This window comes from Typopeltis vanoorti, chromosome 9, assembly GCF_054136105.1.
Source record: "Typopeltis vanoorti isolate ZY-2024b chromosome 9, IOZ_Tvanoo_1.0, whole genome shotgun sequence".
NCBI classification, from domain to species: domain Eukaryota; kingdom Metazoa; phylum Arthropoda; class Arachnida; order Uropygi; family Thelyphonidae; genus Typopeltis; species Typopeltis vanoorti.
In genome coordinates, this window is record NC_143557.1 from 106046351 (window position 1) to 106118439 (window position 72089).

The window sequence follows — 72089 nt, forward strand, 5'->3', positions numbered from 1 at the left end:
ATACACTTGTCTGTGTCCTGCATGACACAGTTCTACAACTTGCAGATCTCTGTTCTTATCTAGTTCCTTACGTATGCAGACATTTCTCACTCTTCGCTGTAGCCTCTTCCACCAACCCTTTCATGTCCTCTCTAATACTGAATTTACCGTAAATTCAGTCATTTGTAACTACTAAAGTTACGATCTCGTTTACTTTTCTTTTATAATTTTGAATCGCTTGCGTTATATGTTTATCATTTGCACCGGGAAAACTTCACGTTATAATCCCCTCATCAATGTCATGTTTGGTGATAGAGCCGCCATACAAAATAGCATCCTTCGTTTTATAATGAAGTTTATTACCAGATATTTGTTATTACGCAGAAACGTACCTGATGAGTGTTTGTTTTTCATTTTGCTGCCGAACTTTTTTAATCTCTCTGCGTTCCTCTATCCCCTCCCCCCTTCGAATTTCTGTAGTTCCCTCGATGTCTGTCTAATAATCTGCCTTGGCCTAGCGATCTTGGTAGTTAAATTATTTTCAATATACTTCTTAATAAACATCTTCAGTGGAGAATACCTTCTTATTTACTAATTCGCTGTTATTTTTAGCATTTCATCTGCGATTTTGACGACATTTTACAGCTGTGGTTAATATGAAAATATTACAGTAAAATATTTTGTAAAGACACTAAAACCCTAAAACACGAAAATATACTGTAATATACTACAAAACTCTAATTTTCTATGGAAAAAACAATAAAAGCGATAAAAAATCACCTATTTTACACGTGCACTAAATTACACCTATTACGCACAATATAACCTCGAATTCAAAATCCATATGAGAATAAAATGTGACGTATGGTCAATAATACTGACTACAACTAACATTTTTAAGATGTGAAAGTTTTTTTCATATCTTAAAAATGCGATGGAGAGAAAACTTTTATTTGCACTCGTTTGTTAAGTGTATCCATTTCATGCATAAGCGAATGCTCTACGCTTCTATTAGGAAGAAATGTGACATTTGCACTCATTTAGCGGCTTTGGTATTTAGACGTGTTTATAATGTGTTATACATATTTCGAATAACTCAGCTTAACCGACAATTCAAGTGGATATTTGAATTTATTCAAAATACGCAGTTTTAGGAAGTAGAAATAATTCGTTATTGTATGTTGCTGAAAAAATTGGTGAAGATCATCATCTGAAGACCTACTGATGTATGAACATCAGTAGGTCTTCAGGAAACTGACTAGTGTATTCGTCATGTATATGATATGAAGTATATGTTAAAATAGTATGGATGTTAGCATATGAATTGATCACAGTTTGCAGCATCTTATGTTTTCTCTATAAATTATATGTGCATTATGCTATTTAGATAACAATTCGTCTATTCAAAGTTAGGTACTAGATAAGGAAATAACGATACAATATAACTCACAAACGGACATTTAAATACCCTCAGGCAAAGTAGGAAATGTAGAGTATTGTTTCAAATTTGAGATATCACGAATCAAAAGGCACATAGAAGCTTCACTATGGAGTCTATTATTTTCATAAATGATTTGACAAGCCAAGCCGTTTTATTATTATTATTATTATTATTATTATTATTATTATTATTATTATTATTATTATTATTATTATTATTATTATTATTATTACTATATAAATATCGGTCGGTGAGTCTTATAATTTGAGTTCCGTAAATTTATTACTAGAAAATAAAGTTTACAATATATAAAATCTAGCTTGATAGATCTTTTCCAAGATATATTTGATAAACAGAATAAACAAATAACAAAAAAATTAGCGAATATGAAGAGTTTGTTAAATTTAATAATTCAAAAGTCGAAGAAGTCTTACAAACAGTAAAATCAATTAAAACCAGCATTAACGCAATAACTGACAGGCAGCTCAAATTGATAAAAGAGACATCGGAACTCCGTCAAGAATTTAATTCACTGAAACTATAATACGATGTTTTAAACCAACAACAACATAAATTAGACCTTGTCATAAACGGTCTTCCAGAAACTGAAACCACAGAAAATCTCAGACACGTAGTTTTAAAGTTAGGCCATGCAACATCTCCCTACAGCATAATGATATCCAGACTCTAAATCGGTTTCCCAGGAAGAACAAAAAACAAAGCTCTCCACGACCGGCACCAGTCATAGTCGTCTGTCAAGCAAGGCTACAAGAGACAATCTCATAAAAACCAGCAGAATGAAAAAAACAGTAGTCAAAGATTTAAATGCATCACAAGACAATAATCGAAAATTTCTATCTGAGTATTTAACATCTTTCGATCAGAATCGTTTGAACCAAGAAAGAAAGAAAAGAAAAAACAGAAAAAAGTATCAATTGTTATGGATCAAAGACGGCAAGTTACTCTTGAGAAAGTCGCAGACTTTAAAGTCTATACAAATCTAAAGCTTCGAAGATAAGGATAGGTTGCCAGAGTGAAATAAAAGACTCCAACTTAGTTCAATTAGAAAATCTCAACACAACAAAAATGAATGTGAACCATCAGATAGATGTAGTTACACCAGAATACATCAGTAATTGTACTTTCGAATCGCTTGATGCATGGAAACAACACAGAGTACAAGCGAGAGGTCTAGCAATCTTTCATAGTAACATCAGAAGCATCCGAAAACGCTCGCTAAGGTTAGAGGCTTATCTGAGGAATGACACTGATATTATTGATATATTGTTTCTATCAGAAGTATCCATAACTAATGACGAAGCGACTGCTTTCCAAATTCCAGGCTTTCAACAACATAGATCATGCCGCCAAACAAAAATAGGGGGTGGAATTTTAATATTTATCAAACAAAAATTAATAGCAAAAGAAACGGCCTATTAGTTCGAGCATGCTGAAACCTTTGCCTCGAAATCACTAATACCAGCATCCCATAATACTAAATGCTATTTACAAGCCACCAAACCTAAGCATGATAAAATTCTTGCACGAAGTAAATTGCTGGCTTTCACGCCAAGAAATATGCTCAACCGAATACCTAATGATAATTGGCGACATAAACATAAATATTGCAAACGAAAACCAGAAGAACACTGTACAATACGTAGACACGCTATCCACGTATAATCTAATACCAACAATAACATCATGTACTAGAGAAGAAATATTCGCAAATACTATCACTACCGTGGAAGAATACGGTGGAAGAAATCTACAGTAATACACCGTAGCAAATACAAATTCGAAAGACTATTTATGGAATCAGCCTCAGTCCTAAGAAACTCTCCAAACCTCAACAAATTTGGATGTATGCGACTGCCCCAAATTTGGGAGGCATGCATCGGCAGACCTTCAGCCCAACGGCCAAGAACACCTAATTAGCCCGCTAGTGGGCACCATCAGGACTCCTAGAAGAACGATAGCTTCATATCTTCATTCTCAGTTACTATGTTGTAGTGTATGCGTGCACGTGCGTTTTTGTAAATTCCTTTTGAAAATGGCAACGTGACATTTCCAAAATATCGGAAATATTTTTAAAGTATAATTTAATTTATATTCGGATCTAAGTTTTTCAATTCCCTAAGTGATTTAGATATGACGCTTGTTATTCCAATAAGCGCCATACCTGAGACGTAATCGAAACCATATGACGTAATGAATACATCCAAATGACATTTAGTTGGCCCGGCCGCTCTCCTCCACATCAAGATTTATTTTGCTTTGTTTTAATGACATCTCTTCATTTTGTTTTGGTCCATTTGAAGTTACCTATGTAATTTTACATTTAATTTTCTTTGTATCTTCTTCGTTTCTTTTTTGGAATATTTCGTGTTATTTTTCAACCAAGGAACTCGTGTTCATTTTGCACTGACATTTCCGGTAAAATTTATTCTTTGAGGAGTGTTTAATAGATTTGCTTCTAGTTTGTGCTGAACAAGGAATGGTTTTGCTCATTTCATACCGCAGAACACCAATTTGCATTTGATTAATATCCTCTGTTATACTTTCTCTTTATTACCTTCGTTTCGTCTATGTAAACGTTTTCAATTATTAAACCGAATTTCTTTGAATTTGTATACATCTAATCAATACAGGCTTCCCTACAGAATGCAGAATAACATATTATTGTTTCTGTCCACCTTGGTTCATTATTATTTGCTATTTTGGATGCGGTAGTATTTCTCATAATGTTGTAAATGCTATAAAGAGTTCGATCTTTCATTTGATTTTTTCTTCGAATCATGTACCAGTTTTCGCCGACTTCGGTAATTACATGATATTGCTATATTTTCCGCTGCAATGAAATAATACTCCCCCCTCCCCAATCAAACTTTACATTTCATGCACTCTGCAAATTCCGGTAATAACTTTTGAGATCGTAAGAGTTTGAAAAACATCTTTATTCTTTTTAATTTCCGAATATTCTCATAACCTTATTATATTTTGTATATTCTTCTGTCTTACTTATTACAAATGGTGATGTAGATGGCATCGGCGGTGTTTCTGCTTGTTCTGTTTCTGTATTGCTGTTATTTCTTCATTTTTTTTTTGTCATGATGCCAATCTATTCAACATTGCTGCAACTATGTTTATTGTCATTAGCTGTTTCTTATAAGTGATTGTGTTAGTGGCCTAATAAAGTTTTCCCATAAATTTGTAAATATTTCAATAATTCAGAAACATCGGAAAAATTCGTATATTACAGTGCGGTTTGCATACAAGTGAATCGAAAGGAGAGAGTTTTTTTTGGCAGAGAAAAAATGTAGTTCAAATTTTCAGCAATAGAGGGTGCTGTATCACATGCCTCGTTGTTGATGCATACAAATTAGCGTCCTGTAAATCGCAAGGTGTACTGTTGGCAGCTTATAATGTATGCACGCAAAATTGCAATCGTTGGTGCGAAGAGAAACAATTGTTTTGAAAAGAAAGGTTTGTTGCTGTCATGTTTACATTGATACATAATGCATTGTTAGTGAAATGGTTTTACGTAAGCCAGGAATTGGCAGCAAAACCTTTACGAAAGTTTTGAATGCAGAAAGGAATGAAGAAAGGTTGAGTTCATTCAAGTCTCCCACTAGAGAAATTTCTGTAGGCCCGCTGGAAGAGATTTTTTTAATATTTATATTACAAACAAACAAAGAAGGTTTATTATTCTCATCACGTATACACAATAATTAACAATATACAGTTCAAGTATTATCATCTTTTCGGTGTTCATTTTATATTTATTTTGACTGATTATTTTATTATAGACAAATTAAAATATTTTCCGTTTATTTACAAATAGAGTAAAATATATTATAAGATAATTTTCTTGGTTTATAAAAATGTTTAAAATAAGTTAGTTTTTAAATTTTCATGTGTGTAACCAAGGGCCCTAACCATGCTGATTATTAGAAAATTAAATTAACTCGATACAATCACTGTAAAATCCAGTGACTCTATCTATGAAGGCTCACAGAACATGGTATATATATTCTTGTTAATATATTAGAGTCATAATTGGATACGTTATGCAAGTTATAGTGATGTCTTAAAATAAATATCAACATTTTTTAGTCCCATGAGGTAGTCTCAATCTTTTTCTGAAAGCATATACTGATGTTATTGGTTTGATTTCACCTGGGAGTTTATTGTAGCTGCTTGTTGCTACGATTCAAAGGATTTATGAAAAATGTATTTTTTTGCCTTGGGTACTACCAACAAGTTCTGACCGCAGCGTAAACAATAATCTACATTCTATAGATAAAACCTCATAACGTTCTTTCTTACATATAATAGACAACCGCACAGGTGGAGGTTCTGTAATGGCAAAATATTATGAATGGCGTTGGTTAGATGTGCGAAGTCGGTAATGGTTATAGCTCTATTTAGTCCGTTTTTATTTGTATCAATGGAAGAAAGTTGTTGCGAAAATCTTCACCACAACAGGTAATATCATGTTGCAGTGAGGAATGTACCGAGGAATAGTATAGGAGTCTTAAGAATGCAGTATTTACAAATGGCTTAACATAATTTGTTAATTATGGCAGTTAATAATTTTCATGCAATTCTCAAATTTATTAAATTAGTGCCAGTTTCGAATTTTTCATGATTATCTGCACAGTTCAATGCACTATTAGGTAAAGATAGATTAAACAGTATAGAATGAGGATCTGTTATTTTGTGAAAATAGATTGCAGAGGATACCTCATTTTGTTTCTTATGATTATATGATCAAACAACTTACTGATTTGTTCGCTTCTCTAGTATTGTCATCATTGCATGCAAGAAACCCATGTTTATATGATATATTTTTATATTCTTCAATTTTGCTATTATTCGTATGTAAATCCAAATTAATATCCATTAATAATATGAAATTATCGTATTTTAAATACTTTGGACATTATTTAGATCTGATAGAAATATGTCAACTGGGCAATCGTGTGCACAGTGTATAGCAAATATAAGTATATTCATTATGTGTCATAAATCACTACATTCCATTTTATGGAAATTAAAAGTATTTTCCTTAGCTTACAGAATTAATCTGCCTGAACGAATAGAATCACCACAGCCATAATACATGTCATAATTAACGAGAGACTAACGATCAATTTCTAGTTATCCATATATAACTTAAGACGTACATCTATATATGATTCGATTTCTGTGAAAAGTAATAAAAGTAATATCAAATTTAAATTAACACATAATGTACATGATATAAGTTGATGTTCTTGGATGAATTTGAAGTAGTATCAAAAACGTGTTTTACAGAGGTTATATTACATTACATTGTTTTTTACAGTTGACAGTAAATAAGATGTAAGCTATTGATGTGTTCTTTCAAGTCCATCTAGGTCTTGATTGTTCCAGATATTCATAGGTATTATCAAGATTTACTGCCTTCTTTGAATGTGTTCATTGAGGTCGTCAGGTGTTTTTATCCGTATCACCTTTGTATTCTCGTCCTTTTTCATCAACAGTTTACCATCCCTTATCCATGTATACTTGAATGAAATATTTTCTCTCATTTGGTTTGGCTTCATAAAGAAGTTTCTTATTAAGTTTGGTCAAGTGGTCGTTTATATATACGGTTACAAGTGTTAACTGTACATGAAACGTTGATTGGAAATCTTGTTGAATTTTTTTGCCTCCGTCATCCATTTACGTTTAATATTCTTGCTTACAAATTGGATAACAACTTGAATGATGTCTCTTTTTTTGCTGGTGGGTATTATATGGGCGTACATGATGTGTTTCCTTTTAACTCCAAGTAGATTCACCCTTGTTTCATAAGTTATAACTTTTACCTGTTATAAGTATGCATATTTTCATTACGAGCTTCCGCGAAATCGTTTATTTCGTTATTGATAAACCTGGAGCACTGCTGAATTTCATTATCTTTCCATTTAAATTCGTTCATTTGAGTTTTGAGTATTTTATTTTCGTTTGTTAGTTCTGCGTTTTTAGGCACGAATCCTAGATTAGTTTTTATTGCATTCGGCTTTGTTCTTTAAATCCTGAAAGCATGCAAATGTTATACTCCAGTGATGACTTCAAAGCGTTTATTTCAGTTTTAAACAATTCTTCCAATTCCCTCTTATCGCGGTGTTATCTCCTTTAATGTCTACTTTAATATCATTTAGATCTTCTAATACCTGATACCTGAACGAAACTCCAATACAAATCTCGTTTTAATCTTGTTAATAAAAACTTCGTCCTTAAAACTTACACTGTTTGAGACGTAATATGCGCCTCTAATAATTTAAGACTACGAGATTGCGGGATTTTTCTCTAGTATTGTCTCCGATTATAGTCTTGATTCATTGATATCCATGAATTCAACTATTCTTGATGAATGTAGGATGCACACACAAACTTCCACTTCCATAGATTCGTTTTCAAAAGGAAGTAATTAACGGGAACACCGGCACTAAAGTAGCTCCGCCCATTAAAAAAACGGCAGCAGTGAATTTATTTTATTTTTTAAGTGTTAAAAGAGCAGTTTCTCCGAAGGAATTTTCAATATTCAACTGAAAATCATAATTCTAATTCTTATTAAACTAAGAATTAGAATTTAGATACAGTGTTTAAATTACTATTTTGCTTTTGCTATACACATAAGAAAAAAATACTCCTAGTTATTTCATCGTCCATAAAATTTTGTATTCTAGGTTTAAAAGTTTCCAATATAGCGAATATTTCTTCCACGATACAGTTATGTCTTACTGTCTAACGGTTATGTTGTAAGTTTATTTATTTAATTTTTCATAATATTGAACCTCTGCTATAAAGAACAAGAATGGAACTGTCTTAAGCTACTTCAAACCTGTAATAACCAGTGTAGTGGTCCACACATCGAGTAACAAAATTCATCACCAAATATAAGATTCACAAACACCCAAGTCCACAGCGTGATTCCAAATCATGCTCTTCGTTGTAGAGCGGTTATGTTAATCACTTGGGTTAACAGACTTCGAAAATGTGCTTGTAATAAATATACAATTAATAAATATATTTGAAGGAAACAGATCCCTTCGATCGATTTTCATAATAATGCACACGCCCAGTAAAGACTACTTTGCCATACAGCCGATTTGCTGTACAGAGACAAGAGTGCTTCGTGATATCGATGTACAAAAGTAGCATATTTATTGAAAATATGAAATTATATAATGAAAAATGGTGCAGGTTTTACAACGAACTGAAAAATTATTACTTGATCCATTGAACTTTTTAAATTTGAAGCAGAAAATAAAGTAATAAGTACTATTTTGTTTATATTAATGATTCAAAATTCTATCCAAAAACTACACAAAATTACTTGTAATCTCTTGTAATTACTTGTAACCTGCAATCTGTAAACATATGAGAAACAAATGTATAAATAGACTGAAAATATTGGAAGAAACTTACCTCTTTGAAAGGCAAATCAAGCAAGATAGAGTGTAAGCTGCAGCGAATCACCTTCTATCAACGAGCAAACCTTTTGAAGTAAACGTTTTACTTATCACTAAAACCGACTCGTATGAAATGAGAAAATGCGTAAAAACCTCATATGATTACAAGCTTTTCACATTATTGCATAGGACTGCGAAAGCAAAGTAGTTGTAAAAGTGAATGAGCTTCGCGTTAACGAAAGCACAAATGATTTCTATTTATAAATCAGTATCGATGGAAATGAGCTATTCGAGGACACGATTAATAGTATTTCACAAGATGAATATTATTATGATAATGCACTATGCAGACAACTGAAAGTTTTTTTTTCTTTGTAAAAATTTCTTCTTATGTTATACTGTTTTAATGGGGAGCATAATAACATTTTATAACAATATAAGGTAAGTAGAAATGGCGATAGACACGCTATTATATAACAGCTGAAACAGAGAAGAATGGCATCTGAGAGAGAGAAACCGAAATTCTATTCTTTAACTTTCAGTTTGAATTTTTAATCTATGCATCTATTGAAATTGTTAGGATAAGCTATTGTCTCCAAAGATCCGCTTAAAAAATAGATCATTAATAGTATTTATGAAATTAAATGAAAAGGATTGTGTTGCAATATTTATATTCAAGCGACTCGCATTCACTTAAAGCAATACCTACAGAAACACTCACGAAGCACGCTATGTTTTACATGTACATATTAAGCCTTTCAGAGGTCTATTCACTTCATTAAACTCAAAAATTCAAAAATAATTATTTTTCTTCATTTTTTTGATTTAATAATATCACACAAATATAAAACAATGTTAGGATTATGAACAAATAAAGATAACGATGCAGTGATTAGGTATTTAAAACACCGAAATGTATTATTTCTGTTCTTAATAAAAAAATACAGTGGTTTTCCGTTTTACTGGCTTATGAGTTTAGGTTGAACAGAAAATCAGTAGTTAACATGTGACCAAATCCCGCCAAGTGAAAACCCTGGAATTTATTGAACTCGTTCACGCTTACTAATCACATGCAAATGTAATATGCAAGCAATTTAGGAGGATGAATGTAGGAGAGCAAAAATAATAATTACATTCAAACTGTACATTAGGAAATGCGTCATAATTTTTGAAGAATATAAAGTAAAATAAATTGTGATATTTATAAACTCCAACTTGGTAATGCAACTGACAATAAAAAAATAAAACCTATCACGTAATTAGCTCAGAAAATAACAAGAGACTAATAAAAATGACAGACAATAAAAGAAGTGAAAGGTTATTGAGAAGGTAATTCTATTTAAAGACAAACTAGAAGCTTTTATGTAGCGTTGGTCCAGTTTTATGTCATGCAGATGTGATTTATATCTGTTCTATGTTTATGTGTATAATGATTGTGATAGCACGTGCTGTGGGAGAATAATGCCTATCCTATTTTATGACGCTTATTATTCCAATAAGCGCCATAACTGACACGTAATCGAAACCATATGACGTAATGGATACATCCAAATGACGTTTAACTGGCCCGGCAGCTCTTCTCCACGGAAAGGTTCATTTTTCCTTTGTTTTAATGACATATCTTCGTTTATTTTTTTGGTCCATTTGAAGTTACTTCTGTAAATTTTCGTTTAATATTCTTTGTGTCCTCTTCTTTTCTTTTTTTGGAATATGTTATGTTATTTTTCAACCACGGAACTCGCGTTCATTATGCACTGACATTTCAGATAAAATCCATTCTTTGAGGAGTTTTAATAGCTTTGTTTCTATTTTGTGCTGTACAAGGAATGGATTTGCTCATTTTATACCGCGGAACGTCAATATTCCTTTGATTTATATCCTCTGTTATTCTTTCTCTTTATTATCTTCGTTTCGTCTATGTAAACGATTTCAATTATTACACCTAATTTCTTTGAATTTTTATACATTCAATCAATAGAGGCTTCCCTACAGGATGAAGACCAACATATTGTTGTTTCTGTCCATCTTGGTTGATTATTATTTGCTATTTGGGATGAGGTAGAATTTCTCTTAATGTTGTAAATGCTATAAAGAGTTCGATCTTTCATTTGATTTTTTCTTCGAATCATGTACCAGTTTTTCTTCGACTTCGGTAATTACATGATATTCCTATATTTTCCGCTGCAATGAAATAATACCCCCGCCTCCCCAATCAAGCTTTACATTTCATGCACTCTGCAAATTCCGGTAATAACTTTTGAGATAGTAAGAGTTTGAAAAACATCTTTATTCTTTTTAATTTCCGAGTATTCTCATAACCTTATTGTATTTTGTATATTCTTCTGTCTAGCTTGTTACAAATGTTGATGGCGATTGCCCCGGCGGTGTTTCTTATTGTTCTGTTTCTGTATTGCTGGTATTTCTTCAGTTTTGTTTATATATATATATTTTTTTCGTGATGCTAATCTATTCAACATTACTGCAACTATGTTTATTGTCATTAGCTTTTTTTCTTATAAGTCATTGTGTTAGTGGCCTTATAAAGCTTTCCCATAAATTTGTAAATATTCCAGTAATTCATAAACATCGGAAAAATTCGTATATTAGAGTGCGGTTTGCATACAAGTGAATCGAAAGGAGAGAGAATTTTTTTTTTTTGGCCGAGAAAAAAATTACTTCAAATTGTCAGCAATAGAGGGTGCAGTATCACATGCGTCATTTGTGAATGCATGCAAATTAGTGTTCTATAAATCGCAAGTTGTACCGCTGGTAGTTTATTATGTATGCAAGCGAATTTCCAGTCGTTGGTGCGATGAGAAGCAATTTTTTTTTGAAAAGAAAGATTTGTTGCTGTAATGTTTACATTGGTATATAATGCAATGTGAGCGAATTGGATTTACGTAAACTAGGAATTAGCAGCAAAACCTTTAGGATACTTTTGAATTCAGAAAAGAATTAAGAATATTTGATATCCTATCACTCCGGACTACAGTCGTTAATACATTTCGATATTGCGTTCGCCAGCAGACCAGTACGGTAGTAGTTCAAATGAACGCCCTAGCGGCACATTCAAGGAGCGGCAATAATTTGCAATAATTCAAGGTATTATTGCAAACGAGCGGTTTGCAATAATACTTTTATTATTGCAAACATATCGTCCAGAAATTAACGGCCATCTCGAACTTATCAGCATAATCCCAAGATGAGGCTAGAACGAAGACCGTAAATCCCATTTACACAGCTGAGCCACGTGCCGAAATGCCTCCATAAACGTGGTTACAAAATAAAATGAGATTGCAATTTAATCCTCAATTGCATGCAGACGGAAATACATGTACATAGGAAATCGCTCTCCCCTCTCTCCCCCCTCTCTCTCTCTCTCTCCGTGTGTGTGTGTGTGTGTGTGTGTGTGGCCGTGCAAAACCCTACATCTAATCTTTTCAAACATTACTAATATGATCTCTTGATATTACACACTCTGTAATGGAGCTTTTAAGAAAAATACAATATTGAATTGCATAATCAGTTCTCCAGCTGAGCTGAATGAAATTGTACTGAAACATGTGTTGTCGTTTCTGCATTGGAAAAGTTTACGAAAAGCAATAATATATTTTGTGTCAGAAAAGCTTATATGAGAAGTACAAATAGATCCGTTTCATAGTACTCTCTGTTGATAATCCGCTAGAATTGCAGCGCTGTAGTATATAACGTGTAATCAGATGTATGTTGACTTATTTCCTCATTTTGGTTATATATATTAAACTTGTAACGCATTTAATTCAAAATATTTCTTCGTGCGTGTAATAGCCGGCCAGTTAGAGATAGATTCAAATAGATTGCTTTGCATTCCAAAGCTGAGGCATGCTAATGTCCAACATTTTCATTATTTAATGCTTTGTCAGTCATACATTGATGAACGAATGCTTTTAATACCATCTAGTTTATGAGTATATACAGGATGTCGCATGAATTTGTAAATATTTAAGTTATTCATAAAAATCGGACGGGGATATGTTTTGACATAAAAAAACATAGTTCAAATTTTCAGCTATAGAGGGTGCTGCACCGCATGCTTCATTTGTGAGATACTGCAAATTAGAGTCCTTTACATCGTAGAGTGTATAGCTGGTAGCTTATAATGAATGCGTGCGAATTCTCAGTTGTTGGTGAGAAGAAAAATAATTTTTTTGAAAAGGAAGGTTTGTTGTTGAGAAGCTGACACTGCTGGATAACGCATTGTTAGTGAAGTTGTTTTACATAAGAGGAAAATCAGAAGTGGAAGCTTTACGAAAGTTTCAAACGCAGAAAAGAATGAGGTAAAATCATATCATTCCTACCGGACTACAGTCTCTAATACGACTTTTCGAGGAAACTCAAAATTATTAGATTTGATTAGAGGGCGCTCGCAGCAGCCGTCACTCTATTCAATGTCATAAAAGCAGTTCGATGCTTTTGTACAGCAGACATGCTTTAAGGAGAGGTGCCCTTTACAGGATATGAATTATTTGGTAAAAGTCGGCTAATGATGTTTCTTCAAAGATTATTGAAGTTTATCATTCATTGAGACAGCTATGGCATATTTTTCTCGATAATTATTTTTTCTTCAGGAACATTTTTTCCATTAATTCTGACGTTGTTAGAATTATATTTTTTCCAGCATGTTGGGCTAAATGAGTAGCGTACTGGGTCTCTAACCATGAGCATCCTCTTGTTGAAATCACACAATGAGCTGGATATTTTATGAATTTCATCGACAGATATGAGCAAAACTAAGCTTATCGGAAGCCTAAATTGTCTACATAAGTTCCAAAAATAAATAAATAATAATTTTATACACTTTATTATTTCTTCCATACATATAATAATTACATCAGAAAATTATAGAAATTACAAAATTTAAAAATTATAAAAATTACACACGTAATAGTAATAATAATATAATAATAACATTTATTTATTTATTTTTATTTATTTTATTTCCTTATTCTCACAAAAATATAGTCTAAACTCATGATTTATATTTAAAAGGTTTTGTCTCGTGGTATTTTCCCGAAGAAAGAAAAATTTCAATGACTTTTGTGGCTCACCCATTATTTTACTTTACTTTCCTGGATACCAATCACCATAACACAATACGATAGCTGCATGGGAAGAACGAAGTGCCATAACTGCAAAGACACTTGACTCGTTTGTTTTACTTTATAGTACTGTTTACCTGAGCCTTAACCCTGACCATTCCTTACAAAATAAAACTTTCATGCAGATGATTCAGGACATGTTTCTACATGCTGTTGGATATGATGTTGATATGAGATTATCTTACTTTGAGACATCATAGGACAAATCTTATCTCTGTGGATCGAAGGGTATTCTATATTATTTGTCCTTATTATGTTAAGTATTTTATCCTCAAAAAGTGTCTTTGATGTTAGACCATGTGACTATATCTCTCACTCATATGTCTGAAATTATTGGGATGGAAAAAAAGCATTAGGTGGTGGAAGTGAAATGGTCATCAAAAGGGTGACAGATGTCTTCCCTGCAATTCTCCCTCACCTAACTCCATCACACCCTATTCTTACCCCTCCCTCTCCTCCAGAAGATGTCTGCTCAGCCTAGTGGAAATAACTGAGCTCATCTTTTGCAGATATCTTTTAGTGATGTCATCTCCAAATGATACTTATTACCCTCCCCCCCTCCCTTCAAGCACACACAGAGATCTTTTTTGATGTACGCATATTCTAAAATATGGACAACCAATATCGTTTTTTCATGAACAGATTTGCCTATTAATTTAGATTTTTACCCTTACTTGTATATGGTTCTTACTTTCAGACTTGTATTAAGGGACAAATTTATGAAATGATATTTCAACTTCTAAGCAAAAGAACTGAGTAAAAATGTTAATTTTTTTGCCTGCATAATTAAGCAGAAAACTATGTTTCCAATAATGGTTTTACGTATATATCTTTGAAATATATTTACAACTATATTCACAGAAAAAAATTCGAAACATGTAATTACCTACAAATATTTCACAAATAATAGTTTTCAATCTTAACATTTTCCACTGAGTTTAATAACAATAATAATAAAAAATGTTCGTCACTCACTGTTTTTTTTTTTTGGTTTTAGTACATCAAAATAGCTGATCACGCAAAAAATTTTAATTTAGGATATCATAGAAAGTACAGCTCCATTCATTTGTTACAATGTTAGTCTCTAAATGACACTATGTTTGTTGATCGTTTCAATATATTCTTTATCACCAGATTCTGTATATGCAAACACACCTCAAGGACTCACTTAATGTGTACAAGCATGGCAAAACCGAGGTACCAGATGCTGAACCATATTTTACTTCATGTAGTATACATCTGTTATATTATTCTGCAGACTGGTCCTTCCTCTTCTTTCTTTGCTTCTTTCTCCACTCCTTGCCCCACTCCTTGCAACTATTAGAGTATTCGAGGGATAGGGCTGAGTCCTTCCTATTTTGCTAAGTCATTTCTTCTTATGCAGCCACCGTAGGAGGCAAGCTGTCGCCATTTATACGGTCCCAAGCCCGGATAAATGGTGAGGGTTGATGTCAGGAATGGCATCCGGGCGTAAAACTTCATTGCCAGTTCAAACTACGATATGTGTGAAAGAGAAAATGATATAAGGGCTAGAGCATACCCGTTAAGCGACACTCAACCATACCACCCTACAGCTGCGAGAAATGGACGAGGGCTACCGCATCAAGGGGGGGGGGTGCAGTTAAAGAAGCGAGCACAGCAGGTGGAGAGGATGTTGCGTGTAGGAACACTGAATGTTGGAAGCATGACTGGAAATGGAAGAGAGGTGGCAGACATGATGAGGAAGAGGAAGTTGGACATTTTGTGTGTGCAGGAGACAAGGTGGAAGGAGGGAAAGGCAAAGAACTGGGAGATGGATATAAATTGTTCTACTCTGGAGCGAATAACGAAGGAAGAAATGGTGTAGGAATTGTGGTGTGAGGCAGAATGAAGGGCGAAGTATTGGAACTAGTAGAAGGAACTAGAGGATCATGCAAATGAAATTGGGTCTTGGAGAAGAGCAGGTGGTCGTATTATGTGTATATGCCCCGCAAGTTAGTTATACAGCAGATGAGAAAGATGAGTTCTGGAACGTGTTATATGAAGAAATGAGGGATGGTTATTGTCGGAGGAGACTTGAACAGACACATACGGAGACAGAATAGAGACTCTGAAAGAGTGCATTGTAGCCACGGAGTGGGTGGGAATAATGAACCAGGAAGGAGAGAGGGTTGTGGACTTTGCAGTAGCGTTTGATCTGGCCATTGTGAACTCGTTTTTCTACAAGAGGGAAGAACATTTGATAACATTTAGGAGTGGTAACAACAGTTCTAAAATTGACTACATATTGACTAGAAGAAAATATCTTAAGGTTGTTAAAATTGTAAAGTAATTCCAACAGATCAAGTAGCACAGCAATATCAACTGCTCTGCACAGACTTTAAAATAAGATCGAAGATAAGAACCTCTGGATGCCATGGGATGAAGACAATTAAGTGGTTTCACTTAAAAGAGGAGAGTGTGAGGAATCGTTTTAGAGAGAGGGTTAGAGAGGATTTCGGATGGACTGGAAAGTGTACAAAATTGGTGGAAACATATTTCAAAAGTAATCCTGTGCTGTGCAATCGAGGTGCTTCATGAGACATCTGGAAAGATTAGAGAGCAGAAGGAGCATTGGTGGTGAATAATAATGTACAAGTGGCAGTGACAGCTAAGAGGAAGGCAAAGCATAAGTGGGATTAGTGAAGAGTGGAAGAGGACAGAGAGGTGTACAAAGATAGAAAGCAAGAAGCTAAGAGAGTGGTGGGACAGGCGAAGGCCATGGCATATCAAGATCTGTATGATCAATTAGAAACAAAGGAAGGACAGAGAAAAATTTACCAACTAGTGAAATGTAGAAATAAAGCAGCAAAGGACATCTTACATGTGAGGCAGATCAAAGACGCTGAAGGAAGAGTATTATGGAAGGATGTGGACATAAGAAACAGATGGAAAATGTACTTTGAGGGACTTTTAAATGAGGAAAATGCAAGGACTCAAGGAGAAGACGGGCAGACTTCTGAGGATATGGTGAAGAACATCAGTAGAGAGGTGATGGAGGCCATGAAGAGGATGAGGAATGGAAAATCGGTGTGCTCATTGAGAATTCCAGTGGAGGCATGGAAGGCAGTAGGGGAGGAGGGAATTGACCTGCTGTGGGGCTTGTTCATGAAAGTTTGCCAACAGGAAAATATGCCAGAGGAATGGAGGGATAGTATTCCTGTCCCCATCTAAAAGGGTAAAAGGGATGCACAAGACTGTAAAAATTACAGAGGAATAAAGTTGATGTCCCACACAATGAAAATCATAGAAAGGATTCTTGATGGTAGATTGAGGAAGGAGGTGGAGATTGCAAAGGAACAATTTGGCTTCATGCCTGGTAGATCAACAACAACTGCTATCCTTGGTTAAGGCAGATGATGGAAAAGTATCGAAAGAAACAAAGGTAGCTACATCTGGCATTTATTGATCTGGAGAACGCATACGATGGATTGCCAAGGCAAGAAGTCTTGCCTTGGGAATCCATCGTATGCGTTCTCCATCGTAAAGGTGTCTGAGGGAGAAGAGGATGCCGGAGAAATATGTCAGGTTGTTGTGGGAAATGTACAGAAATGTGATGACAAGTGTTCGGACCTGTCTGGGACAGACAGAAAGTTTTGAAGTAACAGTTGGCTTGCATCAAGGGTCAGCATTAATTCCGTTTCTGTTTAATATTGCGATGGTGGTGGTAACAGAGGAAGTGAGAGAAGATGCGCCTTGGACAATATTGTATGCAGATGACATCTTGCTGTGTGCAGATTCCAGAGAAGAAGCAGGAACTAAACTGTAAAGGAGAAAATTACTGGAAGAGTGAGGTATGAGACTGAGCAGAAGTAAGACAGAGTATATTTGTTGGACAGTGGGCAGCATACAGGAGACTGATCTGAAGCTGGAAGGAAATATCATCAGGAAGGTGAGAGACTTTAGATACTTAGTTTGAACAGTGGAAGAAGATGGAGGAGCTGAGAAGGAAGTGGGATGCAGGATACAGGCGGGTTTGAGGAACTGGAGAGAGATGGCTGGAGTGTTATGCGATAAGACGGTGCCGATCAATCTGAAAGGCAAAATCTATAGGACAGTAGTGAGGCCAGCTATGACATATGCTATAGAAACTGTTGTCCTGAAGAAAAATAACATCAGCAGGATGGAAGTAGCAGAGATGAGAATGTTTAGGTGGAGGTGCGGTGTGACCAGAAAGGATCGCCTGAGAAATGACTATGTCAGGGGAACAGTGAAAGTTACGAACTTAGGAGCGAAGATACAGGAGGCAAGATTGAGATGGCTTGGTCATGTGAAGAGGAGGGACGACGATTATGTGGGAAGAAGGGTCATGCAGATGGATGTGCAAGAAAGGCGGAAGCGTGGGCGGCCAAAGAAGAGATGGAGGGAGCTGGTAGAAGAGGACTTGAGGATGAAGAACTTGGATGTGGTGACAGCCCAAGACAGGAAGGTGTGGAGGAGACTTATTATCAACAACGACCCCACTTAAGTGGGAGAAGCTGCAGAAGAAGAAGAAGACTGTACATGCAAGCACTCTGAGTATAGTTTCCGTAAATGTCCCAAAATAAAAAATCTTCATCGAATTGGATAAAGTCTTTAAAATCTAATTTAAACACAGCATGAAATTAAAGAACCATGCAAACAAGTTAACTATGATTTTACAGGAGAGACAGCAGTTTATCATCAAGTATCCGCAAAGAATGAAAGGTGTCCAATCCCATGTTTGACCCATTTCCTTTAGCCACAATTGACTGTTGTCCCCTCAGTTAAGTATAGATGTATCATGTTTGGAACTTGTAGCAGAGGATTTAACATGGAAAGTATAGTACGAGATCAATAATAATAATAATAATAATAATAATAATAATAATAATAATAATAATATTATTATTATTATTTTTTTTAAGATTTTATTGTCTCAGATAAATTACATACATAGATACAACAATAGTTTTATATACACGTATATATATATATATACATAATATTTATAGTACATTACAATTGTGAATAACAAATACTGGCGAGTTATTAATATTTTTAAATAATAATAATTTTATTTTAAAATAAATAATATTTTTATTCACTGCTAAAATATTTACACATACATATATACAATAGTTATCTTGAGTGCAATAGTAATTTTTTTTTTTAATTTAAAAAAAAACAATTTATAATGTCTCAGTATAAGTTACATACAATAATAATATTTACAGTAATTACTATAAGGATTATACAGAATTTTTGATTTTAGAATATACATACTAATAACAATAATAATAATAATAATTTATTTATTTTTTCATTTATTATTATTATTATTATTATTATTATTATTATTATTATTATTATTATTATTATTATTATTATTTATTTTATTTTATTTTATTTATTTATTTTTTAATTTATTTTTATTTATTTTTATTTATTTAATATTATTTATTTATTTTTTGTCTCAGATGAATTGCATACATAGTTGCAGTAGTAATTATATATATATAATATTTATAACGCATTACAAGTGTGTATTACAGATTCTTGCAAGTTAGTAATTTTCTTCCTCGAAGCTTAGCAGAGCTTATCTGAGGAAGATAATAGATGACAGAGGGTGGTGGTTTCATGGTTGTGTTCCTATAGTGGTCACAAGCCAGGTGTTGGTTTTAGTGTTTGTTGGTACGTGCTTGAAAGAATTCGACTGCTATTACAGCTTAACTTTTTTTATTTTTTATTTTTATTTTTGTGCAAATAGTGTTGGATTTAGACGTGGTTTGTTTGTTTCTTTGTGTTCTTGTAGTGATAGTTTTTGAGAGGGGGGGTTGTCATAGGTTTGTGTGTGTGTGTGTGCATGTGTGGTGGGGGAGAGAGACAGGAATTGCTCTAATTTTCATTCTCGCTATAATATATATATATATAGTGCCTGTTTCAGCTCTCTGTATGTTCCTAGGTTTCTGTTGTCGAAGCACTTTGTTTATCATGTCAGGTATGTAGAAGTTTCGGGTGGCTTTGCTGTACTGATTGTTGTACTTGTATATTATGTAGTTTGTGGACTGTGGTCTTGTTATTTGATATGTTGTTCTAGTTACTCTGTATGTTTGGATGTAGTAGTGTTTTAACATGACTGTGTAGTGGCGTAAGTGTTTCACCATAAATATTTTGTGTTTTGTCCGTGCTTCCTGCATAAGAGTGGGTTGTTCCCAGAATATCAGTATTGTCATTTTATCTTGCAACCATTGCAGCCTGTTAAGTCTGTAGTCTGCACAGAATGCGTATGATGTGATTGCATATCTTAAAATGTTTTCGCATAATGCTTGATAGATTAGTATTATTATGTGGGTTGGGGCAACGTCTTTTAATCTGTATAGTTTGCTTGCTATTATCTTAAGCTTGGTATGTAGGTAGTTATTATGGCTATTCCAAAAAAAAAAAATAAAATAATAATAATAATAATAATAATAATAATAATTTTTTTTTAAACATTTTATTATGTCTCAGTATAAATTACATTCAATAATAATATTTACAATATTTACAACAAGGTTTATACAGAATTTTTGAATTTAGAATATAATAATAAAATTAATAATAATAATAATAATAATAATAATTTTTTTTATTTTTTTATTTTTTTTATAAACGACTTATTTATTTTTACAATGAAAATGATAAAGTTTACTATCACACAGAGTATCTGCACACACACAATGAAAAACGAATTTTCGTACTGTACAGTACGAAAATACAATATGCAAAATGCAGAGTACATTTTATAAATATGAATATATATTTTTTAAACTAGCTAAATGTGGATTGGCACCAATGTGCACACAATTCATGATACAATGCAGAAATGCAACATACTCACACAATTCAATAATAATAATAATAATAATTTTTTTTTACATTTTATTATGTCTCAGTATAAGTTACATACAATAATAATATTTACAGTATATACAATAAGGATTATACAGAATTTTTTTTTTTTTTTTTTTTATATCTCAGATGAATTGCATACATAGTTGCTGTAGTAATTACATGTATATAATATTTATAACGCATTACAAGTGTGTATAACAGATACTTGCAAGTTAGTAATTTTCTTCCTCGATGCTTAGCAGAGCTTATCTGAGGAAGATAATAGATTACAGACGGTGGTGGTTTCATGGTTGTGTTGCTATAGTGGTCACAAGCCAGGTGTTGATTTTACTGTTTGTTGGTACGTGCTTGAAAGACTTTGACTGCTATTACAATTTAACTTTTTTTTGTGCAAATAGGGTTCGATTTAGACATGGTGTGTTTGTTTCTTTGTGTTCTTGTAGTGATCAAATCAAATCACCAACTGGTTAACCGAAAACGGCATATACATAAACCCTGGAAAAACAAAGCTAATGATATTCGAAAACCCCCAAACCCTGCCCATAGAAACTAAATATCTCACTATCAAACATTCATCCTCCTATACACAAAGTGCAGAACCTAAAATCACAACCATCACACAGGTGAAAACAACACGCTACCTTGGACTTCACTTCGATGCAGATCAAAGTTGGAATAGCCATACAAACTACCTACATACCAAGCTTAGGATAATAGCAAGCAAACTATACAGATTAAAAGACATTGCCCCAACCCACATTAAAATACTAATCTATAAAGCATTATGTGAAAACATTTTAAGATATGCAATCACATCATATGCATTCTGCGCAGACTACAGACTTAACAGGCTACAATGGTTGCAAGATAAAATGATAAAACTGATATTCTGGGAACAACCCACTCTTATGCAGGAAGCATGGACAAAACACAAAATATTTAAGGTGAAACACTTACGCCACTACACAGTCATGTTAAAACACTACTACAGCCCAACATATAGAGTAACCAGAACAACATATCAAATAACAAGACCACAGTCAACAAACTACATAACATATAAGTACAACAATCATTACGGCAAAGCCACCCGAAACTTCTACGTACCTGACATGATAAACAAACTGCCGTTCGACAACAGAACCCTAGGAACATACAGAGAGCTGAAACAGGCACTATATAAATATTATAGCGAGAATGAAAATTAGAGCAATTCCTGTTTCTCTCTCCCCCACCACACATACACACACACACACAAACCTACGACAACCCCTCCTCTCAAAAAACTACCACTACAAGAACACAAAGAAACAAACACACCATGTCTAAATCCAACCCTATTTGCACAAAAAAAAAAAAAGTTAACCTATAATAGCAGTCGAAGTCTTTCAAGCACGTACCAACAAACAGTAAAATCAACACCTGGCTTGTGACGACTATAGGAACACAACCATGAAACCACCACCCTCCGTCATCTATTATCTTCCTCAGATAAGCTCTGCTAAGCTTCGAGGAAGAAAATTACTAACTTGCAAGTACCTGTTATACACACTTGTAATGCGTTATAAATATTAAATACATATAATTACTACAGCAACTATGTATGCAATTCATCTGAGACATAAAAAAAAAATAAAAATAAATAAAAAAAATTCTCTACAATCCTTATTGTAATTCTGTAAATATTATTATTGTATGTAACTTATACTGAGACATAATAAAATGTAAAAAAAAAATAATTAAAAAAAAAAAAAAAAATTATTATTATTGTAACCCAAAATTCGCATCACTCGATGAGGCCTTTTTATATGCTTCTATATATATATATATATTTTTTTTTTTTTCAATCTGAGTGATAGTTTTTCTCTATTTTACTTTAAATCTTGCGTTGTTTTTCCATTCCCGGCATTAATTTCAGTAGTGATAATTTTGTTAACTCATATATTATGTTACGTATTTTTTCCAACACATAATTATTTATTGAAATAAATAGTTATTTATTGTTATTTCAAATGAATATTATTCAAATAAATTTCTTAGGAATTGTATAAAATTAAGGATGAAAAATTTGATGGCATTTATTGCTTCGGATGGTCTACAAAGGAAGATAATTTCCAAACTGGACAAAGCTAAAAGCCGATGACTTATTTGGCGAATAGGTTTTCAAATTCTTTCCCACACTTCCTTTTTCACATGGAATGAAAATTCTAGAACCACTTCTAGAGTAAGACGATTTGAATGAAAGTCATAATAATAATTTATTTAATTGATAATTTTGGTCTTGTATCGATTAGAGATAAATGTATCCATGATAAAGGAAGGTTGTTTATTAAAAAGAGAACATAGTTGCTGCGAACGATGAACCAAATTTTTCAATAGTGTTATGTTTCTGATAACAGTGATGAAGTGATGTTCCAGTGATGTATTTTTCCGTATAAGTTGCTTTACTATACACAAGGAACTGTAAAATCTCATTAGGTTGTTTTCAAATGATAACGTCCAGATATCGGAGGCGGTTATTTTTGTTTTTTTGCTTCAAGGGTAAATTTTATTTCGTTATGTACTGATTTAATGTTCTCTAGAAATTCATGGAGCTATGTAAAGGAGGAATTCCAAAGCAATTACGTCATCAACGTATCTACAGCAAGTAGAAGACTTCGGAAAAAACATTAAGAATATATATTTTTACAAATAATCTATATAATGATTAGAGAGGGTGGTTGGAAAAAATAGTAGTCTCCATTGCAAAGTTTGTTCTGACAAGAAAAATAACTTACATTTATCAAGAAGTGGAATAATTTAACAATGTTAAGGGAAGTTTTCATGTAAAAATTCTATTGTATCTCCAATTTGGTTGCATGGGAGATCGAAACTACATCAAAACTAACTAACATATCTTTTAGCTATACAATATTTCTGATTCGTTATTCTTGAAATGCACTGAAGTTTTAAGAAGAGTTTCAATAAATTAGGAGAAAACCTTAGCCGACATGTTTTGTGAGGTTTCAGGTCGGAAAACATATACATTTACAACCAGTCTTAAAGGAACAGTTTTTATAAATCTTAGGAAGACCACAAAGTCGAAGAGCATTAGCATGATGAAATCTTAATTTCGTCCCCAAATTAAACTTCGTCTAGAAGGTTATTATTATATCACACCTCCAGGGAGACCAAAGACTCATCGAGGGTGGACGCCTACTCTACAGCACTGTCTCCACCACTCAATACACCAACTACAACGAACTGCAACTACAATCATAAATTTGCACCCACGCCCTCTACCACCCAACACCATCAGTAGTATTTTCACAGACAATCACAATCATCCTTGCCCATGGCGGGACTCTAACCGCAGCCTTTAGGCTGGAGAGTTGATAAGCTTACCACTTGGCCAAGCAGTCCGACTCTTATTACTTTGTTTATATGCGATTGAGTCGGATGTCTGAAAATACACGTATGTGAAGAATGATCTCAAAGTAGAAAAATGAAGTTTTTAAACAGTTCTTTTTTATCAGGAACTACGTCGCACATCCTTTGGCAGCTTTGGTTATAACTATATCCATTGCGATTTAGAGATGACGTCCAGAATATATAGCGGTAATACCTTCATTTTTGGTTTTAAGAGACTATAGATTAACCCTCGAAATCTAAGCGAATGTGGAATTTCTTTAGAATTTAAAGAAATATTTTTAAAGAAATAATTATTAATTCATTAGACATACCAATGAAGAGTATTACTTAGGATTATAATTTACGGAAAAATCGTTAAATATCACCGAATAACATGTAAACGTAAGCCTGATTTGGGATATTAATGATAGAAAAATATTTAAATTGGAAAGTGATCATCAGCGTCATCATACGCTTCAATGCTTAGATTGGTCTGTTCCCGCCTCAAACGTCATCGGTGAAGCTCTTTATAGGAGTTGCTAATTTTCTTTTCCAAATCGTTTGTAATTTCAAACTTGTTTTGGAAATATTTCTGTTTTCATCACTTCCACGTGTTCCATCCGCTTATGTTATATTGTTAAATTTTTTCTATTAATTATTGATTTATGGTTTAATTCGTTCATAATTTCTTCATTTCCTCTGTGATTGAGTAGAGTATAGTTTGCAGTTTTGCTCATAACCTTCATTTCGGCTGTTATTAAACTTTTTTTTCTTTTTGTTTTATTGTTTCAGATTTCACTTCCATACGACAGGACTGGTGTGGCTAATGTATTGTATATTTTCAATCTATTTGTTTTTGAACTAGGTTAGGTTTCAATATAGAGTTAATAAAACCTGTCATTTTTAAATATGTTGAAATTTTGAGATTTACATCTTTTCATTTTCATATGTAATCATACATCCTTCAGTAGGTAGCTAAATAAATGAATTTACCTGTTCTAAAATCTTATTTGTTACTATTTCATTTCTTATTGGATTTTGTCCTTTAAAGGCCATCGTTTTTTATTTTTCTGTTGATATTATCATACCATAATCTTTGGATATCACATTTAGATCTAAAATAGCATTCTGTAAGTTATCTTCAAATTTTACAATTATTATTTGTCATCAGGAAAAAGCAGAGTGTTTACGTTCATAGTAGGAGAAAGTTTAATACCGTGATGGAAATTTTATTCCATTTTATTATTATTTAATTTAGATAAATATTAAAAAATGTTGGTGAAACGGGACATTCCTGTCGAACTCCATGATTTATCTCTCTAGGATATGATAGTTCATAATTTAATCTTATTTGTATTTGATTATTTTCATATACGTGGGCTGTTCAATAACTAATGAGACTAATTTCAGTGTGGTGAAACCACTTATCACAATATTAATTGCTGTGGAATAAAGAAATGTTGCTGTCTGTATTAACAAAGGAAGTTGATAGATGGAATATACGGGCTAATGTGGCAGTGTCACGTGATTAAACGCAAGCTTGTTTCACAGTGCCTAGGAGGCACTACCAATCCTCGAAATGGGAGCGTCCTTGGGACAGCGTTATGCGATTAAATTTTGTGTGCGTTTGCAAAAAACGGCATCGGACACTTTTAACATGATACGCCAAACTTTTCACGATGAAGCAACGTCGAGGGCAAGTGTTTTTCGCTGGCATAAAACTTTTAAGGACGGAAGGCAAAATGTGGAAGATCTTGAACATGAGGGAAGACCTTCAACGTCCATCACAGAGACAATGATCAACACAGCAGCGATTATCATCAAGCACGACAAAAGGAAGCGTCCATTGCTGAAGAATGGCTTCTTATTGCACCACGATAATGCAAGGCCACATATTGCTAGTTGTGTAGTGGACGTTTTGCAGAAGAACAACACAGATATCCTACCACACCTTTCATACAGTTCTGATCTCGCACCGTGCGATTTCTGGCTGTGTCCTCAGCTCAAGAAACCACTAAGAAGCAGCCATTTCTAAAGAAACGAAGCATGTGTAAAAGCTGCGGAGGCGGTTTTGAAAGAACTCTCAAAACATGGACTCTCACATGTGTTTAAGAAGTGGACGCAACGTTGGGACAAATGCATCGCGTCTCACGGTAGTTACTTCGAAAAAGACCATGTAAATGATGACGATTAAAGGTAATCTGTTTTCTGTATAAATATAGTCTTATTACTTATTGAACAGCCTACTTATAATTATGATAGCGTTTAGAAGATTATTTGATATTTGTATTTCTTTTAATATTTCAAATGAAATACTTCTTTTAAATTTATGAAATGCATTTTCACAGTCAATAACTTCAATACATATTTTTAAATTGTATTCTCTTCTTTGCTCTATAAATAATTTTACGCAAAAGGTTAGGTATATACACGATCATTTCTTTTCTGAATTCAGTTTGTACTTGTGAAGTGAAGCCTTTGGAATATTTTATTAGTTTGTTATTTAAACGTATGCTATATAATTTATAACAGGGATTTAGAATACGTATACCTCTATAGTGTTTAAGGTCATCTCTATTACTTTTTTTAAATATATATATTATTATTATTTTTTTCATTCTATTGGAAGGTTACCTGTTGTATAGATGTTACTTAAAAATAACAAGAATCTTTCTTTAAAACCTATTCCTGTATATTTATGTAATTCTGTAACTAACTTATCTTTTCTGGGTGATTTTTAATTTCTTGTTTCTTTCAAGTTGATTTAAAATTCTTCTTTAGTTATTTCCGTTTCATTTTCATTGAATGTTTGCCAGATTTCGTTAAATAATTGTCCATACAAAATTCTGTAGAGCAAGTTAGAAATTCTACTTTCAATTCGGTGTTTAATTTTTCGCTTTCTCTATTCTCTAGTATCTGCACTTAAATGTTTCAAAATCTTTTGGGTCTTATTTTATATAAATCGTGTTCTAAATTAGAAACAAAGTTCGATGATTTTCTACATCTTTTTCTGTCTTTTTGTTTAGCTGTTCCTTTTCTTTTATACTCTATTTCATCTATTTCTAATCTTTTACTGCTTAACCATTTGTGATATGCTTTTTGTTTCATTTTGGTTATTTCTTTGATTATATTGTCCAATATCTTTTTTTTTTTTACTTTTTATGGAATTTTTTGGTCTTTATTAAACTTTCGTTTAGTACCGTTTTTATATTTAGTACCCTTTATATATAAAACCATTCTTTATTCTTTCGTTTTATTTTATTTAAATATTGGTTAGTACTTTGCTTATATAGCCATTGTATGTTTGTGTCATTTAATAATCTACTTTTATAAAAAAAGTTTAAATTTTCTTCCTGTGTTTGTTATGTTTAGCTATCTAGGTGGTAATCTTAATTTTATTTTAACTAGGAAATGATCATTACGTATTTCTTATCGCTTGTGGACTCTAACATCTATAGATAACTTTGATGGTCTTTTCATTTAAGATAAGGAAATCTAATGATTTCCATCCTCTTGTGGTCCTAGTATATTTAGGTATGTCTTTATGTTCATAGAAAGAATTCATTATTTTATATATTATATTATAAACTACAAAGCCAATTAATATTTTATTAGTACGCCTATGTTATTATTAATGTTTCCAATTCTTGCATTTAAGTCTGCTGTTAATATTGCATAATCATTTTTATTTATTTTATTATATATATTTTGTAACTGATTAAGCTAACTCAATATTATCATCTTCTCTTCCTTCTACTGGTGCATATAAATCAATTATTGTTAAATAATCTATATCTATTTTTGTTCTAGCTTCTGTTATTCATTCATTCGATAGTTTATAATATGTTAACGTTTTGAAAGGGAATTATGAATTAGATCATAACCCCTGCTTGTGCTCTTTGATCTCTGTCGACGCTACTATATGTGACATTAAAATTTTCAGTTTTCATGGTTCCTTTTAATTTTTTTTTGCTTCAGTGATTACTGCTATTTGTGGAAAACAATCACATTCCTACCACTGAAAAACCTAAAAGCAACATCAACAGATGCAAACTGCTATTGTGCAAGTCTTTTCAGATATCGTTACTCCTCAGGGAATTCAAATTCCTTCTAGAAACTGCGAGGGAGCCCACTCTCATCTAGTATCACCTCAAGTCTCACCTCCAAATCCTCCCTTACAACTACAAGAAAATATACCTCTTCCTAATTTTACTACCTCCGAATAGCTTTCGCATATTCATCCGTATCCCTCTCATCTACAAACTTGCATTTGCAGCTAGTTTTCAGTGGGATTTCTCATATAAATCAAAGCGCAACAAACTGGGTTACGACATACATTAGAAGCTATGGCACAACATCTTGCCAACTCCTACTAAGTTCTAGAAATTTTAACTGAGAGAATCGGATCTGTGTCTCTTCTTCGAACTTTCAGGTACCTTGGAACACCCACATCTAACCTGTCCTGCCAAGAAAGCGATGATCACCTATGCCCTGAACACTGCCTCTAGCATTTGTAACTACACACTCCACCAAGAACACCACTGGAGTTTAGTCCATACAGAAGAGAACAGACACGGAAAATGCAACGTCCCCTTCATATGCGCAAACTCCGTTAACTACAGCTTCTTCTTGTATGCCTGAAGAAGAATCGAATACACCCTCAATTGAAACATACGAAGGAAACTATAAAGCAGGCTTTCGCTATAATATGATTATCAAAAAGAAACAAAAACTGCAGCCAAATTCATTGAGGAATGGTTTTCAACTGGTAACCTGTTCTGGATTGCCGTCACTTAAACTGAAAGAAAGCTAAGAGTGATTCTGAACTATAATATTGACTCTTTTACCAAACGACATACCTTCTCTACCACATATATATCACGTGAATCCTGTCTATTGCATATCCAAAATGAAAATAATTTTTCTGTGTAATATATTCTGATAATATGTCAATTGACGTTTTGTTGCCTATCTGCCAATGTATAATTTTACAAGTTAAATTTTAAAAAAATCTATGTACTGTATATACTTGCTTATCTATCTGTCAATAGACATTCATGTTTCTCACAGATAGTTACGTTCGTTACATAATCTGCAACCACAACTGTAATTACATCATTTGGACTCAGAGGATTACTAGTCCTCAGAAGCAAGAACGTGCGTTAGAATCTAGGGCACTCTGCAAGGGTAGCGCTAATAAGAGCACGACCCAGGCACATTAATTTCTCAGAGTCACCCACAGATAGCTTAATTTCACAGGAAAAACGCCAAGAGTGCACCACCATTTCAGCTATAACAACAGATAGTGGAAGTATTATAAAAGATCATGACAAAATTCTCTTCTATGCCTTGCAGTACTATCAAATTTATACCAAGCTAAGCCAAGCCAACAATAATCAATGCCGCTGATATAATTCTTTCTGATGTGATAATGCCCTTACCAGTGATGCAACATAAGCTTACAACTGTTTGCACCTCTATATCAAAAGATAAATCTCCTGGTCTAGATGGGATCACCACTGAATATTATCAGTCCTGGGAAGAGCCTGGATCTATTATCTACAGAATATATCTACATTATAAATATCGAGTGTAAAATAATATGCAAAGCCATTGCCAACAAACCTAAATTCGCTTTGAACTAAATAATAGATAGGCACCAAAGTATTCTCTCCCAGGTCGATCGATCTACGAAAACCTACCCCTCATAAGGGATCTAATAAACATAACTAACAACAACAACAACACTGAAACAATGGGTCTTTTAACACTTGATCAAGAAAAAAGCTTCCGCCTACATTGAACATCCTTAACTATTCAACTGCTTGAAACCATTCGGTTTTGGCTTATGCATTATTCAATTGATTAAGACGTTATGTGCTAAAGCCCACCATTGCATGAATATAAACAAAAGACTCACCATATCTATATCATACAGCAGAGGTATTAAACAAACACCCCACTTTCTGAGATCTTTACACAATTGCCATACAGCCCTGTTTGCGTAGAGTAAACATGTTGTTTAGAGCATCCTGTCCTAAACATTCTTACCAAGCCATAACCCGGACAGCACATGCGGAAGATGTTACACTTATAGCCAGCAAAGAGGAGGAGGTTTCTGTAACATAGATACAGCATACCAAAAATACCAAGCAGCATCAGGAGCCAAACCGAATGCACATAAAACCACCGGTCTGTAGTGGGGAAAATGGCAAAACTGAACTGGCACCCCTCTGACAGATCACTGGTCTGCAGAGGGAAACAAATGTCTGAGAGGTTACCGAGGAAACAAGTCCACTTACCTTAAGAACTGGAATACACGCCTCAAACATTTTGAGGAAGTACTAGGAAAGTGGAGAACAATACACGCTTCTCCCTCCCCAAGAGGTAGATCAATCATTGTTAATCAAATAGCTATTAATGTCCTTTGGCATACACTAGACATTCTCATTCCGCCAGTGCAATTTACCAAACAAATACAGTCAACTTTCTATCGATTCATAAGGAACTAAACAAACTGGCTTTCCTAATCCAAGATAAGTACTTCTGCTGAAGAAGGAGGACAAACCCTATTGGCCATTTACCGCAGGATTACCGATTTTCGCTTTAGCGTTTTCCTTAATACCCAACAACAGGAAATAGAATCCGCTCCGCCGAATATATTTTCAGTTCTGCCATTAGAGTCTCTCCTTCTCCACAACCTCAAGAATGACAACAATCTAACAATTTTCTGCAAAGATGCACTTCGAAAATGGAAGAAACTAAACCTCCAACACACAGTAAAAACAGCAAATCTTCCTGAAATCCTCATGAAACCCATTTACCACAACGCGATGGTAAGGAACCCCATCACTCATAAAGAGATTTACTTGCCTCAATGGAGCTAACGAGGAGGGGTGTCTTCGATGACATTCTTTCTCCAAGCCTTACTTGATATTTTCTCAAATCACTCAACAACATGGAATACGATAATCAGTTCAACCAGATACACATTCACTGTGAAATCTCCTTTTCAAGAAGCTATGCTTGATAGCATAAGGGAAGAGGGACTCAAGCCACCCGAGACAGAGGATCTCATATCTGTCTTTTGATCATAACCAGCAATACATCGGAGAGAGAGACTTACACCCTCCTATATAAACAAAATCTAAACTACTCTCATACAACAGTCCAACCAATGCACTTCATTGAACAATCCCGTATCTTCCCACCAAACATCATTTCCGAATGGCCCCACCACCTATCCTGACTCCGATATTTAATAGAGAATGCAGCACAATATCCTACCCACACCTGCTATATTACAGAAATTCAATCCGAATCTTTCTGATAACTGTCTGTTATGCTGCCAGGCAGGAAGCGGGTAGTGCATGTACAACCTTGCCAAAGAACAAATCTCCCAGCCTTGATGGTCTCACAACAGAGTTTTCCCAACTCCTCTGGAATATACTTCTGGAATATACTTCTAGAGTATAATTGGACCACTTCTTCTTAAAAAACATTGCAAGAAGCCTACTTCAATCGGCTGCCACAATCCGTCACGACCTCAGTAGCACGACTGATATCAAAGTATGGAGACCACGCGAACATCCAAAACTGGTGTCCCATCTCACTAATCAACACCGATTGCAAAATCATTTCCAAAGTTATTATAGCAAACCGAATAAAGCCAACACCCCCACCCCCCCCCCCCCCCACCCCCCCCCCCCCCCACCCCCCCCCCCCCCCACCCCCCCCCCCCCCCACCCCCCCCCCCCCCCACCCCCCCCCCCCCCCACCCCCCCCCCCCCCCACCCCCCCCCCCCCCCACCCCCCCCCCCCCCCACCCCCCCCCCCCCCCACCCCCCCCCCCCCCCACCCCCCCCCCCCCCCACCCCCCCCCCCCCCCACCCCCCCCCCCCCCCACCCCCCCCCCCCCCCACCCCCCCCCCCCCCCACCCCCCCCCCCCCCCACCCCCCCCCCCCCCCACCCCCCCCCCCCCCCACCCCCCCCCCCCCCCACCCCCCCCCCCCCCCACCCCCCCCCCCCCCCACCCCCCCCCCCCCCCACCCCCCCCCCCCCCCACCCCCCCCCCCCCCCACCCCCCCCCCCCCCCACCCCCCCCCCCCCCCACCCCCCCCCCCCCCCACCCCCCCCCCCCCCCACCCCCCCCCCCCCCCACCCCCCCCCCCCCCATCCGAAGCCATAAATGCCATCAAATTTTTCATCCTGAATTTCATAGAATTCCTATGAAATTTGTTTGAATAATATTCATTTGATATAACAATAAATAACTATTTATTTCAATAAATAATTATTTGTGCTGGAAAAAATACGTAACATAATAAATGAGTTAACAAAATTATCACTAGTGAAATTAATGCCGGGAATGGAAAAACAACGCAATATTTAAAGTAAAATAGAGAAAAACTATCACTCAGATTGAAATATATATATATATATAGAAGCATATAAAAAGGCCTCATCGAGTGATGCGAATTTTGGGTTTCAATAAAAATAAAAATATTAATAATAATAATAATAATAATAATAATAATAATAATAATAATAATAATAATAATAATATTAATATTATTATTATTATTATTATTATTATTATTATTATTATTATTATTATTATTATTATTATTATTATTATTATTGATCTGGTACTATACTTTCATTGTTAAATCCTCTGCTACATGTTCCAAACAAGATACATCTATACTTACCTGAGGGGCAACAGTCAATTGTGGCTAAAGGAAATAAGTCAAACATGGGATTGGACACCTTTAATTCTTTGCGGATACTTGATGATAAACTGCTGTCTCTCCTGTAAAATCATAGTTAAACTTGTTTGCAGGGTTCTTTAATTTCTAGATTTTCAAGACTTTATCCAATTCGATAAAGAATTTTTATTTTGGGACATTTACGGAAACTATACTGAGAGTGTTTGCATATACAGTCTTCTTCTGCAGCTTCTTCCACTTAAGTGGGGTCGTTGTTGATAATAAGTCTCCTCCACACCTTCCTGTCTTGGGCTGTCACCACATCCAAGTTCTTCATCCTCAAGTCCTCTTCTACCAGCTCCCTCCATCTCTTCTTTGGCCGATCACGCTTCCGCCTTCCTTGCACATCCATCTGCATCACCCTTCTTGCCACATATTCGTCCTCCCTTCTCATCACATGACCAAACCATCTCAACCTTGCCTCCTGTATCTTAGCTCCTAAGTTCGTAATTTTCACTGTTCCCCTCACATAGTCGTTTCTCACACAATCCTTTCTGGTCACACCGCACATCCACCTAAGCATTCTCATCTCTGATACTTCCATCCTGCTGATGTTATTTTTCCTCAGGACCACAGTTTCAATAGCATATGTCATAGCTGGCCTCGCTACTGTCCTATAGATTTTGCCTTTCAGATTGATCGGCACCCTCTTATCGCATAACACACCAGCCATCTCCCTCCAGTTCCTCCAACCCGCCTGTATCCTGCATCCCATTTCCTTCTCAGCTCCTCCATCTTCTTCCGCTGTTGAACCTAAGTACAGGGTGTTCGGGATAAATTTGACATATTTATAATTAATTATATTTTTCCGTAAGTTACAGGTATTAACACACACTTCTCTTCATTTAAAAGTTTGGACCCTTCTTCATTCATATACAAGATGTCAGAAAGGATGGATAGCTGGAACCCACCTGAATCATGGAAGAGAATAACTTGTATCATGATGATTCGTGCCCGCCATCAAAATAAGGATATTACGACTGCTGCCCAATGCTCCCTGAATACAGTAAAAACAATCAGGCATGAACTAGAGACTTGCAATGGTGACTACGAGGATGTAGCAAGAAGAAAGATCCCTAGCAGACGATCTGATTGCGTTCGTACAGCAGAATTCCTCGCAAATCTGCAGGAACAGGTGTTGAAGAACCCTGGCATTGGAATTCGGGCTTTGTTCGTGGAGTTGCTAACTGTAGTCAAGCCCTGGATAACAAGGGTAGCCAATGGTAGGCCGTATGTATGGCAGCAGGATTCGGCCCCTTGCCACACCTCTGGGAAAAGTCAAACATGGTTGTCTGAAAATTTCTACGACTTCACCAGTCCAAATGTTTGGCCTCCAAACTCCCCAGACCTTAACCCCATGGATTATTTTGTATGGGGCGCAGTTGAAAAAGACACCAATCGCACTTCCAGTAATACAAAAGCCCAGTTAATGGATAAAATTAAAATAGTTTTTGCGGCCCTTCCCAGGGAGACTGTAGCATCAGCTTGTTCGAGGTTCCGAAGCAGAATTGAAGCTGTGATCGATGACCTTCCTGATGACATTTCCTTCCAGCTTCAGATCTGTCTCCTGTCCGCCGCCCACTGTGCAACATATATACTCTGTCTTACTTCTGCTCAGTCTCATACCTCTCTCTTCCAGTACTTTTCTCCATCTTTCCAGTTTAGTTCCTGCTTCTCACTCTGGAATCTGCACACAGCAAGATGTCATCTGCATACAACATTGTCCAAGGCGCATCTTCTCTCACCTCCTCTGTGATCACCTCCATCGCAATATTAAACAGAAACGGAATTAATGCTGACCCTTGATGCAAGCCAACTGTTACTTCAAAACTTTCTGTCTGTCCGTACAGAAATATGAAGACAGGTCCGAACATTGGGCTTCATATTTCTGTACATTTCCCGCAACAACCTGACATATTTCTCCGGCACCTTCTTCTCCCTCAGACACATTTAGACTTCTTGCCTTGGCACTCTATCGTATGCTTTCTCCAGATCAATGAATGCCAGATGTAGCTCCCTTTGTTTCTCTCGATACTTTTCCATCATCTGTGAGTCCTAGAATTTTCCTCCTTCAAAAGACCCTAAAAGTATATTTTCCATCTGTTTCTTATGTTCACATCCCTCCATAATACTCTTCCTTCAATGACTTTGATCTGCCTCACATGTAAGATGTCCTTTGCTGCTTTATTTCTGCATTTGGCTAGTTGGTAAATTTTTCTCTGGCCTTCCTTTTTTTTCTAATTGATTATACAGATCTTGATATGCCATGACCTTCGCCTGTGCCACAACTCTTTTGACTTCTTGCTTTCTCTCTCTGTACACCCCTCTGTCCTCTTCCACTCTTGACCAACTTCTGCTTTGCCTTCCTCTTAGCTGTCACTGCCACTTGTACATTATTATTCCACTACCAATGCTCCTTCTGCTCTCTGATCTTTCCAGATGTCTCATCAAGCACCTCGATTGCACAGCTCAGGATTCCTTTTTAAATATGTTTCCACCAATCTTGTACACTTTCCAGTCCATCAGAAATCCTCTCTAACACCCTCTCTCTAAAACGATTCCTCACACTGTCCTCTTTTAAGTGAAACAACTTAATTGTCTTCATCTTATGGCATCCAGAGGTTCTTATCTTCGATCTTATTTTAAAGTCTCTGCACAGCAGTCGGTGTTACTGTGCTACTTGCACTGTTGGAATTACTTTACGAATTTTCACAACCTTAAGATATTTTCTTCTAGTCAATATGTAGTCAATTTGTGAACTGTTGTTACCACTCCGAAATGTTCTTCCCTCTTGTAGAAAAACGAGTTCACAATTGCCAGATCAAACGCTACTGCAAAGTCCACAACCCTCTCTCCTTCCTGGTTCATCATTCCCACCCACTCCGTGGCCACCATGCACCCTTTCACAGTCTCTATTCTGTCTCCCTATGGGTCCGTTCAAGTCTCCTCCGGCAATCACCATCCCTCATTTCTTCATCTAACACGTTCCAGAACTCATCTTTCTCATCTGCTGTATAACCAACTTGCCGGGCATATATACAAATAATACGACCACCTGCTCTTCTCCAAGACCCAATTTCATTTGCATGATCCTGTCGTTCCTTCTACCAGTTCCAGTACTACGCCCTTCATTCTGACACACACCACAATTCCTACACCATTTCTTCCCTCGTTATTCGCTCCAGATTAGAACAATTTATATCCATCTCCCAGTTCCTTTACCTTTCACCCCTACCACCTTGTCTCCTGAACACATAAAATGTCCATCTTACTCTTCCTCATCACGTCTGCCACCTCTCTTCCACTTCCAGTCATGCTTCCAAAATTCAGTGTTCCTACTCGCAACATCCTCTCCACCTGCTGGACTCACTTCTTTAACTGCACCCGCCCTTGATGCGTAGCCCTCGTCCATTTCTCGCAGCTGTAGGGTGATGTGGTTGCGTGTCGCTTAACGGGTATGCTCTATCCCTTATATCTTTTTCTCTTTGAATCATATCATAGTTTGTGCTGGCATTGAAGTTTTATGACTAGATGCCATTCCTGACATCAACCCTCACCATTTATCCGGGCTTGGGACCGAATAAATGGCGCTAGCTTGCCTCCTTCCGTGGCTGCATTATACGAAATGACTTAGCAAGATAGGAAGGACTCACCCCTATCCCTCGAATTCTCTAATAGTTGCAGGGGGAAGGAGCAAGGAGAGGAGAAAGAAGCAAAGAAAGAAGAGGAGGGACCAGTCTCCAGAATAATATAACAGATGTATATTACATGAGGGGAGGGTAATCAGTATCATTTGGAGATGACATCACTAAAAGATATCTGCAAAAGATGAGCTCAGTCATCTCCACTAGGCTGAGCAGCCATCTTCTGGAGGAGAGAGGCGGTAAAGAATAGGGTGTGATGGAGTTAATTGAGGGAGCATTGCAGGGAAGACATCTGTCACCCTCTTGATGACCTCCTGTATATACTCATAAACTAGATGGTATTAAAAGCATTCGTTCATGAATGTATGACTGACAAAGAATTAAATAATGAAAATGTTGGACATTAGCATGCCTCAACTTTGGAATGCAAAGTAATCTGTTTGAACCTATCTCTAACTGGCCGGCTATTACACACACGAGCAAATAATTTGAATTAAATGCGTTACAAATTTAATATATGTAACAAAAATGAGGAAATAAGTCAACATATTTCCTCACGTTATATACTACATCGATTACACGTTATATATACTACATCGCTGCAATTCTTGCAGATTATCAACAGAGAGTAATATCAAACGGATCTATTTGTACTTCTCATGCAAGGTTTTCTGATTTCTGACACAAAATAAATTATTGCTACGTATCCAACAGAAACGACGGCAACACAAGTTTCAGTACAATTTCATGCAGCTCAGCTGGAGAACTGATTATGCAATTCAATATTGTGTTTTTCTTAAAAGCTCCATTACAGAGTGTGTAATATCAAGAGATCATATTAGTACTGTACGAAAGGATTAGATGTAGGGATTTGCACGCACACACACACACACACACACACACACACACACACACACACACACACACACACACACACACACACACACACACACACACACACACACAGAGAGAGAGAGAGAGAGAGAGAGAGAGAGAGAGAGAGATTTCCTATGTACATGTATTTCCGTCTGCATGCAATTGAGGATAAAATTGCTATCTCATTTTACTTTGTAACCACCTTTATGGAGGCATTTTGGCACGTGGCTCAGCTGTGTAAATGGAATTTACGTTCTTCGTTCTAGCCTCATCTTGGGATTAGGCTGATACGTTCAAGATGTCCGTTAATTTCTGGACGATATGTTTGCAATAATAAAAGTATTATTGCAAACGAGCGGTTCGTTGAATGTGCCGCTAGGGTTCATTTGAACTACTACCGTACTGATCTGTGGGCGAACGCGATATCGAAATGTATTAAAGACTGTAGTTCGGAGTGATAGGATCTCAACCATTCTTCATTTTTTTCTGAATTCAAAAGTTTCGTAAAGGTTTTGCTGCCAATTCCTAGTTGACGTAAATCCAATTCACTAACAATGCATTATATACCAATGTAAGCATGACAGCAACAAATCTTTCTTTTCAAACAAAATTATTTGTTTTCGCACCAACGACTGGAAATTCGCTTGCATACATTATATGCTACGAGCGGTACACCTTGCGATTTATTGGACTCTAATTTGCATGCATTCACGAATGACTCATGTGATACAGCACCCTCTATTGCTGAAAATTTGAAAGTAATTTTTTTCTCTGCCAAAAAAAAAGACAATCTCTCTCCTTTCGATTCACTTTCCTGCAAACCGCACACTAATATACGAATTTTTCCGATTATGAATTACTGGAATATTTACAAATTTATGGGAAACCTTTATTAGGCCACTAACACAGTGACTTATAAGAAAAAAAGCTAATGACAATAAACATAGTTGAAGCAATGTTGAATAGATTATCATCAGGACAAAAAAAAATAATAAAAAAAAAAAACTGAAGAAATACCAGCAATACAGAAACAGAACAATACGAAACACCGCCGGTGCCATCGCCATCAACATTTGTAAGAAGCAAGACAGAAGAATATACAAAATACAATAAGGTTATGAGAATACTCGGAAATTAAAAAGAATAAAGATGTTTTTCAAAATCTTTATATCTCAAAAGTTATTACCGGAATATGCAGAGTGCATGAAATGTAAAGCTTGATTGTGGAAGCGGAGTTATTATTTCATTGCAGCGGAAAATATAGGAATATCATGTAATTTCGAAGTCGACGAAAACTGGTACATGATTCGAAGAAAAAATCAAATGAAAGGTCGAACTTTTTATAGCATTTACAACATTAAGAGAAATTCTACCGCATCCCAAATAGCAATTAATAATGAACCAAGATGGACAGAAACAACAATATGTTGGTCTGCATCCTGTAGGGAAGCCTCTATTGATTGAATATATAAAAATTCAAAGAAATTAGGTGTAACAATTGAAAACGTTTACATAGACGAAACGAAGGTAATAAAGAGAAAGTATAACAGAGGATATTAATCAAATGAAAATTGGCGTTCTACGGTATAACAATGAGGAAATCCATTCCTTGTACAGCACAAAATAGAAACAAAACTATTAAAACTCCTCAAAGAATGGATTTTATCTGGAATGCAAATGCAAAATGAACGCGACTTCCGTGGTTGAAAAATAATATAACATATTCCCAAAAAAGAAAAGAAGAAGACACAAAGAAAACTATACGTAAATTTACACAAGTAACTTCAAATGGACCAAAAAATAAACGAAGATATGTCATTAAAACAAAGGAAAAATGAATCTTTCCGTGGAGGAGAGCTGCCGGGCCAGTTAAACGTCATTTGGATGTATCCATTACGTCATATGGTTTCGATTACGTGTCAGTTATGGCGCTTATTGGAATAATAAGCGTCATAAAATAGGATACGCATTACTCTCCCACAGCACGCACTATCAAAATCATTATACTCATAAACATAGAACAGACAGAAATCATATCTGCATAACATAAAACTGCACCAACGCTACATAAAAGCTTCTAGTTTGTCTTTAAATAGAATTACCTTCTCAATAACCTTTCACTTCTTTTATTGTCTGTCATTCTTATTAGTCTTGTGATTTTCGGAGCTAATTACGTGATACGTTTTATTTTTTTATTGTCAGTTGCATTACCAAGTTGGAGTTTATATATATCACAATTTATTTTATTTTATAATCTTCAATAATTATGACGCATTTCCTAATGTACAGTTTGAATGTAATTAATATTTTTGCTCTCCTACATTCATCCTCCTAAACTGCTTGGATATTACATTTGCATGTCATTAGTAAGTGACGATGCAATAAATTCCAGGGTTTTCACTTGACGGGATTTGGTCACATGGTAACTACTGATTTCCTGTTCAACCTAAACTCATAAGCCAGTAAAACGGAAAACCACTGTACTTTTTTATTAAGAACAGAAATAATACATTTCGGTGTTTTAAATACCTATTAACTGCATTGTTATCTTTATTTGTTCATAATTCTAACATCGTTTTATATTTGTGTGATATTCTTAAATCAAAAAAAAGAAGAAAAACAATTCTTTTTGAATTTTTGAGTTTAGGGAAGTGAATAGACCTCTGCATGGCTTTATATGTACATGTAAAACATAGCGTGTTTCGTGAGTGTTTCTGTAGGCGTTGCATTGAGTGAATGGGAGTCGCTTGAATATAAATATTGCAACACAATCCTTTTCATTTAATTTCATAGATACAATTAATGATCTATTTTTTAAGCGAATCTTTGGAGACAATGGCTTATCCTAACAATTTCAATAGATGCATAGATTAAAAATTACAACTTAAAGTTAAAGAATAAAATTTCGGTTTCTCTCTCAGATGCCATTATTCTCTGTTTCAGCTGTTATATAATAGCGTGTCTATCGCCATTTCTACTTACCTTATATTGTTATGCTCCCCATTAAAAGAGTATAACATAAGAATAAGTTTTTACAGAAAAAAAAACTTTCAGGTGTCTGCATAGTGCATTATCAGAATAATATTCATCTTGTGAAATGCTATTAATCGTGTACTCGAATAGCTCATTTCCATCGATAATAATTTATAAACATAAATCATTTGTGCTTTTGTTAACGTTAAGCTGATTCAGAGTTACAACTACTTTGCCTTCGCAGTCCTATGCAATAATGTGAAAAGCGTGTGATCGCGTGAGGTTTTGACGCATATTCTCATTTCACACCAATCGGTTTTAGGGATAAGTAAAACATTTACTTGAAAAGCTTTGCTCTTTGATACAAGTGATTCGCTGTATCTTACATTGTATCTTGCTTGATTTGACTTTCAAAGTTGTAAGTTACTTCCAATATTTTCAGTCTATTTATTCATTTGTTTCTCATATGTTTACACATTCCAGGTTACAAGTACTTACAAGAGATTACAAGTAATTTTGTGTGGTTTTTGGAAAGAATTTTGAATTATTAATATAAACAAAATAGTACTTATCGCTTTCTTTTCTCCTTCAAATTTCAAACGTTCAATGGATCAAGTAATAATTTTTCAGTTCGTTGTAAAACCTGCACCATTTTTCATTATATAACATAATATTTTCATTAAATATGCTATTTTGTGTACATCGATATTCCGAAGCATACTTGTCTCTGTATCGCAAATCGGCTGCATGGCGAAGTAGTCTTTATCGGGCGTGTGCATTATTTATGAAAATCGAAGGGATCTGTATCCTTCAACTATATTTATTAATTGTATATTTATTACAAGCACATTTTTGAAGTCTGTTATGAATAACATAACCGTTCTACAACGAAGAGCATGATGTTGGAATCACGCTGTGGACTTCGTTGTTTGTGAGTGTTACATTTGGAGATGAATTTTGTCACCCGATGTGTGGACCACTACACTGGTTTTTACAGGATTGAAATAGCTTGAAACAGATCCATTCTTGTTCTTTATAGCACTGGTTCAATATTATGAAAAATTAAATAAATAAACCTACAACGTAACCGTTAGACAGGAAGACGTAACTGTACCGTGGAAGAAATATTCGCCATATTGGAAAATTTTAAACCTATAATACAAAATTTTATAGACGGTAAAATAACTGGAAGTATTTTTTTCTTATGTGTATACCAAAAGCCAAATAGTAATATAAACACTGTATTTAAATTCTAATTCTTAGTTTAATAATAATTAGAATTATGATTTGAGATGCATTTTGAAAATTCCTTCGGAGAATCTGATCTTTTAACACGTTAAAAATAAAATAAATTCACTTCTGATTTTTTTTTTTAAAGGGCGGAGCTACTTTGCTTCCGGTGTTCCCGGTAATTACTTCATTTTGAAAACGAATCTGATTGAAGTGGAAGTTTGTATGTGCATCCTGCATTCATCAAGAATAGTTTGTGTGTGAATTCATCAAGATATAGTTGAATTCATGGATATCAATTTATAAAGACTATAAGCGGAGAGAATACCAGAGACAAATCCCGAAATCTCGTAGTCTTAAATTATTAAAGGCGCATATTTCGTCTCAAATAATGTACCTTTTGTGGTCGAAGTTTTTATTAACAAGATTAAACCGAGTTTGCTAGTGGAGTTTCGTTCAGGTATCAGGTATTAGAAGATCTTAATGCTATTAAAGTAGAAATGAAAGGAGATAACACAGCGGTAAGAATGGAATTGTCAGAATTGTTTAAAGCTGAAATAAACGATTTGAACTTATCACTGGAGTATAGCTTTGCATGCTTTCAGGATTTAAAGAACAAAGCCGAATGCAATGAAAAACTAATCAAGGATTTGTGCCTAAAAACGCAGAACTAACAAACAAAAATAAAATACTGAAAGCTCAAATGAATGAATTGAAATGGAAAGTTAATGAAATTCAGCAGTGCTCCAGGTAGATCAATAACGAAATAAACGATTTCCCGGAAGCTCGTAATGAAAATATGCATACTTATAACAGGTGAAAGTTATAACTTCTGAAACATTGGTGAATCTACTTGGAGTTAAAAGGGAAGACATCATGCACGCCCAAAGAATACCCACCAGCAGAAAAAACAGACATCATGCCAGATGTTATTTAATTAGTAAGCAATAATATTCAATATAAATGGTTGACGGAGGCAATGAAATAATGAAATTCAACAAGACTTCAAATCAACATTTCATGAACAGTTAAAACTTCTACCCGTCTATATTAACTACCACTTGACCAAACTTAATAAGACACTTCTTTATGAAGCAAAACAAATGCGAGAATGTGTTTCATTCAAGTATATATGGGTAAGAGACGGTAAACTGTTCATGAAACAGGAAGAGAATACAAAAGTGATACGAATAAAAACACCTGACGTCGTCATCGAACACATTCAAAGAAGGCAGTAAATCTTAATGTTACCTATGAATAACTGGAAAAAATGAAGACCTAGATGGACTTAAAAGAACAAATGAATAAATTACATCTTGGCTACTGTCAACTGTACAAAATTATACAATATAACCTCTGTAAGACACGTTTTTGATAATACTTCAAATTCATCCACGTACACGAACACCAACTTATATCATGTGTATTACGTGTGTAGGTCCAATTTGATAATTTAATATTACTTTTCACAGAAATCGAATCATATATAGATTTACGTGTTAATTTATATATGGATCACTTGAAATTGATCGTTACTCTCTCGTTAATTACGACATTTATTATGGCTGTAGTGATTCTAGTCGTTCAGGCAGATTAATTCTGAAGCTACGAAAAATACTTTTACTTTCCATAAACTGGAATGCAGTGATTTACGACACATAATGAATTTACTTATATTTGCTATATACCGTGCACACGATTGCCCAGTTGACATAATTCTATCAGATCTAAACAATCTCCAAAGACCTTAATATACGATAATGACATACTATGAAGGGATAAAAATTTGGATTTATATAAGAATAATAGCAAAATTGAAGAATATAAAAATATATCATATAAACATGGGTTTCTTGCATGCATGACAATACGAGAGAAGCGAACAACTCACTAAGTTGTATTGATCATATATTCATAAGAAACAAAATGAAGTATCCTCTGCAATCTGTTTTAGCAAAATAACAGATCCTCATTCTATACTGTCGAATCTATCTTTACCTAATAGTGTTGAAATGGGCTATGCAGATAGTCATGAAAAATTCGAAACTGGCACCAATTTTAATAAATTTTAGAACTGCATGAAAATTATTAACTGCCATAATTAGCAAATTATGTTCAGACATTTGTAAATACAGCATTCTTAAGACGCCTATACTATTCGTCGGTACATTGCTCACTACAACATATATATCACCTGTTGTGGTGAAGATTTCCGCAACAACTTTCTTCCATTGATACAAATAAAAACACACTAAATAGAGCGATAGCCATTACCGACTTCGCACATCTAACAAACGCCATTCATTATATTTTGCCATTACAGAACCTCCATCTCTGCGGTTGTGTATTATATATAAGAAAGAACGTTATAAGGTTTTATCTATAGAATATAGACTATTGTTTACGCTGCGGGCAGAACTTGTTGGTAGTACCCAAGGCAAAAAAAGAAATTTTTCATAAATCCTTTGAATCGTAGCAACAAGCAGCTACAATAAACTTCCAAATTAAATCAAAACAATAACCTCAGAATATGCTTTCATAAAAAGATTGAGACTACTTCATGGGACTAAATAATGTTGAGATTTATTTTAAGAGATCACTATAACTTGCATATCATATCCAATTATGATTCTAATATATTACCAAGTATATATACCATGTTCGGTGAGCCTTTAAAAGATAGAGTCACTGGATTTTACAGTGCCTGTATCCAGTTAGTTTAATTTTCTAAACACTAAGCATAGTTAGGGCCCTTTGTCACGCACATAAAAATTTAAAAACTGACTAACTTATTTTAAACATTTTTATAAACCACGAAAATTATCTGATAATATATTTTACTCTATTTATAAATAAACGGAAAATATTTTAATTTGTATATAACAAAATATTCAGTCAAAAATAAACGTAAAAATGAACACAGAAAATATGACAATACGTGAATTGTTTGTTGTTAATTATTATGTATACGTGATGAGAATAATAAACCTTCTTTGTTTGTTTGTATTATAAATAAACAAAATTCTCTGCCAGAAACCTACAGAAACGTCTCAAGAGGGAGAATTGAATGAAATCTATAACAGTCTTGGTGTATGTTTAATTACACTATCAAAGGAGAATAAAATAATAATTAAAATGCGTATACATGGTAATCACGTTTAATTTAAAAACATTAATGTTACGATTAAGATTGAGATTTAGTTCACAAGTGAATCTTAGCATCAAGTTCCATTCATTACCATTAAAATTATTCTAATTCTCAAATACACCAGCCCTCCAAATATCCTTAAATAATAATCAATACATACACTGAGACAACTTTTACTGTGTATTCCCAACAGTCTTATATAAAATAGATGAGTTTTGCTGTTTGAATATAAATGTGTTTGAAACAACTGAAACTGAGAATACTTCCAATGACAAAGCGAAGCATATGACACATCTAATTTGACACTTATTCTGTTTTATCTTAAAACGACACGAAGATATTCATCTTCCTCCGATCAGACAGACAGGTATGTCGGACGCTTTTGTCCTCTCCACCACACGATATTTCATATCGTGTAGTGGAGAGGACATAAGCATCATTAAAATCATCTCCTACAGGAGGGATTCTTCAAAAATAACACATCAGGCAGTTTTGAGTCTGCGGAAACCGGATGTTTGTGCCAATTCTACATCCATCAATAATAGGTGAACTCCTGGCTATCAATTGATAGCCGGAGTGCGGTGCGAATACTAGAGCCACGTCACGCAATATTGTAGTACTAAATTATAAGCGGATTATAAGTATCCAGATAGATAGAGAGAGAGAGAGAGATGTAATATAAACTGAGTCAGATAAATGAATTGTAACCCTGCTTTTTAGCATTTATTTATTTTTATTTATTTTACCTATACTGATTTCTTCTCATTATTATTATTATTTGAGTTCAAAATACTTCTGATTCACAATATGGTCCTTTGCAAATTATTTTCATCCGTTTGGAAATCAAAAGGTCTGGTTGGTCCGTGCGTTGCTTACACCGCTCGTTGAATGTGCCCCTAGGGTATTTATTTGAACTACCACCGTACTAGTCTGCTGGCGAAGGCGATCTCGGAATGTCGTATTAGCGACTGTTGTCCGGCAGGAGTAATAGGATCTCAACCTTTCTTCATTCTTTTATGCATTCAGAACTTTCGTACAGGTTTTGCTGCCAATTCCTGGTTTACGTAAAACCATTTCACTAACAATGCATTATGTATCAGTGTAAAGATGACAGCAACAACCCTTTCTTTTCAAAACAATTGTTTCTCTTCGCACCAACGACTGCAATTTCGCATGTACATTATAAGTTGCCAGCGGTACACCTTGCGATTTACAGGCCGCTCATTTGTATGCATCAAAAAGGAGGCATGTGATACAGCACCCTCTATTGCTGGAAATTTGAACTAATTTTTTTCTCGGCCAAAAAATCTCTCTCCTTTCGATTCACTTGTGTGCAAACCGCACTCTAATATACGAATTTTTCCGGTGTTAATGAATTATTGAAATATTTACAAATTTAGGGGAAACCTTTATTAGGCCACTAACACAATCACTTATAAGAAACAAAGCTGATGACAATAAACTTAGTTGCAGCAATGTTGCATAGATTAGCATCATGACGAAAAAAAACTGAAGAAACACTAGCAATACTCAAACAGAACAGGAAGAAACACCGCCGGTGCCATCGACGTCACCATTTGTAACAAGCAAGACAGAAGAATATATAAAATATAATAAGGTTATGAGAATATTCGGAAATTAAAAAGAATAAAGATGTTTTTCAAACCCTTACTATCTGAAAAGTTATTACCGGAATTTGCAGAGTGCATGAAATGTAAAGCTTGATTGGGGAGGCGGGGTATTATTTCATTGCAGCGGAAAATATAGGAATATCATGTAATTACCGAACTCGGCGAAAACTGGTACATGATTCGAAGAAAAAATCAAATGAAAGATCGAACTCTTTATAGCATTTACAACATTATGATAAATACTACCGCATCCAAAATAGCAAATAATAATGAACCAAGATACACAGAAACAACAATCTGTTGTTCTGAATTCTGTAGGGAAGCCTCTATTGATTAGATATATACAAATTCAAAGAATTTAGGTGTAATAATTGAAAACGTTTACATAGACGAAACGAAAATAATGAAGAGAAAGTACAAAGAGTATATTAACCAAAGGAGAACTAGTTTTCTGCGGTATGAAATGAGAAACCCATTCCTTGTACAGCACAAAATAGCAGAAAATCTATTAAGAACTCCTCAAAGATAAATTTTACCGGAAATATCAGTGCAAAATGAACACGAGTTCCGTGGTTGAAAAATAACAGAAAATATTCCAAAAAAAAAAAGAAAAGAAGAAGACACAAAGAAATTTAAACGTAAAATTACATAAGTAACTTCAAGTGGACCAAAACAAAATGAAGAGATGTCATTAAAACAAAGCAAAAATAAATCTTGCTCTGGAGGAGAGAGGCCGTCCAACTAAACGTCATTTGGATGTATCCACTACGTCATGTTGTTTCGATTACATCTCAGTTATGGCGCTTATTGGAATAACAAGCGTCATATCTAAATCACATAGGGAATTGAACAACGTAGATCCGAATATAAATTAAATTGTACTTTAAAAATATTTCCGATATTTCGGCAATGTCACGTAGCCATTTTCAAAAGGAATTTACAAAAAGACACGTGCACGCAGGCACTACAACATAGTAACTGAGAATAAAGATATGAAGCTATCGTTCTCCTAAGAGTCCTGATGCTGCCCTCTAGAGGGCTGAGTAGGTGTTCTTGGCCGTTGGGCTGAAGGTCTGCTGATGTATGCCTCCCAAATTCGGGCCAATCGCATACAACCAAATTTGTTGAGGTTTGAAGAGTTTCTTAGGGCTGAGGCTGATTCCATAAATAGTCTTTCGAATTTGTATTTGCTACGGGGTATTACTCTAGCTTTCTTCAACCGTATTCTGTGGCGTGTATCCAGAGCATGGTCTGCAAGACCAAAATGGCTGTACTTGTAAAACCGTATGTAGTCCTTGTGTTCAGAAATTCTGATATTCGCTCTCCTGCCTGTTTGGCCAAAGTACGACACTTTACAACTGCAAGGGACTTGGTATACACCAGGTAGGTCTAGGGAAAGTGGTTTGTCTTTGGTGGAGCGGATAAGGGATGCCAATTTTCTTCAAGGCCTGTAACAGGAGGTGAGGTCATGTTTTTTTTAAATTTTGGCAATTTTTTTCCGAAGTGCCTCGGATGTAGGGAATGATTAGAGTAATGGTTTGGAGTAATCTTTCTTGTGGAGGGGGGCTGTGGTTTGTAGGTTTTAATATTTTTTGGATTTTTTGGGGGGAGTAGCCTACAAACAAATTTGTATTCTACAAACAAATAGAGGGGACAGCCATGGGTTCACCGCTCTCCCCACCCTTGGCCAATTTCTTTACGGAGACCTTTGAAGAAAAAGCCTTAGCCTCTGCCCCACAAAAACCAACCATATGGCTTCGCTACGTTGATGATGTGTTCGCTATTTGGCCATATGGCTCTGAAACACTGCTCTCCTTCCTTATACACTTAAACACCCAACACTCCAGAATCAAGTTCATCCTGGAAAAAGAGGAAAACAACAGCCTCCCTTTCCTAGACACACTAGTAACCCGCCAGCCTCATGGAACCTTGGTTTTCTCAGTTTATAGAAAATCCACCCATACAGACAGATACATTCACCAACAATCCCCCCCCCCATATGGAGTGGTGAACACACTATACCACAGGGCTAAACCAATCTGTTCTAACGACATGGCCCTAAACACGGAACTAAATCACTTCCTCAACACTTTCTCAGCCAATAGCTATCCCACCAGAAAAAAAAAATCCAAAAAATATCAAAACTACAGCCCCCCCTCCCCACTCCACAACAAAGATTACTCTAAATCCATCACCATTTCCTACATTCGAAACACCTCGAAAAAAATGACCAAAATTTTAAAAAAACATGACCTCACCTCCTCTTACAGGCCTTACAGAAAATTGGCATCCCTTACCCGCTCCACCAAAGACCAACCACTTCCCGTAGACCTACCTGGTGTATACCAAGTCCCTTGCACTTGTAAAGTGTCGTACTTTGGCCAAACAGGCAGGACAGCGAATATCAGAATTTCTGAACACAAGGACTACATACGGTTTCACAAGTACAGCCATGTTGGTCTTGCGTGTTTCGTGAGTGTTTCTGCAGGTGTTGCTTTGAGTAAATGCGAGTCGCTTGAATATAAATATTGCAACACAATCCATTTCATTTAATTTCATACACACTATTAATAATCTATTTTTTAAGCAGATCTTTAGAGACAATAGCTTATCCTAACAATTTCAATAGATGCATAGATTAAAAATTCAAACTAAAAGGTAAATTGTAGAATTTCGATTTATCTCTCAGATGCCATTCTCCTCTGTTTCATCTGCTATATACTAGCATGTCTATCGCCATTTCTACTTACCTTATATTGATATAAAATATTATTATGCTCCCCATTAAAAGAGTATAACATAAGAAGAAATTTTTACAAAAAAAAAAAAACATTTCAGGTGTCTACATAGTGCATTATCATATTAATATTCATCTGAAATACTATTAATCGTGTCCTCGAATAGCTCCTTTCCATCGATACTGATTTATAAATAGAAATCATTTGTGCTTTCGTTAACGCGAAGCTCATTCACAGTTACAACTACTTTGCTTTCGCAATCCTATGCAATAATGTGAAAAGCGTATGATCACGTGAGGTTTTGAGGCATATTCTCATTTCATACGAGTCGTTTTTAGTGATAAGTGAAACGTTTACTTCAAAACGTTTGCTCGTTGATAGAAGAAGTGATTCGCTGGATGTATATTATCGCTGTATCGTCTGCGTATTGGAATATCTTACCTCTGAGTGGTAGCTGATTAATATCGTCTGTGTAAATGTTGAATAGAGTTGGGCAGAGTACAGCACCCTGTGGTACTACACAGGTTACTGGTAGCTCTCTGCTTCGGTTTGATCCGATACGTGTGATATGCTTTCTATTTTGGAGGTAATTTGTAAACCACCAGTGAAGAGGCCCGTCTATTCCCCCCCCCCCACCCCCCCCCCCCCCCACCCCCCCCCCCCCCCACCCCCCCCCCCCCCCACCCCCCCCCCCCCCCACCCCCCCCCCCCCCCACCCCCCCCCCCCCCCACCCCCCCCCCCCCCCACCCCCCCCCCCCCCCACCCCCCCCCCCCCCCACCCCCCCCCCCCCCCACCCCCCCCCCCCCCCACCCCCCCCCCCCCCCACCCCCCCCCCCCCCCACCCCCCCCCCCCCCCACCCCCCCCCCCCCCCACCCCCCCCCCCCCCCACCCCCCCCCCCCCCCACCCCCCCCCCCCCCCACCCCCCCCCCCCCCCACCCCCCCCCCCCCCCACCCCCCCCCCCCCCCACCCCCCCCCCCCCCCACCCCCCCCCCCCCCCACCCCCCCCCCCCCCCACCCCCCCCCCCCCCCACCCCCCCCCCCCCCCACCCCCCCCCCCCCCCACCCCCCCCCCCCCCCACCCCCCCCCCCCCCCACCCCCCCCCCCCCCCACCCCCCCAATGTCGTTTTGGTAAAAGAATCAATATTATAGTTCAGAATCACTCTTAGCTTTCTTTCAGTTTAAGTGACGGCAATCCAGAACAGGTTACCAGTTTAAAATCATTCCTCAATGAATTTGGCTACAGTTTTTGTTTCTTTTTGATAATCATATTATAGCGAAAGCCTGCTTTGTAGTTTCCTTCGTATGTTTCAATTGAGGGTGTAACCGATTCTTCTTCAGGCATACAAGAAGAAGCTGTAGATAACGGAGTTTGCGCATATGAAGGGGACGTTGCATTTTCCGTGTCTGTTCTCTTCTGTATGGACTAAACTCCAGTGGTGTTCTTGGTGGTGTGTGTAGTTACAAGTGCCTAGAGGCAGTATTCAGGGCATAGGTGATCATCGCTTTGTTTGCAGGACAGGTTAGATATGGGTGTTCCAAGGTACCTGAAAGTTCGAAGAAGAGACACAGATCCGATTCTCTAAGTTAAAATTTCTAGCGCTTAGTAGGAGTTGGCAAGATGTTGTGCCATAGCTTCTAATGTATGTCGGAATCCGGTTTGTTGCGCTTTGATTTATATGAGAAATCCCACTGAAAACTAGTTGCAAATGCAAGTTTGTATATGAGAGGGATACGGATGAATATGCGAAAGCTATTCGGAGGCAGTAACATTAGGAAGAGTTATATTTTCTTGTATTTGTAAGGGAGGATTGGAGGTGAGACTTCAGATGATACTAGATAAGAGGTGGGCTCCCTCGCACTTTTTTTCTAGAAGGAATTGGAATTCCCTGAGGAGTAGCGATATCTGAAAAGGCTTGCCAACAGCAGTTTGCATCTGTTGATGTTGCTTTTAGGTTTTTCAGTGGTAGGAATGTGATTGTTTTCCACAAATAGCAGTAATCACCGAAGCAAAAAAAAAAATTAAAAGGAACCATGAAAACTGAGACTTTTAATGTCATACATAGTAGCGTCGACAGAGATCAAAGAGTACAAGCAGGAGTTATGATCGAATTCATAATTCCCTTTCAAAACGTTAACATATTATAAACTATCGAATGAATGAATGAATAACAGAAGCTAGACCAAAAATAGGTAGAAGTTATTTAACAATAATTCATTTATATGCCCCAGAAGAAGGAAGAGAATATGATAGTATTGAATTATTTTAATCAGTTACAAAATATATATAATAAAATAAATAAAAATGATTATGCAATATGAACAGCAGACTTAAATGTAAGAATTAGACACACAAACATTAATAATAACATAGGCGTACATGAAGAAATTTTTCTAAACAGGAATGGTAAAAATTAATTGGCTTTGTAGTTTATAATATAATATATAAAATAATGAATTCTTTCTATGAACATAAAGACATACATAAATATACTAGGACCACAAGAGGATGGAAATCATTAGATTTCCTTATCTTAAATGAAAAGACCATCAAAGTTTTCTATAGATGTTAGAGTCCACAAGCGATAAGAAATAAGTAATGATCATTTCCTAGTTAAAATAAAATTAAGATTACCACCTAGATAGATATACATAACAAACACAGGAAGAAAATTTAAACTTTTTTTATAAAAGTAGATTATTAAATGACACAAACATACAATGGCTATATAAGCAAAGTACTAACCAATATTTAAATAAAATAAAACGAAATGAATAAAGAATGGTTTTATATATAAAGGGAACTAAATATAAAAACGGTAATACACGAAAGTTTAATAAAGACCAAAAAATTCCATAAAAAGTAAAAAAATAAAGATATTGGACAATACAATCAAAGAAATAACCAAAATGAAACAAAAAGCATATCACAAATGGTTAAGCAGTAAAAGATTAGAAATAGATGAAATAGAGTATAAAAGAAAAGGAATAGCTAAAAGAAAAGACAGTAAAGATGTAGAAAATCATCGAACTTTGTTTGTAATTTAGAACACGATTTATATAAAATAAGACCCAAAAGATTTTGAAACATTTAAGTGAAGATACTAGAGAATAGAGAAAGCGAAAAATTAAACACCGAATTGAAAGTAGAATTTCTAACTTGCTCTACAGACTTTTGCACGGACAATTATTTAACGATAACTGGAAAACATTCAACTTGCACATTCAATGAAAATGAAACGGAAATAACTAAAGAAGAATTTGAAATCAACTTGAAAGAAACAAGAAATTGAAATTCACCCAGAGAAGATAAGTTAGGTACAGAATTATATAAATATACAGGAATACGTTTTAAAGAAAGGTTCTTGTTATTTTTAAGTAACATCTATACAACAAGTATCCTACCAATAGAATGAAAATAATAATAATAATATGTATTTAAAAAAAGTAATAGAGATGACCTTATACACTATAGAGGTCTAAATCCCTGTTATAAATTATATAGCAGAATTTTAAATAACAAACTAATAAAATATTCCAAAGGCTTCACTTCACAAGTACAAACTGAATTCAGAAAAGAATGATCGTGTATATACCTAACCTTTTGCGTAAAATTAATTATAGAGAAAAGAAGAGAATACAATTTAAAAACATGTATTGCAGTTATTGACTGTGAAAATGCATTTCATAAAGTTAAAAGAAGTATTTCATTTGAAATATTAAAAGAAATACAAATACCAAATAATCTTCTAAACGCTATCATAATTATACGTAGGCTGTTCAACAAGTAATAAGACTATATTTATACAGAAAACAGATCACCTTTAATCGTCATCATTTACATGGTCTTTTTCGAAGTAACTACCGTGAGACGCGATGCATTTGTCCCAACGTTGCGTCCACTTCTTAAACACATGTGAGAGTCCATTTTTTGAGAGTTCTTTCAAAACCGCCTCCGCAGCTTTTACACATTCTTCGTTTCTTTCGAAATGGCTGCTTCTTAGTGGTTTCTTGAGCTGAGGACACAGCCAGAAATCGCACTGTGCGAGATCAGAACTGTATGGAAGGTGTGGTAGGATATCTGTGTTGTTCTTCTGCAAAACGTCCACTACACAACCAGCAATATGTGGCCTTGTATTATCGTGGTGCAATAAGAAGCCATTCTTCCGCTGTCCCAAGGACGCTCCCATTTCGAAGACTGGTAGTGCCTCCTAGGCACTCTGAAACAAGCTTGCGTTTAATCACGTGACACTGCCACATTAACCCGTATATTCCATCTATCAACCTCCTTTGTTAATACAGACAGCAACATTTCTTTATTCCACAGCAATTAATATTGTGATAAGTGGTTTCACCACAGTGAAATTAGTCTCATTAGTTATTGAACAGCCCACGTATATGAAAATAATCAAATACAAATAAGATTAAATTATGAACTATCATATCCTAGAGAGATAAATCATGGAGTTCGACAGGAATGTCCCGTTTCAGCAACATTTTTTAATATTTATCTAAATTAAATAATAATAAAATGGAATAAAATTTCCATCACGGTATTAAACTTTCTCCTACTATGAACGTAAACACTCTGCTTTTTCCTGATGACAAATAATAATTGTAAATTCTGAAGATAACTTACAGAATGCTATTTTAGATCTAAATGTGATATCCAAAGATTATGGTATGATAATATCAACAGAAAAATAAAAAACGATGGCCTTTAAAGGACAAAATCCAATGAGAAATGAAATAGTAACAAATAAGATTTTAGAACAGGTCAATTCATTTATTTATCTACCTACTGAAAGATGTATGATTACATATGAAAATGAAACGATGCAAATCTCAAAATTTCAACATAAATAAAAAATGACAGGTGTAATTAACTCTATATTGAAACCTAACCTAGTTCAAAAACAAATAGATTGAAAATATACAATACATTAGCCACACCAGTCCTGTCGTATGGAAGTGAAATCTGAACAATAAAACAAAAAGAAAAACAAGATTAATAACAGCCGAAATGAAGTTTATGAGCAAAACTGCAAACTATACTCTACTCAATCACAGAGGAAATGAAGAAATTATGAATTAAACCATAAATCAGTAATTAATAGAAAAAATTTAACAATATAACATAAGTGGATGGAACACGTTGAAGTAATGAAAACAGAAATATTTCCAAAACAAGTTTGAAATTACAAACGGTATGGAAACGAAAATAACAACTCCTATAAAGAGATTCACCGATGACGTTTGAGGTGGAACAGACCACTCTAAGCCTAAATGAATGAAGCGTATGATGACGCTGATGATCACTTTCCAATTTAAATATTTTTCTATCATTAATATCCCAAATCAGGCTTACGTCTACAGTAACATGTTATTCGGTGATATTTAACGAATTTTCCATAAATTATAATCCTATGTAATACTCTTCATTGGTATGACTAATGAATTAATAATTATTTCTTTAAATTATTTCTTTAAATTCTAATAGTTATACTTTCGTGCAATTAATATCGTACCCTGCCACATTCGCTTAGATTTCGAGTGTTAATCTATAGTCTCTTAAAACCAAAAATGAAGGTATTAAAGCTATCATCGCTAAATCACAATGGATATAGTTACAACTAAAGCTGACAAAGGATGTGCTACGTAGTTCCTGATAAAAAAAGAACTGTTTAAAAACTTCATTTTTCTACTTTGAGATCATTCTTTATATACGTGTATTTTCAGACATCCGACTCAATCGCATATAAACAAAGTAATAAGAGTCGGACTGCTTGGCCAAGTGGTAAGCTTATCAGCTCTCCAGCCTAAAAGCTGCTGTAAGAATCCCGCCATGGGCAAGGATGATTGTGATTGTCTGTGAAAATACTACTGATGGTGTTGGGTGGTAGAGGGCGTTGGTGCAAATTTATGATTACAGTTGCAGTTCGTTGTAGTTGGTGTATTGAGTGGTGGAGACAGTGCTGTAGAGTAGGCGTCCACCCTCGATGAGCCTTTGGACTTCCTGGAGGTGTGATATAATAATAACCTTTTAGACGAAGTTTAATTTGTGGAAGAACACTACCAAACAATTAAGATTTCATCATGCTAATGCTCTTCGACTTTGTTGTCTTCCTAAGATTTATAAAAACTGTTCCTCACAAAATATGTCGGCTAACGTATTCTCCTAATGTATTGAAAATTCTTCTTAAAACTTCAGAGCAATTTAAGAATAATGAATCACAAATATTGTATAGCTAAAAGATATATTAGTTAGTTTTGATGTAGTTTCGATCTCCCATGCAACCAAATTGGTGATACAATAAAATTTTTACATGATAATTTTCCTTAACATTGTTAAATTATTCCACTTCTTGATAAATGCGAGTTATTTTTCTTGTCAGAACAAACTTTGCAATGGGGACTACTATTTTTTCCAATCCTCTCTAATAATTATATAGATTATTTGTAACAATATATATTCTTAATGTTTTTTTCCGAAGTCTTCTACTTGCTGTAGATACGTTGATGACGTAATTGCTTCGGAATTCCTCCTTTTCGTAGCTCCATGAATTTCTAGAGAACATTAAATCAGTACACAACGAAATAAAATTTACGCTTGAAGCAAAAAAATAAATAAATAAGTGCCTTCGATTTCTGGACGTTATCATTTGAAAACAACCTAATGAGATTTTACAGTTCCTTGTGAACAGTAAAGCAACTCGTACGAAAAAATACATCAGTGCAACATCAATTCATTCTGTTATCAGAAACATAACACTATTGAAAAATTTGGTTCATCGTTCGCAGCAACTATGTTCTATTTGTTCTCTTTTTAATAAAAAACATTCCTTTATCATGGCTACATTCATCTCTAATCGATACAAGACCAAAATTATAAATTAAATAAATTATAATTATGATTTTCATTCAAATCGTCTTACTCTAGAAGTGGTTCTAGAATTTTCATTCCATATGAAAAAGGAAGTGTGGGAAAGAATTTAAAACCTCTTCGCCAAATAAGTCATCGGCTTTTAGCTTTGTCCAATTTGTAAATTATCTTCCTTTGTAGACCATCCGAAGCAATAAATGCCATCAAATTTTTCATCCTGAATTTCATAGAATTCCTATGAAATTTATTTGAATAATATTCATTTGAAATAACAATAAATAACTATTTATTTCAATAAATAATTATTTGTGCTGGAAAAAATACGTAACATAATAAATGAGTTAACAAAATTATCACTAGTGAAATTAATGCCGGGAATGGAAAAACAACGCAATATTTAAAGTAAAATAGAGAAAAACTATCACTCAGATTGAAATATATATATATATATATAGAAGCATATAAAAAGGCCTCATCGAGTGATGCGAATTTTGGGTTTCAATAATAATAATAATAATAATAATAATATTATTATTATTATTATTATTATTATTATTATTATTATTATTATTATTATTATTATTATTATTATTATTATTATTATTATTGATCTGGTACTATACTTTCCATGATAAATCCTCTGCTACAAGTTCCAAACAAGATACATCTATACTTACCTGAGGGGCAACAGTCAATTGTGGCTAAAGGAAATAAGTCAAACATGGGATTGGACACCTTTAATTCTTTGCGGATACTTGATGATAAACTGCTGTCTCTCCTGTAAAATCATAGTTAAACTTGTTTGCAGGGTTCTTTAATTTCTAGATTTTCAAGACTTTATCCAATTCGATAAAGAATTTTTATTTTGGGACATTTACGGAAATTATACTCAGAGTGTTTGCATATACAGTCTTCTTCTGCAGCTTCTTCCACTTAAGTGCGGTCGTTGTTGATAATAAGTCTCCTCCACACCTTCCTGTCTTGGGCTGTCACCACATCCAAGTTCTTCATCCTCAAGTCCTCTTCTACCAGCTCCCTCCATCTCTTCTTTGGCCGACCACGCTTCCGCCTTCCTTGCACATCCATCTGCATGACCCTTCTTGCCACATATTCGTCTTCCCTCCTCATCACATGACCAAACCATCTCAACCTTGCCTCCTGTATCTTCGCTCCTAAGTTCGTAATTTTCACTGTTCCCCTCACATAGTCGTTTCTCACACAATCCTTTCTGGTCACACCGCACATCCACCTAAGCATTCTCATCTCTGATACTTCCATCCTGCTGATGTTATTTTTCCTCAGGACCACAGTTTCAATAGCATATGTCATAGCTGGCCTTACTACTGTCCTATAGATTTTGCCTTTCAGATTGATCGGCACCCTCTTATCGCATAACACTCCAGCCATCTCCCTCCAGTTCCTCCAACCCGCCTGTATCCTGCATCCCACTTCCTTCTCAGCTCCTCCATCTTCTTCCGCTGTTGAACCTAAGTATCTAAAGTCTCTCACCTTCCTGATGACATTTCCTTCCAGCTTCAGATCTGTCTCCTGTCCGCCGCCCACTGTGCAACTTATATACTCTGTCTTACTTCTGCTCAGTCTCATACCTCTCTCTTCCAGTACTTTTCTCCATCTTTCCAGTTTAGTTCCTGCTTCTCACTCTGGAATCTGCACACAGCAAGATGTCATCTGCATACAACATTGTCCAAGGCGCATCTTCTCTCACCTCCTCTGTGATCACCTCCATCGCAATATTAAACAGAAACGGAATTAATGCTGACCCTTGATGCAAGCCAACTGTTACTTCAAAACTTTCTGTCTGTCCCAGACAGGTCCGAACACTTGTCTTCATATTTCTGTACATTTCCCGCAACAACCTGACATATTTCTCCTAAACCTTCTTCTCCCTCAGACACCTCCAGACTTCTTGCCTTGGCACTCCATCGTATGCTTTCTCCAGATCAATAAATGCCAGATGTAGCTCCCTTTGTTTCTCTCGATACTTTTCCATTATCTGCCGTAACCCAAAGATAGCATCTGTTGTTGATCTACCAGGCATGAAGCCAAATTGTTCCTTGTAGATGGGGATAAGAATACTCTCCCTCCATTCCTCGGGTATATTTTTCTGTTGGCAAACTTTCATGAACAAGCCACACAGCAGGTCAATTTTCTCTTCAGCAGTGCGTTCCATGCCTCTACTGGAATTCTCTCAGGGCACACCGATTTTCCATTTCTCTTCCTCTTCTTGACCTCCGTCACTTCTACTCTACTGATGTTCTGCAACATTCCCTCAGAAGGCTGTGAGCATTTTGAATGAGGAAAATTCAAGGACTCTGTGAGTCCTTGAATTTTCCTCATTCAAAAGACCCTCAAAGTATATTTTCCATCTGTTTCTTATGTTCACATCCCTCCATAATACTCTTCCTTCAATGACTTTGATCTGCCTCACATGTAAGATGTCCTTTGCTGCTTTATTTCTGCATTTGGCTAGTTGGTAAATTTTTCTCTGGCCTTCCTTTGTTTCTAATTGATTATACAGATCTTGATATGCCATGACCTTCGCCTGTGCCACAACTCTTTTGACTTCTAGCTTTCTCTCTCTGTACACCCCTCTGTCCACTTCCACTCTTGATTCATCTTGACCAACTTCTGCTTTACCTTCCTCTTAGCTGTCACTGCCACTTGTACATTATTATTCCACTTCCAATGCTCCTTCTGATCTCTGATCTTTCCAGATGTCTCATCAAGCACCTCGATTGCACAGCTCAGGATTACTTTTTAAATATGTTTCCACCAATCTTGTACACTTTCCAGTCCATCCGAAATCCTCTCTAACACCCTCTCTCTCAAACGATTCCTCACACTGTCCTCTTTTAATTGAAACAACTTAATTGTCTTCATCTTATAGCATCCAGAGGTTCTTATCTTCGATCTTATTTTAAAGTCTCTGCACAGCAGTCGGTGTTGCTGTGCTACTTGCACTGTTGGAATTACTTTACGATTTTTCACAACCTTAAGATATTTTCTTCTAGTCAATATGTAGTCAATTTGTGAACTGTTGTTACCACTCCGAAATGTTATGAAATGTTCTTCCCTCTTGTAGAAAAACGAGTTCACAATTGCCAGATCAAACGCTACTGCAAAGTCCACAACCCTCTCTCCTTCCTGGTTCATCATTCCCATCCACTCCGTGGCCACCATGCACCCTTTCACAGTCTCTATTCTGTTTCCTTATGGGTCCGTTCAAGTCTCCTCCGGCAATCACCATCCCTCATTTCTTCATCTAACACGTTCCAGAACTCATCTTTCTCATCTGCTGTATAACCAACTTGCCGGGCATATATACACATAATACGACCACCTGCTCTTCTCCAAAACCCAATTTCATTTGCATGATCCTGTCGTTCCTTCTACCAGTTCCAGTACTTCGCCCTTCATTCTGACACACACCACAATTCCTACACCATTTCTTCCCTCGTTATTCGCTCCAGAGTAGAACAATTTATATCCATCTCCCAGTTCCTTTACCTTTCACCCCTACCACCTTGTCTCCTGAACACATAAAATGTCCATCTTACTCTTCCTCATCACGTCTGCCACCTCTCTTCCACTTCCAGTCATGCTTCCAACATTCAGTGTTCCAACTCGCAACATCCTCTCCACCTGCTGGGCTCGCTTCTTTAACTGCACCCGCCCTTGATGGGGTAGCCCTCGTCCATTTCTCGCAGCTGTAGGGAGATGTGGTTGCGTGTCGCTTAACGGGTATGCTCTATCCCTTATATCTTTTTCTCTTTGACTCATATCATAGTTTGTGCTGGCATTGAAGTTTTACGACCAGATGCCATTCCTGACATCAACCCTCGCCATTTATCCGGGCTTGGGACCAAATAAATGGAATAAATGGTGGCTGCATTAGACGAAATGACTTAGCAAGATAGGAAGGACTCACCCCTATCCCTCGAATTCTCTAATAGTTGCAGGGGTAAGGAGCAAGGAGAGGAGAAAGAAGCAAAGAAAGAAGAGGAGAGACCAGTCTCCAGAATAATATAACAGATGTATATTACATGGGGGGAAGTAATCAGTATCATTTGGAGATGACATCACTAAAAGATATCTGCAAAAGATGAGCTCAGTCATCTCCACTAGGCTGAGCAGCCATCTTCTGGAGGAGAGAGGGGGTAAAGAATAGGGTGTGATGGAGTTAATTGAGGGAGCATTGCAGGGAAGACATCTGCCACCCTCTTGATGACCTTTTCACTTCCACCACCTAACGCTTTTTTTCCCTATCCCAATAATTTCGGACATATGAGTAAAAGATATAGTCACATGGTCTAACATCAAAGACACTTTTTGAGGATAAAATACTTAACATAATAAGGACAAATAATATAGAATATCCTTCGATCCACAGAGATAAGATTTGCCCTATGATGTCTCAAAGTAAGATAATCTCATATCAACATCATATAGAACAGCATGTAGAAACATGTCTGTGAATCATCTCCATGAAAGTTTTATTTTGTTTGGAATGGTCAGGGTTAAGGGTCAGGTAAACAGTACTATAAAGAAAAACAAACGAGTCAAGTGTCTTTGCAGTTATGGCAATTCGTTCATCCCGTGCAACTATTGTATTGTGTTATGGTGATTGCTATCCAGGAAAGTAAAGTAAAATAATGGGTGAGCCACAAAAGTCAATGAAATTTTCTTTCTTCAGGAAAATACCACGAGACAAACTTTTCACCTAGCTGTAAAAGGATGGAAACTGATTTTTATTTTAGAAGACATGTACATTGTGATGTATTTATCCAGGACCACTTGGGAAAAGTTATGCCAGAAGTGGTCTGATATCCTCGGCTACTTGCAAAGAAATGGACATCGGTGAGTGTTATATTATGAAATGGCAAGATGGGGAACTAATACATGATGATACAGGAGCTGATGGAAGTAAAGGTTTTTCTATTAGTTGTGAAGAAGCTGAGAGATTTTCACCAAAAATGGGAGGCATGGTGTCATTTCCAGACTGACACAATATGAAATGTATGGAAGTGTGGTTACCATGGTATCTGATTTAAAAACTCTTTTGCGTGGCCAGCTATTTTGAGGCAATGTAACCAAGAAACAGTGAGTAACAAAAATTTTATTCATTGAACTGTTTGGAAGATGTTAACAGTCTAAACTAAATATTGTGAAATATATTGGTAATTATATGTTTCAAATTTTTCTCAGTGGATATACTTGTAAATAGTATTTCAGCAAAATAAAATATGCATTTGTAAATTTAAATGAACAAAGATGTGTGCTTTTGTGGTTGTGTTTTTCCACAGTGAATTTTTTATTCAGTTATTCTGATTAAAACTTGATATTCAAATCCACAATTTTATATCTTAATGCAATTCTGTTTAATTATTTTAAAAAATCACAGCTGTGAAATTAATGTCAGAAATGGGGAAAAATGTTGAAAACTGATATCCATGTATTGATTATTTTAGAAATTGTCTAATGATACCTATTGACATTATTTGAGTTATCTGAAAACAATTCGTTCACATAATCGAAAATCCGATCCATTAGAATTTGATTGTTTTACAGAGAGACAGAACAGACAATTAACCCAAAACATGACTTTAACTCTTCAAGTTTGGTATAGAAAAAATATTTGTATATTAAGATAACATATATACAAATTTTACCTTTTCCCAAACAAAGTAAGATAAAAACACAGCAACAGTATATCCAGCAGAATGTGAAAACATGTCATTGAGTCATCTGCACAAAAGGTTCATTTTTGAAGGAAGGGTCAGGGTATGGCTTGTTAAGTGTAAACAGCACTATAAGAAAATAACACAGAGTCGAGTGACTTTGGAATTAAGGTAATCGTTCATCCACTGCAGCTGCTGTTTTGTGTTGTGGTGTTTTGTGTTTGGTAATCTAAAAATAATGGGTGAGTCACAAATTCTTTGCACGCTACTTTGTGAAAATATGTAATTGTTTAGAATTTTTTAACAGAAAGTTAACATAAAATATACTATCAGAGCTAATAACCAGTGAAATATTAATAATAATAATAATAAATAACTATTTATTTGTGGTGCCTTATGGAGTAATCTAAGAAGAAGAAGAATGAAGGAAAACGATTATGAAAATCCCACCGTGGTTGAAAAATACGAATTTTCAGTTATCGTTGGGATAAGTGATTGCCAATTTCTTTTTAATAAGAGTTCAAATTTATATCCGAAAGAAATTTATATTTCTGATGAAATTATTGTAAGATATGCATTCACAAAATCACCTTGTAGTTGGAAAGAATTACTTGAAAGAGTTAAAAATCAGAATTCTTGGTTAATAAAATATAACCATCAGTTGAAGTAGGAAATTGGTTCACTATCTTTGGACAAACTAAGAAATTGGATGAGAGAATCAACATGCAAATATCATATATTACTTGCCAAAGGAAAGGAAAAATCAAAAACATTAACGAGTTTAATAGGGAGGCCTGTTCTTGATTTAAATGAAATTGGATGCCAAAAATGTGTAAACATAACGTGTACTTTTAAATGCTTTTGGAAACCTAATGAAAGATTCTGTGCTTTTAATCATTCTCAGAAGTATATGTAATGGTTTAAAAAAATAATATGCCACCCTTAATTTTACTATAGTAATAAATTCCCAACGTACACCAAACGAAAAATTAACTTTCAGATGAGAATCACATTGTCAAAAACCACATGATGGCAATTCCACAAGCATGGGAAGACGTTTGATGTATTTTTCAATTTATTTATTTTCTGTATTGTTAGGTTCAGTAAATACAATTTATAAATAATATTTTATTCAAATAATATGTGTCAATTTAAATGAACAAATTGGGTGTCGTTGATGTGTTATACAAATTTAAGAAGAAGGATAACATTTTTTTTCCTTGTGAAATTTCATGCCTCAAAGTAACTAGAGACTTTGTTTTGATTAATTGAATTAAAAGTCTTATTTGTTCATGTAAGCGCTCAAATATTTCAAGAAACTGTCAAATCTTGGAAGCAAAAGGAATAATCAAGTATTAAATTAATAGACAGAATTTTAGTGGAGAAAATTTCACTGAAAAGAATTTGACTATTTTACAGACCCATTTGTTAATAATATTGCAGTCAAATAAAAGGTAACATAGTAATTAACAAAGTATATATTACCGAGTTAATATTCATTAGAAATAATATGAAATAACTATTTATTTGTTGTGCTGGCAAAAGAAATTTCGAAAAGAAAATGTAAGGGTGAGTTCTAAACCTTTTATATTGCAAATATATGTTATTTAAAATTACTAATGCTAAAGAAAAAAATAAATAAAATAAATAAATTTCAGTTACGGAAATAGGTTAAGAGCACAATTAATCGCAGGTAAAATTAATACTCAATATTGGTTTTAAAAAATTAAATATAAGCATTAAATTAATATACACACACCAATAAATTCTCATGGTAATGAAGAAGGAATAATATTAGTATATGTTTCATTGCAACCATGTGAATACTAATCACTTAATCAAATGTAAGTATTTGAGAAATATGCAAACTTGAGAAAATGCAACCTTTTGAAAAATATCGCAATTTACGAATGTGACTCATGTCATCTTCAGGAAAGACCCCTTTAAAGAAAACCGCTCACTGAGACTTATTGCTCATGATGATAACATAGCATCTTCTGAAATCTAAAGCAAGAAGTACTCAACTATTTCAGGTTACAGTATTTACAGAAATTTCGTTCGTTGTGGTTTTTGTGTTTCTGTTGTGGTGTGGATATAAACTTCAACTATATTGGAATTTTTTTTTTTTTGAATATTTGTATTTAGAAGAGCCATTCTGGAATGCTGTAAGTAATTTTAAATTATCATTAGAATTTCTAGAATACATACAAAAGGTTTTGTAATCCATTTAACTGCCCGTTTATTTTAATTTATTTATTTTAAAATACCTTAGAGACACCACCATATAATTAGATTATTCAGAAAAGCATAGCAGTTCCCATTCTTGAAAGAAATGTAAGTTATTTTTTTTAACTTAAACTTAACAATTGATAATTGTAATTTCAATAATCAATGCTTCTTTGTTTTGGTAAGCATAATTTTAATTATGAATAGTTTTTTTTTTTCATAAGAATAATCATAGGGTATATAGTAGAGTATCAACATGGATATATTAGCAACTTTTCATGCGTAACTTGTGTGTGTGTGTGTGTGTGTGTGTGTGTGTGTGTGTGTGTGTGTGTGTGTGTGTGTGTGTGTGTGTGTGTGTGTGTGTGTGTGTGTGTGTGTGTGTGTGTGTGTGTGTGTGTGTGTGTGTGTGTGTGTGTGTGTGTGTGTGTGTGTGTGTGTGTGTGTGTGTGTGTGTGTGTGTGTGTGTGTGTGTGTGTGTGTGTGTGTGTGTGTGTGTGTGTGTGTGTGTGGATCAATTCAACAATACGTATGATACTAAAAGAGGTTCTAACTCCTGTTTTTAATTTGAAATTGTTCCAATGTAACTCTACTTGTAATGCCGAAGACAGTGGTATAAAATACATCGAGATCAGCTACGAACAAACCAAATTGTGAGCACTGAAAATTGAACACAGATGACCAACTCTTCCCAACTCCACTCAACATTTACACGCACGATATTGATCAGTTACCACTCAAAGGAAAGATATTCCAATACGCAGATGATACAGCAATAATATCCATCCATAATAACGCAAGCATAGCCCAAAGAAATATGCAACATGATATAAATCTGGTCATAGACTGGCTCACAAAAAGCTGCATACACCTAAACTCAGAAAAGATAAAATTAATGATATTCAGAAATCCACTGACTCGAACAGTTGATAACAAATATATAACCATCCAACATCCACTTTCCAACATAAAAAACACACAGAACAGCAAAACCACTACAATCACTAAGGTTGAAACAATACGATACCTTGGAATTTACTTCGATGCAGATATGAACTGGAATAGCCATATAAACCATCTACACAACAAACTCCGAAAAATAAGTCGCAAATTCTACAGATTAAAAGATATAGTTCCCATACACCTAAAACTAATATACAAAGCACTATGCCAAAATATACTAAGATACGCTATAACAACGTATGCTTTCTGTGCACCCTACAAATTAAATGCATTAATGTCGCTACAGTACAAAATGACAAACTGTTCTTTTGGGAACAAAGAGAAAATCACGACTTTATAAACATTGCAATGTCAGAACACAAAATACTGACAGCAAAACGTTTATGTCACTATGCAGCTTTGCTAAAACATTATTTCGATGCCAACTACAGGACAGTTAGAAATACATACCGTATAACAAGACCTCAGACTACTAATTATATCACATATAAATACAATAATCACTACGGTAAGGCCACGCGAAACTTCTACATCCCAGACATGATAAACAAATTACCTTTTGAATACAGAAACCTTACAAACTACAATAGCCTGAAAAGAGCTCTAAGGACATACGATGAACAAGAAACATGCACACGCAACCAAAATATCATACAAACGTAATGAAACAATATATTCGTTCAAGCTTCCAGTTCAGCGACGCACCAATATTTTCCAAGTTATTGTGTGTGTGTGTGTGTGTGTGTGTGTGTGTGTGTGTGTGTGTGTGTGTGTGTGTGTGTGTGTGTGTGTGTGTGTGTGTGTGTGTGTGTGTGTGTGTGTGTGTGTGTGTGTGTGTGTGTGTGTGTGTGTGTGTGCGTGCGTGCGTGCGTGCGTGCGTGCGTGCGTGCGTGCGTGCGTGCGTGCGTGCGTGCTGGGAAGCATTGAGAATTTCTCGAGCGAATTTCTCAATTATAGATTTCGTTGCTTCCCAACACAGTAAAAAAAAAATACATAATAACCAACTGGTGTCAACCTCATATATTCTTACATATAAGCTTCGAGGGATGAAAGCAAAGAAATTAGTTCTCATCCAAGATGTATCATATGTAACCAAATGCATGTAATGTACGTATCGCATGAAAACAAATGTATGTAGTGTATGCATTATATGTAAACCAATGTACGTAATGTAAATATCACATGTAAACAAATGTAAGTAATGTATCATATGTAAACAAATGTATGTAATGTATATAATAACTGTAACAAATGTATGCAATGTAAAAAAAAAATCTTTTAAATATATATCATGAATTTACACTGTATATTTGTGAGAATAAGGAAATAAAAAAATTAAAAAAATGTTATTATTATGTTATTATTCCTATTATGTGTGTAATTTTTATAATTTTTAAATTTTGTAATTTCTATAATTTTCTGATGTAATTATTATATGTATGGAAGAAATAATAAAGTGTATAAAAATTATTATTTATTTATTGATGGAACTTATGAAGACAATTTAGGCTTCCAATAAGCTTAGATTTGCTCATATCTGTCGATGAAATTCATAAAATATCAAGCTCATTGTGTGATTCGAACAAGAGGATGCTCATGGTTGCAGACCCAGTACGCTACCCACTTAGCCTAACATGCTGGAAAAAATATAATTCTAACAACGTGAGAATTAATGGAAAAAATGTAGCCGAAGAAAAAAATAATTATCGAGAAAAATATGCCAACAGCTGTCTCAATGAATGATAAGCATGAATAATCTTTAAAGAAACATCATTATCCGACTTTTACCAAATAATTCATATCCTGTAAAGGGCACTTCTCCATAAAGCACGTCTGCTGTACAAAAGCATCGGACTACTTTTATGACATTGAATAGAGCGACGGCTGCTGCGAGCGCCTCCAATCAAATCTAATAATTTTGAGTTTCCTCGAAAGGTTGTATTAGAGACTGTAGTCCGGTAGGAATGATAGGATGTTATTTCATTCTTTTCTGCGTTTAAAACTTTCGTAAAGCTTCCGCTTCTGATTTTCCTCATATGTAAACAACTTCACTAACAATGCATTATCCGCTAGTGTCACCATCACAGCAACAAACCCTCCTTTTCAAAAAAATTATTTCTCTTCTCACCAACGACTGAGAATTCGCACGCATTCATTATTAGCTACCAGCTGTACACCCTACGATGTAAAGGACTCTAATTTGCAGTATCGCACAAATGAAGCATGCGGTGCAGCACCCTCTATTGTTGAAAATTTGAACTATGTTTTTTTAGGTCAAAAGATATCCCCGTCCGATTTCTATGAATAATATAAATATGTACAAATTCATGCGACATCCTGTATATACTCATAAACTAGATGGTATTAAAAGCATTCGTTCATGAATGTATGACTGACAAAGAATTAAATAATGAAAATGTTGGATATTAGCATGCCTCAACTTTGGAATGCAAAGTAATCTGTTTGAACCTATCTCTAACTGGCCGGCTCTTACACACACGAGCAAATAATTTGAATTAAATGCGTTACAAATTTAATATATGTAACAAAAATGAGGAAATAAGTCAACATATTTTTGATTACACGTTATATACTACAGCGCTGCAATTCTTGCAGATTATCAACAGAGAGTAATATCAAACGGATCTATTTGTACTTCTCATGTAAGGTTTTCTGATTTCTGACACAAAATAAATTATTGCTTTTCGTAAACGTTTCCAATACAGAAACGAGGGCAACAAAAGTTTCAGTACAATTTCATGCAGCTCAGTTGGAGAACTGATTATGCAGTTCAATATTGTGTTTTTCTTAAAAGCTCCATTACAGAGTGTGTAATATCAAGAGATCATATTAGAAATGTACAAAAAGATTAGATGTAGGGATTTGCACGCACACGCACACACACACACACACACACACACACACACACACACACACACACACACAGAGAGAGAGAGAGAGAGATTTCCTATGTACATGTGTTTCCGTCTGTATGCAATTGAGGATAAAATTGCAATCTCATTTTATTTTGTAACCACCTTTATGGAGGCATTCGGCACGTGGCTCAGCTGTGTAAATGGAATTTACGTTCTTCGTTCTAGCCTCATCTTAGGATTATGCTGATACGTTCGAGATGGCCGTTAATTTCTGGACGATATGTTTGCAATAATAAAAGTATTATTGCAAACCGCTCGTTTGCAATAATACCTAGTATTATTGAAAACGAGCGGTTCGTTGAATGTGCCGCTAGGGCGTTCATTTGAACTACTACCGTACTGGTCTGCTGGCGAACGCGATATCGAAATGTATTAACGACTGTAGTTCGGAGTGATAGGATCTCAACCATTCTTGATTTTTTTCTGAATTCAAAAGTTTCGTAAAGGTTTTGCTGCCAATTCCTAGTTTACGTAAATCCAATTCACTAACAATGCATTATATACCAATGTAAGCATGACAGCAACAAATCTTTCTTTTCAAATAAAAATTGCTTCTCTTCGCACCAACGACTGGAAATTCGCTTGCATACATTATAAGCTACCAGCGGTACACCTTGCGATTTATTGGACTCTAATTTGCATGCATTCACGAATGACTCATGTCATACAACACCCTCTATTGCTGAAAATTTGAAGTAATTTTTTTCTCGGCCAAAAAAAGAAAATCTCTCTCCTTTCGATTCACTTTCCTGCAAACCGCACTCTAATATACGAATTTTTCCGATGTTTATGAATTACTGGAATATTTACAAATTTATGGGAAACCTTTATTAGGCCACTAACACAATGACTTATAAGAAAAAAGCTAATGACAATAAACATAGTTGCAGCAATGTTGAATAGATTAGCATCATGACAAAAAAAAATATATATAAACAAAACTGAAGAAATACCAGCAATACAGAAACAGAACAATAAGAAACACCGCCGGTGCCATCGCCATCAACATTTGTAACAAGCAAGACAGAAGAATATACAAAATACAATAAGGTTATGAGAATACTCGGAAATTAAAAATAATAAAGATGTTTTTCAAAATCTTACTATCTCAAAAGTTATTACCGGAATTTGCAGAGTGCATGAAATGTAAAGCTTGATTGGGGAGGCGGGGGTATTATTTCATTGCAGCGGAAAATATAGGAATATCATGTAATTACCGAAGTCGGCGAAAACTGGTACATGATTCGAAGAAAAAATCAAATGAAATATCGAACACTTTATAGCATTCACAACATTAAGAGAAATTCTACCGCATCCCAAATAGCAATTAATAATGAACCAAGATGGACAGAAACAACAATATGTTGGTCTGCATCCTGTAGGGAAGCCTCTATTGATTGAATGTATAAAAATTCAAAGAAATTAGGTGTAATAATTGAAAACGTTTACATAGACGAAACGAAGGTAATAAAGAGAAAGAATAACAGAGGATATAAATCAAAGGAATATTGGCTTTCTGCGGTATAAAATGAGCAAATCCATTCCTTTTACAGCACAAAATAGAAACAAAACTATTAAAACTCCTCAAAGAATGGATTTTACCTGAAATGTCAGTGCAAAATGAACGCGAGTTCTGTGGTTGAAAAATAATATAACATATTCCAAAAATAAGAAAAGAAGAAGAAACAAAGAAAATTAAGCGTAAAATTACATAAGTAACTTCAAATGGACCAAAAAAATAAACGAAGATATGTCATTAAAACAAAGGAAAAATGAACCTTTAAGTGGAGAAGAGGTGCCGGGCCAGTTAAACGTCATTTGGATGTATCCATTACGTCGTATGGTTTCGATTACGTGTCAGTTATGGCGCTTATTGGAATAATAAGCGTCATAAAATAGGATAAGCCTTACTCTCCCACAGCACGCACTATCACAATCATTATACACATAAACATAGAACAGATATAAATCATATCTGCATAACATAAAACTGCACCAACGCTACATAAAAGCTTCTAGTTTGTCTTTAAATAGAATTACCTTCTCAATAACCTTTTACTTCTTTTATTGTCTGTCATTCTTATTAGTCTCTTGTTATTTTCGGAGCTAATAACGTGATACGTTTTATTTTTTTATTGTCAGTTGCATTACCAAGTTGGAGTTTATAAATATCACAATTTATTTTATTTTATAATCTTCAATAATCATGATGCATTTCCTAATGTACAGTTTGAATGTAATTACTATTTTTGCTCTCCTACATTCATCCTCCGAAACTGCTTGGATATTACATTTGCATGTGATTAGTAAGCGTGAACGAGTTCAATAAATTCCAGGGTTTTCACTTGACGGGATTTGGTCACATGGTAACTAGTGATTTCCTGTTCAACCTAAACTCCTAAGCCAGTAAAACGGAAAACAACTGTACTTTTTTATTAAGAACAGAAATAATACATTTCGGTGTTTTAAATACTTATTAACTGCATTGTTATCTTTATTTGTTCATAATCCTAACATTGGTTTATATTTGTGTGATATTATTAAATCACAAAAATGAAGAAAAACAATTCTTTTTCAATTTTTGAGTTTAATGAAGTGAATAGACCTCTGGATGGCTGTATATGTACATGTAAAACCTAGCGTGCTTCGTTAGTGTTTCTGTAGGTGTTGCTTTAAGTGAATGCGAGTCGCTTGAATATAAATATTGCAACACAATCCTTTTCATTTAATTTCATAAATACTATTAATGATCTATTTTTTAAGCGGATCTTTGGAGACAATAGCTTATCCTAACAATTTCAATAGATGCATAGATTAAAAATTCCAACTTAAAGTTAAAGAATAGAATTTCGGTTTCTCTCTCAAATGCCATTATTCTCTGTTTCAGCTGTTATATAATAGCGTGTCTATCGCCATTTCTACTTACCTTATATTGTTATAAAATGTTATTATGCTAAGTTTTTACAGTAAAAAAAAACTTTCTGGTGTCTGCATAGTGCATTATTAAAATAATATTCATCTTGTGAAATGCTATTAATCGTGTACTCGAATAGCTCATTTCCATCGATAATAATTTATAAACATAAATCATTTGTGCTTTTGTTAACGTTAAGCTGATTCAGAGTTACAACTACTTTGCTTTCGCAATTGTATGCAATAATGTGAAAAGCGTGTGATCACGTGAGGTTTTGACGCATATTCTCATTTCACACCAATCGGTTTTAGTGATAAGTAAAACATTTACTTGAAAAGGTTTGCTCTTTGATAGAAGTGATTCGCTGTATCTTACACTGTATCTTGCTTGATTTGACTTTCAAAGTGGTAAGTTACTTTCAATATTTTCAGTCTATTTATTCATTTGTTTCTCATATGTTTACACATTGCAGGTTACAAGTACTTACAAGTAATTTTGTGTGGTTTTTGGATAGAATTTTGAATCATTAATATAAACAAAATAGTGCTTATCGCTTTCTTTTCTCCTTCAAATTTGAAAAGTTCAATGGATCAAGTAATAATTTTTCAGTTCGTTGTAAAACCTGCACCATTTTTCATTATATAACATAATATTTTCAATAAATATGCTATTTTGTGTACATCGATATTCCGAAGCACTCTTGTCTCTGTATCGCAAATCGGCTATATGGCGAAGTAGTCTTTACCGGGCGTGTGCATTATTTATGAAAATCGAAGGGATCTGTTTCCTTCAACTATATTTATTAATTGTATATTTATTACAAGCACATTTTGGAAGTCTGTTAACCCAAGTGAATAACATAACCGTTCTACAACGAAGAGCATGATGTTGGAATCACGCTGTGGACTTGGTTGTTTGTGAGTGTTACATTTGGAGAAGAATTTTGTCACCCGATGTGTAGACCACTACACTGGTTATTACAGGATTGAAATAGCTTGAAACAGATCCATTCTTGTTCTTTATAGCACTGGTTCAATATTATGAAAAATTAAATAAATAAACTTACAACGTAACCGTTAGACAGGAAAACGTAACTGTACCGTGGAAGAAATATTCGCTATATTGGAAAATTTTAAACCTAAAATACAAAATTTTATAGACGGTAAAATAACTGGAAGTATTTTTTTCTT